At 37.6% G+C, this 72089-nt stretch overlaps 2 protein-coding genes across 2 annotated transcripts; one reads left to right on the forward strand and one right to left on the reverse strand.

Annotated features, from left to right (window-relative positions):
* The first annotated feature begins 30683 nt into the window (after nt 1-30683).
* On the forward strand, nt 30684-39515 carry LOC121245024 (CTP synthase-like). The gene is made up of 23 exons (XM_041143299.1): nt 30684-31081; nt 31199-31249; nt 31344-31478; nt 32053-32132; nt 32424-32510; nt 32613-32663; nt 32750-32867; nt 32950-33006; nt 33098-33162; nt 33318-33401; nt 33479-33529; nt 33614-33676; nt 33788-33831; nt 34007-34076; nt 34166-34228; nt 35695-35784; nt 37232-37270; nt 37354-37581; nt 37683-37768; nt 38000-38048; nt 38156-38236; nt 38376-38469; nt 38852-39515. The coding sequence occupies exons 3-23, from the start codon at nt 31361-31363 to the stop codon at nt 39052-39054; spliced, it is 1821 nt and encodes a 606-aa protein (XP_040999233.1). The 5' UTR covers nt 30684-31081; nt 31199-31249; nt 31344-31360; the 3' UTR covers nt 39055-39515.
* Nucleotides 39516-40956: 1441 nt separating this feature from the next.
* LOC121245025 (ABC transporter D family member 2, chloroplastic) lies at nt 40957-52977 on the reverse strand. Its single transcript, XM_041143300.1, has 9 exons — nt 52301-52977; nt 52122-52189; nt 51078-51404; nt 50827-50991; nt 44442-44670; nt 43002-43234; nt 42612-42906; nt 41912-42183; nt 40957-41345 (listed from the first exon to the last, which is right to left on the reverse strand). Exons 1-9 carry the CDS (start codon nt 52755-52757, stop codon nt 41178-41180), a joined length of 2214 nt encoding a protein of 737 aa, XP_040999234.1. The 5' UTR covers nt 52758-52977; the 3' UTR covers nt 40957-41177.
* Nucleotides 52978-72089: the final 19112 nt, after the last annotated feature.

Genomic DNA, 72089 nt, shown 5'->3' on the forward strand with positions numbered 1-72089 from the left:
TAAGCCCTATGCTTTTGATAAATTCCAGCCTATTAGTCTTTGCTCAGTGATTTATAAGATTTGTGCTAAGATTATTGTGAATCGACTGACAAATTTACTTTATAAGATAATTTCTCAGGAGCAAGGGGTGTTCATCCCTAGTCGTAGTATTTTCGAGAACATTAGCTTAACCTAGGAGATGGTTCAATCTATTAATAAAAATTCAAATGGTAGTAATGTTTTAGTTAAGCTTGATATGTCTAAGACTTATGATAAAGTTAACTGGAATTTTCTTCTTGATGTCTTGGATTCTTTTTGTTTCTCTTCGCAAGTTTGTGATCTAATTAGGATGTGTGTCTCTATGGCTTGGTACTCTATTATGATGAATGTCACTCCTTTGGGGTTCTTTAAATGTGAACGTTGGTTGAGACAAGGTGATCCTCTTTCGCCCTATTTATTCACTAGTATGCAAGAGGTGCTTTCCCGTCTTCTCAAGAAATCCTTTGATAATGGTAAAATTTGGCAGTTTTCTCAAACAAGAGGTACCTCTCTTATTTTCCATCTCATGTATGCTGAAGATGTAGTTATTTTTGCTAATCAGAGTAAGAGATCTATAAGAAGTTTGATGTAGGTTTTAACTCTCTATGAAAATTGGACGGGTCAAGTCCTTAACAAGGATAAAAGTGCTATTTACTTTTAAAAAAAATCCTGCTTTCACGAAAAATTCCTTACTTCACATTACTAGTTTTATTGAAGGTTTTTTCCCTTTTAAATATTTGGGTGTGTCTATTGTGGCTGGTAGACTTAAGGCCTCTGATTTTTGTGAGTTACTCGGGAAAGTTAAAAAGAAAATAGCGGGCTGGAAAATGAAAATGTTTTCTACTGCTGGTAGAACTATTTTGTAGAGGCATGTGTTGTCCAGTATGACCACTCATCTTCTGGCTATTTTACATGTACCTAAGGTTGTGCTCACAGCGCTTAATAGGATCTTGAGTTCTTTCTTTTGGGGTAAGTTTGATGGAAAAGGTAAGAGAAAATGGGTGGCTTGAAAACATATGTGTCGTCCCACTGATAAAAAGGGGTTAGGGATTCTGGATTTTGGAGACATTCAACGGGCTTTGCATTTAATACTTGTCTGGCGTCTCATTAAGGGTTACTTTTTATGGGCGGATTTCTTTATAGATAAGTATGCTAGGGGTAATCATTTATCCCTATTGGTGCCTAATAAAGGTACTCAGTTCTGGAAATCTATTGCTCGTAGTATTTCAGAAGTTTTGAATAGCTTTAAGTGGATTGTGAGAGAGGCTGATATTTCTTTTTGGTTTGATAATTGAGGAAGGGGCCTTTGAATGGTCATTATCTAGTGATTGAGAACCTTTTGCTTAAGATTAAAGAGTATCGCATTGAAAATGAGTGGGATACTACTCTTTTAGAACATCTAGTGGATCATCAAAAGGTATCTGATCTAGTTCATTTCTTGGCTAGTCGTAAGGAGAGACATGATGTTTTAGTTTGGTTGAAGGATTCTCATGGTAAGTTTACTACGAAAAGTGTTTGGAATTGCATTAGGGTTCAAGCGCTGCCTTTACCATGGGCTCAGTGGATTTGGCACAATAACCTTCCTAAGAAAATTTCTATTTTGATGTGGAAGGCTTCTTATAACTGTCTGAGTGTTGATGATAAGTTTAAAATGGTTGGTATCCCTATTGCCTCTAAGTGTAATTGTTGTGCGACAAGTCATATTGAAGACCTTACTCATGTGCTTTGTACTGATGATTTTTCTCGTCAAATTTGGCGTTTGGCTGTGATCCAATTAGGTGTGCATATGGGTAATTTTCGCACTTGGCAGGAGCAAATTAATTTTTGGTTTAGTCGTGCTGGTAAGTCTTAACAATTATGGGCTGCTTTTGGTCTTCTCTCGTCTATACTTTCTTGGAAGCTTTGTGAGAGGCGTTGCAAAGCTAGGTTTAAAGATAAGGTCGACATGGTTGAGTCTGTTTGGCATGCTATCAAGATATGTTTTCATCAGATTATGCAAATGATCATGAAAGTGTTGAGTTTACCTAATAAGGATGTGGCTATTTTAGATCGATTAGAGATCCCGATTTTATGTCCCAAACCTAAGAAGGTTCGTGTGGTGAGATGGAATAAGCCTCAACAGGGCAGGGTCAAAATTAATATGGATGAGAGTAGTTTTGGTAATCCTGAGCCTTCAGGAGCTGGGGGTGTTATTCGGGATGATAATGGTAATTTGTGTGCGGCTTGTTCTGTTTTCTTCGGTTAGGGCTCTAATAATTTTGTTGAAATGCGTATTTTGTTGGAAGGGGTTCGGAGGTGCTATCAACTTGGATTTCACATGAGGTGACAGTAATATTTGGTATTTAGAGGATTTTTTGGATGAGCTACATGTTTATTTTGAGTCTATGGAGCACTACGTGAAACATATTTTTCAGGAAAGAAATATGGTGGCTGATTCTCTTGCCAAGAGTGGAGCTAAGGGTTTAGATTTGGATTGGACAGGTGAAAGAGATAGATTGCCCAGCAATTTAAGGGGCCTTCTTCATATGGATAAACTTGGTCTTCTTTATTTGCAGATCTTGTACTGTTTTCTTGGCAAGTTGCATTTGGTTTATTTGTTTATTAACTTTATATACTTGTGGTTTCTTTGTTTTTGTTTTCTTGCAGGTTTTTAGATTGGTTTTTTATATATAATTGGTTAAGTACTTTCCGTTTGTGTATATTGTATTCTAGTTGGGAGTTTTAGGTTTTTTTCATGTCTGGGTTTGGATTTCTTTGATTATTTGTAATCCCAGGTATCTATGGTTGTAACCACGATTTTCTTCTATCATAAGTGAGGGCTAACAATAAAATTGGGATACCGTCATCTTCTTATGTAAAAAAAAAAAAAAAAAAAAAAAAAAAAAAAAAAAAAAAAGGTCCAAGGATAAGGTTTTAAAGATATTTCAAGAGTCCAAAGATATGTCTTAATCGAGAGGCACCTCGATGAGGTCATGAATGCATTATGAGACTCAAATTAAGGATATGTCTTGATCAAGGGTTACCTCCAAGTCCCTATGTTGAGCAAGACCTGAGGTATATTTAGATCGAGACACACCTTGCAAGGTTTGAAAGCATTTTGAGACTCTAAACTCTGAAGGGTGCGTCTTGATCACCATTACTTCGACAAAGTCCCTATGTTGAAAGACAAATGCCAATCAATTGTGAGTTCTTCAGACCTTGGTCTGAACGATGTGTTCCCCCCTCCCTACTTAGGTGGTGTATGGGGTTGGTGTACCCTACTCTGCGTAGTCGGGGTATGGATTTTGTCACCTAGTTATTGTTACTCTGTCGAGGACAGAGATGTGCACGACGGATCTCTTAGACTTAGATCTTTAGAGATCTGTCGTCTCAACTAGACCATATCAGCCACGAAAGTATATTAGGAAGTTATTAACATATGTAAATAACTTGTTTTAAGTCAAATTTGTATGTCCTATTATAAATGAAATATGATCCTTTATTATTAAAAAAAAAAAAAAAAGAGTTTTTAGGCATGTCTAGCAAAAGTCAACCATGAGAATTGAGAGATAACTATTCACTGTTTTGATCCCACGAAGCTACCCATTTTGATAAGATAAAAAAGGACAGACAAAAGATAGCTTTTTTTTTCCTACCAACCACTCTAACAAAACGCCCTAGCACTCATGACTTGCACCAAAGGAGATAGGATAAGGAGGACGCACTTATATAGTACCAAAGGTGAAAGCGACTATAACATATTTTTCTAAAATAATTAGATCAAGATATGTACGTGTATTAAGCGAGCTAGCCTAGTTCAAGCATTGTACTTGCCTTCCTTGCACGGATTTGTTGTGTATACCAGCGAAAAATGTTAATCATTGCGACATATAGTGGTGGACATGGAGTCAACTCAAGATCAGGTTTGCTCATACCAATGCTTGCTGAGTGGATGCCACGTGTACATTTGTTGTGTCTTTTTTGTTAATTTTTGTCTTGATTTTTTAGCTCTCGTGAGGGAAGAACAAAGAAAAGAGCCTCTTTGTCGGCTACTGTGAATGAATGACCAACTTGTCATCTAATTTGTAATCTAAATTTTGGAAAAAAGATTTAGAATTTATTATATTTCTTGAATAATTTGATATTAGATTTATATATAAAATAAAAAATACTGTATAATTTATTTTATATATTTATAAGTCAATTTAATTTATATTTTAGTTCAAAACTAAGACTCACATCACAAAATTCCATAATAAAAAATTTATCATCACATCTCATTGTTAGGGGTGTTCAACAGAGTACCGGACCTTGTACCTGGATATACTTGACCTAGAATCCGGATTTCATATCCGAACCGAGTTTCGGCCTGGATATACCTGGGTTATGACCCAGGCCGAAATCCGGATTAATTCGGGATTTTACAATCCAAAAATCAAGGTTTCAGACTATACTCGTGTTTTTTTTTTTTTTTAATGTATTAAAGTCCATATTTCAGTTTAAAAGCCTAATTTTTTTTTTTAAATACCTATATTATCCTAAAGACTTTTCAAGAAAAGTCCATGTTGAAGAGCATAATTCCCATTATGTAAAAGCCTAAAAGCCTATATTTATTAAAAAAAATGTTGAAAATCATAACTTTTTATAAAAGCCTATATTTTATGAAACTTTTTTTCTAAGTCAAGTTAAAAAGCATAGAACATTTACCAGAATAATACAAATATATAAAAATTAAAAATTAAAATGCATGCAATCCATTACATATTACATTATTTGTTATTTATACATTATATTACAAAATACAAAATTACAAGATATAAATTACAAAATCATTAGCATGGTCTTCCATCAAGATTTAATCTCACACTGAGTAGCAACTTCAAGTGATATGACTGACTGAAAGAGACCCTGTAAAAAAGAAAAAGTTTTGAATACTTAGAAAAGCTATGTAGTCTTATAATCTCATACCAAAATTGTAACCCCAAAATTGTTGATGAGAACAAAACTCACCTTGAGATAAATTCCAATACTTCTCTTTATGGAACAGCACGATAAATTACATTTCCAAGCTATGATCCTCACAGTTCATAACAAAAATAATGACAAGTCAACAATATGTCCCAAAACTTCATCAGAAACACTAGGCAACATAGAACTTCCCAAAACTCTAGTTTTGGTGGAATACACAAAAGTGAACTTTTTGTAACATACATGAATTTTAACATAACCCTCAGTTATTATGGTTAGCAAGGGCAGTAATAAGTATATGAAGCACTTAAAATAAGCAGAGAGGGAAAAAATGCAGCAAAGATGCAAATATGTAATGCCACTTATCCAAACCTCACATGATCTACCAAGCAGTATAATGTAATATTGTTGTATTGGGCAATCACAAATCATTTATTAAGAAAATATACAGCCTATTTGATTATGATAAGATGGATGACTGGTGGCACAAGGAATATGCAACATTTAATAAGATCATAAAACAGTCGAATAAAAGATGATAGATCCATGTTGAAGACCTAGAGATGCAAGTGTGCAGAAGACTAAAACGAGGGTCAAAAGGATAGAAACAGGCCAAGAAGTTCTGGAGTGAATAACTCTAGACAGAGCAATATGGCATAAAAGAGTTCAGATAGCAAAAATTCTAATATTTCAAATAAGCTTGTTTGGGTAAGCAAAATTAAAATGCATTTATGTATGGAAAATAAACAAACCTAGTTACACATATTCACCAATCACAGAATCAATCAGAACCCAGACCCACTAATTTTCGCACAAGCCCAACAATTCAAAACCGCAACTAGATATTTTTTTAAAGCACGAGTTTCAAATTCAGACAAGAAAAATTAGACAAAATAGCAACGAGTGCCTTACATTACTTCCTTTCCAAGTTTCATACATGCGCTTTTAGTTACCACAATCAAGCAGGAATAGAGTCGAAGACGGGGAACTTGTGACAGTTCATCTCACTCGCATTTAGACCCACTCTCCCCTAGATCACAATGAAACCACACTGGCAGTTATCATTTTGGGGCAAACAAAGAGTAGGTCTTTGGTAGATCTAGTTGTTAACAATAAATCATGAGAAACAAAAGAACCAAAACATAAACCCTAAAAGATTATTAAAAAAAAACCATGTTTAACAAAAAAGAGCAGATCAAGCAAAATAACTGCATATACTCTATACCCACATAAGGTTTGTTCAAAGGCATTGCTCATAGATCGAGATCGAGAGAGAGAGAGAGAGAGAAACTTACCGGAGAGAGAGAGAGAGAGAGAGAGAGAAGAGAGATTTACTGATCGAAGTGTGAGAGAGAGAAGAGAGACTTACCGATTGAAAGTCCAGCTAGTGGCGATGGACAGAGAGAGACACGGTGGCAAAACTTGAAGGAAAAGGTCAGGGTTACACTCAAGAGGGGGGAGAGAGGAGAGGAGAGCATAGAGATAAGATTAGGCAATAAGGCATTATAATTTCAAAGCACATGTCCCCCGGGGGGGGGGGGGTCAAAATGTTTTTTTATTAAAACCGGGTACCGGGGTTAAAATCTGGTACCCGGGTTCTAATACTGCAACCGGCCTGGATTGAGCTGGGTTAGGGTGATGCGGATTCCAGCTTGAATTTTATCCAGGCAGAAACCCATTCCCGGGTTCCCGGGTTCCAGACTGGGCCGAAAACAAATCCTGGATGAATAGTCTTAATCTCATTTCATCTATTTAATCAAACGAAGTTGAGGCTCTCTGTAAATTTTGCAAAATTTTAACAATAAACCACATTTTTTATATTTTAACTACTCACCTTAATATTAAAATTTAAAACCTGTATCTCACTTTCTTTTCTTTTAGAAAAAAACATATTTTCTATATTTTATTCTTTCTTTAGTTTTCAACGCATATTTTTCAAATATTTTTTAACAATCATTTTTGACAACTAACTATTTATTTCTCACTATTAGGAAGAGACCAACTATTTATTTTTTTACAATCATTTTTTCAGGACCAAGTATTTATTTGCATGTAGTCTTAGGACTTATACACCCTAAAACTATACAAATCATTTCTCATCTTCAAAATCTGTCTCTTCCTAATGATAAAAATAATGTGATAACTGTTTTCACCCCAAATTGTTGTTTCAAGTTAAAGATAAGTTTTACTACATAGAAGCCGATGAGTTAGCACAAGCACCACTTATAGTAGAACTCATTATTACTTTAGAAGAATCCAACCACTAATAATTTTTAGCATAGTTGATGTGGAAAACTTCTATATTAGCAGTGTACTGGGTATATTAAAAAAACTACTAAATTGATTTTCTTCAAGATAAATAGTGTAAAGGGTTTTTCCCCTTTCTTAATAGGCTTGAGAGGAGCAACGAAGGGAATAAGAAACAAAGGCCTAGTCTAGAATAAATAGATCCCTCGGCTCGGCCCACGGGTAGACTCCCCTGGAACACAATTCCCATGTAGGAGTATACTACAAGGGATGAGACTCGTCATCATAGAGATCCCTCAAGCAACATCCAGTCCTTGAGTGTCTGTCCACGTAAACAAATGGAAAGTAAGGGGGACCCTTGATTCTCTAACAAGGTGGCATTGACGAACGACGAAGAACACCAGTAGGGTAAGGCAAATCGGGAAACCACGTTGTATTACTAATACCACTAGCCGAGTTACGAGCCACATTAATGACGTCGTTGGAGAAGTATGTTGCATTAAAAAACTCTGACGAAATGAACAGTAAAGAAAGCATGGACTCCACGGGGGCAGACACGAATTGTCCCCCTAGCTCTCTGATCCCTAGACTCTCTCATTATTCACAAACTTCCAAAATACTCTACTAACTTTGGCATCAGAGACTCCCCAGCCCCAAGGCTACCCTATCCCAGTGTCTTTCTTCTCTATTTTCGCAAGCCCAATTCTGAAAACTTGAGTTACTAGAACTTGACCCAAAAGCGTACGAAATACGACATTGAGAGTGGCGCCGTCTGTGGAATCCTTGTAGATCTTGTATGTACTTCGTATGCTTGTGACAACCTGTTCCAGACAACTCAGAAGAGACAGAGAGGAAGTTGCCATGGAGGCAAGATTGAAAGCCTTGGGAACTGGGTAACGAAGTTGACTGACGAGGGGCAAAAACCTTGCAAAGAGAATGAGGAGATCGGAAAACCTCAACAAGGGCAGAACGAGGAGGCAAAGCCCAACAATAGCAAGCGCATGGGGTCCTGAAACACGGGATCTGGATCAAATGTGGAGGAGGAGAGGAAGAACTTGTAAGACGAGCTCCATAACCTCAAAGGAAAGTACGAAGAGATTGCAAGGAAATTGGGCACATCATCGTCGGTGGACCAACTGCTCACAAGTACCTGTTTACCTTACACGAAAGAGGTGATGGTTGTGCCCTTACAACCAAAGTTCACGATCCCCACCATGGAAATGTACGAAGGAGAGAGGGACCCCCTTGAGCACCTGGAAACCTTTAGGACTCACATGACGTTGCATGGTTTTTCAGGGGAGATGGCATGCAGGGCGTTCTCGTTGACCCTAAATGAGTCAGCATGAGTATGGTTCAAGTCTCTGGCACCCGATTTCGTAGATAGTTTTAGCGAGCTGGCTCGACTATTTTTAACCTAGTTTGTGTCAAGTCAAAGAAGGACTCCCGATATCAGTTCATAGCCGAGCTAGCAAGAAGGACTCCCATGACGATGCAGGAATTTATGGACCAAACCGACAACTTCATTAACATCGAAGACAATCTTTGGGCCCTATCAGAGCTAAGGAAGAAGGAGTTGGAGCTAGCGGAAAGGAAGGCAATGGTCCCAACCAAGGCTAAGGCCCACGAGAAGCCGAAATAGAGCTCCCACAACAAGAGAAGGGAGGAAGTTCTGACGAGGGGACTGAGACCTTGCTTAACAGGAGAAAGATCGAGGGAAAAGAGCACAAATTGAGTCGACCAACGTAGAGGGGAAGAAAGCCCCTGGCAACGACCACTAGTGCGAGGGCCTCAACAAGATAGCCCCCGCTCACCACCACAAGGAGGACCACCACTCAGGGAAATCCGGACCATAGCAGGAGGATTCGCAAGCAGGGGCACTTCCTCCTCAAGCAGGAAGGCACATGCTAGGCGGGTTCGATACCACGAGGTGTACTCAGCGGAGTACCACCTTGCCAAGCACCGAAGGGGGGAGCGGACCCCAATCATCTCATTTGGGGAGGCATACGAAGAAGGGGTCATGTACCCCCAAGATGATGTGTTGGTTGTGACCATGTCGGTCGCGAACTTCACCACCTAGAGAATCCTCATTGACAACGGGAGCTCTACGGACATCCTGTTCTAGGAAGCCTTCACTAGGATGGGAATAGACGATGCCTAAATGCACCCAGCCCTCATGCTACTGAAGGGCTTCTCTGGGAATATGGTTCATCTTGTGGGAACCATCACGTTCGGTTCTCTTAGGCAGCACCCCCTACACTGCCCCAATCATGGTCGACTTCCTAATGGTGAGAACCATGTCGTCCTACAACGCCCTCATCAAATGACCAACCCTCAACAACTTGCCGGCGGTAACGTCAACCTACCACCCCAAGATAAAATTTCTGACTCCACGTGGAGTGGAAGAAATCCGAGGTGAACAGGTCCTGGAGAGGGAATGCTACATCCAGGAACTGAAGTAGAAGGATGATGGGGTCACCCTAGACGGCACCTCTAAGAGAGAGTAGGGCATGCACCGCTTGAAGAGTCCCAGTAGGCCCTAATCTACGACTCTCCCTGCCCGGCTCGAGGGGTAGCGATAAGGTGCATGGTCCTAGAGGCAGATGCAGAGGCAAAACGGGCGAAAGCTCCTCGGCTGAAGGCTTCATCTCCCCTTATTTTGTAATTTGTTATTTGAATACTATAAATTCTTGTTGTTTAATAGGCGTGATTTTCCAGGACAATGCAACGCACCTATTTCGAACTTTCGCTTTATCATCAAAATACTAACAAGACGATCTCCAATTAACATAATCTGCAATGACAAAATATCGTCGAATTAATGCCTACCTTTCCTGCGATGTCAACGGGTAGAAGCGGGTTTAAGTTCAAACTGCCTGAACAATGTACCTCCCACAGGATCAAGGGGAGAGCTGGGCTGAAGGCCGCTCTACCCCTCCCAAGATGGAGAGGAGGTCCTACCCCCCCAGCAACCCAAACAAGTTACCCCGACCCCCATTGTAACGAAGAGCGGACCAGCCACATCGCTATCCGAAAAAGTTACCTCCCCTGTTGGGTAATAAAGAGATGAGTACGCCAGAGGCTGCTTCATCCTTCCCGGGCGAAGTGCGGGCCAGCCCTAGGCGACCCAAAGACAAAGACTTACCTTCCTTGTGAGTGTCAACAGGCAGGAGAGGGCCCAGTCCCAAACTGCCCGAACATCATACCCCCCGAGGTCTCAAGGGGAGAGCTAGGCTGTTGCTCTACTCCTCCAGTAATGGAGAGCGGATCATACCCTCCCCCCCCCCAGGGTGGCTCTAACAACTTACCCCGACCTCTGCTGTAACAAAGAGTGGGCTCAGCGCTAGCCTAACCCAACACTTACCTTCCCTTCGATATCAATGGGCAAGAACGGGTCCAGTCTCAAACTGCCCGAACAACGTACCTCATGTGGGACCAAAGCGGAGAATTAGGCCAAAGGTCGTTCTATTCCTCCTGCGATAGAGAGCGAGTCATCCCCCCCCCCCCCCGAGGGGCCCTGAACAACTTATCCCGACCCCTATCACAACGAAGAGCGGACCAACTATATCTTTATCCGAACTTACCTCTCCCACGAGGTATCAAAGGGATGAGTATAATGCCTAAGGCTCCTTTATCCCTCCCATGGAGGAGTGCGGGCCAACCCTCAGTTGCCCGAAAATGAAGACCTAGCTTCCTCGTAAGCGTCAACAGGCGGGAGCGAGTTCAGTTGCAAACTGTTCGAAAAGTTACCTCCACACGGGATTTAAAGGGTGAGTCACGCGAAAGGCTGCTCTACCCTTCCAGTGGAGGAGGCAGGTCTAGCCCCCTGGTGGCCCAAATATTTACCCTGACTTCCTCTGTAAACGAAGAGTGGGTTCAGTGGCAGCCAGACCTAAATCCTACATTTTCCTGCAATGTCAATGAGCGGGAGTCGGGGTAAGTATTCAGGCCGTTAGGAGAGGCTGGACCCGCACTCCTCCGCGGGAGGGGTAGAGCAACCTCTAGTGTAACTCACCTTTTAAATCCTGCGGGGAGGTCAGTTTTCGAGCAGTTTAAGAAGGAAGATTTCTATCCCCTCCAAGCCGATTACAGCAAGCGAGGGCCAACATATGCTAATGACACTTCTCTCACCGCAAGCGTACTATAAACACTTGACAACTTGGTTGATGGCTTCCGTGCGTCACCCCTTATTTCCAGCTTGGCCAAAAAGGGGATGACCTCCACTAAACCCTCTCTATCGGGCGCTTATGCGGACACCTCGGTTCAATGGGCACCGTTAGCAACCTCCCCAGTAGCAAGGTTGAAGGCTGACCCTAGACACCTTCTACATAAGTCAGAACCACCTCTTCAGCAGCCATTCCTGCCTGGACAAATGAATCTTCCCACAGATCCACTGAACCCTCGCCGACTATAACATCCAGAAGGAGCCCACCTTTTGCTTGGTGCTCCCACTCCACGACACTATTATTAGAAGTAATGGCTGTTGCCCTCTTAATAACAGAGTCCAAGCCTCCGAATGACTCAGGCTCTTCTCCACCCGCCGCAGAGACTGGATCGTCACGTCCCACGGTAACGAGGGAAGACATTGCGTAAAGTGGTGCCGCAGAGCCAAGGCCCCCCAAGCAAGCTTCGACCTCACCTTCAAAAGAGCGACTACCAGCAATAGAACGAGCAGAAGTGGAGGAGACCGCCAAAGGACGCTGCCCCGCATCAACCCACCGAGGGACCCTAACAACCAAGGTTTCCCGAAGTAGGGCAGTAAGGTCATCAGTTTTCTGGAGTACGCCACTAATGCCAGTCGGTGGGGGCGGCAATGAAAGGGCCTTAGCAGAGGGACCTCTCACCGACAAGTCCAAGGGCTCCAAAGAAGAAGATTCCGCCGGCACCTTCATGTCAACAACATACCTGGACGTTTCCACTAGCATCGTCAAGACGACGAGATGATGGGCCTCATGCATAGATAGCGCCTGCTCATCAGGAATCAAGACTCCGGAAAGGGGCATGTTGTCGACCCTAGCCCATGCAAGCGAGGTCTCTTCCCCTTGCTCCTTGTAGAAGGATTCAAGGGATGCTTCCAAGCAGGGGTGACCTAAGGTCGGGCAAGAGTCACCTTACCGTCAAAACGAACATGGCCGAGATGCCAACGTCGCAACTTGGACGTTTGAGCGCCAAGTGCTACCCAAGAAAGATGGTCCGGCATTGCCAACTTCTGATGCGTCTCCCCCACCGGAAGCCTTGGGTTGGGTGGATTTCTTAGTTTCCATTGACGAAGATGAAGAAAGTGACAGAGAGAAAATGGTATAAGGGAAAATTATAAGAGTTAAAAGAAAAGAAGGGTGAGAAGATTACGATGACGAGAAAGGAGACAATGCCATGATCCAATCGCACTTATAAAGGAAGAAGACAGCAGTCAATGTCCAACGCCCCTTGGTAGAAGGAAGGAGTACGAGATGCTTCGAATCCCAGAAAATACACACCACGAAGCGATGTGAAGGCAAATAGCCGCCTAACGCCCCCAATGCTGACAAGACGCCATAAAAAAACAAGCATAGTTATCGAGAGACGTGCCAACAAAGAAAAAAAGGGAAACATTACTAGGGATGTCAAGCAACAGGAGGCCATCTTAGACTTTGGAGCCAAATACACGTCATCGGGGCAGCCCCTACCTTGACATCAAGGCGAGTTTAAAATTAAAAAAATTCTCATCGTACGAGTCCAATGAGAATTGAAAGAACTGTAAGGGGTTTTTCCCCATTTCTTAATAGGCCTAAGAGGAGCAACGAAGGGAATAAGAAACGAAGGCCCAGTCCAGAACAAATAGATCCCTCGGCTCGACCCAAGAGTAGACTCCCCTGGAACGCAACCCCCATGTGGGAGCATACTACTGGGGGATGGGACTCGCCATCCTGGAGATCCCTTGAGCAGCGTCCAGCTCTTGAGTGTCTATCCACGTAAACGGGCAAGAAGTAAGGGAGACACTCGATCCTGTGATAAGGTGACATCGACGGACCACCAAGAACACCGACAGGGTAAGGTAAATTGGGCAAACATGCCGCATTAATGGCACCGTTACCCAAACTATATACCACAGTAATGACGCAATCGCAGAAGCACACTGCATTAAAAAACTCTAACAAAAGGAACAGTAAAGAAAGCATGGACTCCATAGGGGCAGGCACGATCTGTCCCCTCAAGCTCCCGGTATAAATAGCAATTTCCAAGTACGAGAAACCTCTCGGATCCCTAGACTCTCATTATTTATAAACTTCCAAAACACTCTATTAACTTTGGCATCGGAGACTCCCCGGCTTCAAGACCACCCTCTCCCAATGTCTTTCTTCTCTATTTTCGCAAGCCCAGTTCTGAAGACCTGAGTTGTTGGAACCTTGTTCAAATGCATAGTGAAATAGTTTGAGCTAAGATATTTTATTAGGTTTTGAAAAATGAGAGAGAAGAAATTAAATAAAAATATTATAAAGTTAAAAATATTATTAGAATATAATTTTTATTTTGAAATTTAAAAAAGTTATATTATTTTTGTTTTGTTTTGTTTAGAAGTTTGAGAATGTTATAATGATTAGGTAATGATTATATGAAAAAATTTAAAATTTATATGTGTTTGTATTTGAGTTATATTTGATTATAAGGAAATTATAAAAAAAAAATATTGAGATGAGATGAGATAGTGTTTCCAAACAACACCTAAGAGGACCAAGGAGGCAAATTAGAACAGCTCCTATTAATATAAGTATGATAAATGATAGATTTACACAGAGATCTTATAAAAAAGAATTACAAACTGACATAATTTTATGTTTTACATCGTTTTATAAACAATAAAAACATTGGCTTTAGTACCTAACTGAGAAGACTTAAGGAAGCTTGGAGAATGAGATAACGTGAGAATTTTACAAATAGTAATGAAATGGTTTGTGAATAGTAGTGAAATGATTTGAGTTAAGATTTTATTGGGTTTTGGAAAATGAGAGAGAAAAAGTTGAATTAAAAATATTATAAAGTTAAAATATTATTTTAATATAATTTTTCTTTTGAGATTTGAAAAGATTGAATTATTTTCATATTTTGTATGGAAGTTTGAGAAATTGGTGATGATTAGATGAAAAAGTTGAATATTTAAAATTAAAAAATGTTTGTATTTAAGTGATATTTGAAAAGAAAATTATGAAAATTTTTTAGATGAATTAAATTTTCCAAAGAGCCCATAATTATCCTAATCTCCTCATAAATATATGATATTTCTCAGGGTTTTTAATTTGTACGTTCTCCCTAAGATACTGGTGCTTGGTTTCAACGATTAGACAAGTCTGGACAATTGCATGCATTTATATCTATGATATTACATATGCTTCATGGTTCATCACCTTATTAAGAAAATCATTGACTTTTTTATAGCCTTATATTTATTAAAATTGCAGGAATATTGCAGCCTGCAGCCATGCATATCACTTATCCTCACACTATATAATTCAATTAATTAGCTAGCTAGCAATGATATTGCAGCCTGGGTAGCGATGATATTGCAGCCTGGCTAGCGACCGTTTTAACTTACCCAAATATATGTATGAAAATTGTTAATTAGTTATGGGTATCGATTTGCTAAAAATTGTTAATTCCAATTCAAGACATGCATGCATGCTGAGTAAAATTTAAATATAATTTGGAATGGAATAAAGAAAACATAAATTCTCAAACTCCAATCGCATCATCATCAACTTCCCTGCAGGCCAGCAAAGACACACCTAGGGTACATCTTGTCAAAGGGCATCTCAATAAGGCATTGATCAAGACATTTCAAGAGTCGAGTCCGAAGATAAGGTCTTAAAGATATTTCAAGAGTCCAAAGATATGTCTTAATCGAGAGCCACCTCGATGAGGTCATGAATGCATTATGAGACTCTAATTAAGGATATGTCTTGATCAAGGGTTACCTCAAGTCCCTATGTTGAGCAAGACCTGAGGTATATTTAGATTGAGGGGCACCTTGCAAGGTTTGAAAGCATTTTGAGAGACCTGAACTCTGAAGGGTACGTCTTGATCACCATTACTTCGACAAAGTCCCTATGTTGAAAGACAAATGCCAATCAATTGTGAGGTAACGAAAGAGTTTTTAGGCATGTCTAGCAAAAGTCAACCATGAAAATTGAGAGATAACTATTCACTGTTTTGATCCCACGCAGCTACCCATTTTGATAAGATACAAAAGGACATACATAAGATGGCTTTTTTTCTACCAACCACTAACAAAACGCCCTACTCATGCTTTGCACCAAGGGAGATAGGATAAGGAGGAGTACTAAAGGTGAAAGCGACTATAACATACTTTTCTAAACGAATTAGATCAAGATATGTGTATTTTTTTAGCGAATTTCTTAACATGGGTTTCTCCATATGCTTACAAATTTTATTGTTGAATCATACAAATTTGTGTTTCTATTTTTTTTTTTTCCTTTTTTAATGTTTTCCTCATTAATGATTATGTGACTTTCGCCCCAAGGTCACTCGAGAGCATATGACCAACCCTTAAAAGTTGCACTAGAAAAAAATGAGCTAAAAAATTGAAAATTTGTGTAGTTGTTCTTAAAAATTAAGGGAGGAGCATGCCTAGTTCAAGCATTGTACTTGCCTTCCTTGCACGGATTTGTTGTATTTACCCGCAAACAACGTTAAATCATTGCCACATATAGTGCATGGACATGGAGTCAACTCAAGATCGGGTTATAATCTAATAGTACTATTCTGATCATTGTAAAAACCATATAGAGGTTTCATATGTTTAGAAAAATATAAATTCTAAATTTATGTACTAATTAAATGTGAGTGTTTGACATATAAATTGCAAAACAAATAAATAAAATTGAAAAGGAAATACTACTTAGTATAATAAATGTTAATAGGAATTGTACTAGATAGCACTGCACTACCCAAATAAAAGAATTTTTGCCTAGGAAAATGTTTTGTATATTCTTAATGCGTGTAAAAACTGTATAATCTTTTTACATAATAATAGATTCTATTCTTTCTCAAAGGGAGTGTATGCGAGACACCTGGTTTGGAAGACAAATCTCCGCGTCCAGACCCAACTTTGATTAGGTATACCAAAGATTATAGTGATTAAAAAATAAAAAAGAGAGAAGAAAGTGTGTGTTTGTTGAGGTCATGACCTAAGGATAATGTTAATTAATAATATGGAAAATCAGCATTAATTAGAAACTATTATAAAAAGGGCCTCCAATTCATTGCAAAGGGATATGGCCTTTTCCCAATGAAAAATGATATACGTATAATATATTTATATAATATATTTCATAATAATATTATAAGATAGATTATTTTTATAAAATAATGTTAATTTTAAAATATAATTATATAAAATATTGTATGTAAATTATTTTCTTTTAATTTTTTAGGTTTGCTCGTACTAATGCTTGCTGAGTGGGTGCCACGTGCGCTTTTGTTTTGTCTTTTTGTTAATTTTTGTCTTGGTTTCTTTTTAACTTGTGAGGGAAGAACAAAGAAAAGAACCTCTTTGTCGGCTACTGTGAATGAATGTCCAACTTGTCATCTAATTTGTAATCTAAATTTAGGAAAAAAGATTTAGATATTATTATATTTATTGAATAATTTGATAATAAATTTATATATAAAATATTAAGTATTGTATAATTTATTTTATATATTTATAAATCAATTTAATTTATATTTAAGTTCAAAACTAAGACTCACATCACAAAATTCCATAATAAAAAATTTATTATCATATCTCATTTCATCTATTTAACTAAACCAAGTTGAGGCATTCTAAAAGTTTTGCAAAATTTTAACAATAAACAACATTTTTTTTATTTTAACTACTCACCTTAATATGAAAATTTAAAACATGTATCTCACTTTCTTTTATTTTAGAAAAAAACATATTTTCTATATTTTATTCTTTCTTTATTTTTTAACTCATATTTTTTCAAATATTTTTTAACAATCATTTTCTCATGACCAACTATTTATTTCTCACTATTACGAAGAGACCAACTATGTATTTATTTTTTTTATAGTCATTTCTTAGGACCAAGTATTTTTTTGCATGCAGTCTTAGGACTTACACATCCTAAAACTGCACATATCATTTTTCATCTTCAAAATCTGTCTCTTCCTAATGATAAAAGGAATGTGATAATTGTTTTCACCCCAAATCGCTGTTTCAAGTTCATGATCAGTCTTACTACATAGAAGCCGATGTGTTAGCACATGCAACACTTATAATAGAACTCGTTATTACTTTATAAAAACCCAACCACCAATAATTTTTAGCATAATTGATGTGGAAAACTTCTATATCAGCAGTGTGCTGGGTATATTAAAAAAAAGCTTCTAAATAGATCCTCTCTAAGAAAAATAGTGTAAGGGGTTTTTCCCATTTCTTAATAAGCATGAGAGGAGCAATGAAGGGAATAAGAAACGAAGGCCAAATCCAGAACAAATAGATCCCTCGGCTCGGCCCACGGGTAGACTCCCCTGGAACACAATCCCCATGTGGAAGTATACTACAGAGGATGGGACTCGCCATCATGGAGATCCCTCGAGCAGCATCCAGCCCTTGAGTGTCTGTCCATGTAAACGAGTGGGAAGTAAGGGGGACTCTCGATCCTCTGACAAGGTGACATCGATGAACCACCAAGAACACCGGCAGGGTAAGGCAAATTGAGAAACCACGCCGTATTAATGGCACTACTACTCGAGCTACACGCTACATTAATGACACGTCGTAGAAGCATGCCGCATTAAAGAACTCTGACAAAAGGAACAGTAAAGAAAGCATGGACTCCACGGGAGCAAGCACAAACTGTCCCCCCAAGCTCTCTGATCGTAGACTCTCTTATTATTTATAAACTTCCAGAACACTCTACTAACTTTGGCATCGGAGACTCCTTGACCCCAAGATCACCCTCTCCTAGTGTATTTCTTCTCTAATTTCGCAGGCCTAGTTCTGAAAACCTGAGATCCTCGTATGAAACACGACGTTAACAATGACGTCGTCTATGGGATCCTTGTAAATCTTATGTGTATTTCGTATGCATGCGATAACCCGTTATGGACAACTCAGAAGAGACACAAAGGAAGTTGTCATGGTGGCAAGACTGAAAGCCATGGGAATTGGGTAACAAAGTTGACGGACGAGGTGCAAAAACTTCACAAAAAGATTGAGGGTTTTAGAAAACCTCAACAAGGGTAGAACGAAGAGGCGGAGCCCAACAATAGCGAGCTTGTGGGGTCTCAAAACACAGGAGCTGGAGCAAACGTGGAGGAGGAGAGGAAGAATATGCAAGACGAGCTCCACAACCTCAAAGGAAAGTATGAAGAGATTGCAAGGAGAGTGGGCACATCTTCGTTGGTGGACTAACTGCTCACAAGTACTGGTTTACCCTACACGAAAGAGGTGATGAATGTACCCTTACCACCAAAGTTCAGGGTCCCCACCATGGAGATGTACAATGGAGGGAGGGACCCCCTTGAGCACATGAAAATCTTCAAGGCTCACATGACGTTGCATGGTTTTCCGGGGGAGGTGGCATTCAGGGTATTCTCGCTGACCCTAAATGGGTCAGCACAAGTATGGTTTGGGTCTCTGGCACCCAGTTTCATAAATAGTTTTGTCGAGCTAGCTCGACTATTTTTTACCTAGTTCATGTCAAGTCGAAGAAGGCGACGCCCAGCAGCGTATCTCCTCACCATCAAGCAGGGAGAGTAGGAAAACCTGAAGACATACCTGTCTCAGTTCAACAGGGAGCGCATGACCACCGATAACCAGGACGAGAAGATAACCCTAGCGACGCTTTTGGGAGGGGTATATGGACCAGGCCGACAACTTCATTAACGCCGAAAACACTTTTCGGGCCCTAACGAAGCCAAGGAAGAAGGAGTTGGAGCCAGCGAAAAGGAAGACAATGGCCCCATCAAAGGTAAGGCCCACGAGAAGCCGGCTCCCACAATAAGAGAATGGAGGAAGCACTAAAGAGGGGACTGGGACATCGCTTCGACCAAACCATGTTTACCATCCACGAGGTCGACACCTCTGTCGCCCTCGAAGACGATGACTGCACATACCACAGGTCCACCTCGCACAACACCGAGGATGCTTCTCCCAACAAGGAAGGAGGGAGCATGTATAACGGACGAGGCAATGTTAACCCCCCGCCCGAAGGCTGAAACAGAAAAAATGGGGAAGATCGAGGGAAAAGAGCACAAACCGAGTCGACCGACGCAGAGGGGAAGAAAGCCCTCGGCAACAACCACCAGTAGTAGGGCCGCAGCAAGATCGCCCTCGCTCACCACTGCGGGGAGGACCTCCACTCGGGGAAATCTGGACCATAGTAGAAGGATTCGTAGGCAGGGGCAGCACTTCCTCCTCAAGCAAAAAGGCACACACTCGGTACCACGAGGTGTACTCGACGGAGTACCACTCTGCTAAGCACCAAAGGGGCGAGCCGACCCCGTTCATCTCTTTTAGAGAGGCTGACCAAGAAGGGGTCATGTACCCCCACGATGATGCACTGGTGGGGATCATGTTGGTCATGAACTTCACCACCCAGAGAATCCTCATTGACAATGGGAGCTTAGCATACATCTTGTTTTGAGAAGCCTTCACCAGGATGGGAATAGATGCTGCTCGGGTGCACCCAGCCCCATGCCACTGAAGGGTTATCTGGGAATATGGTTCATCCTATGGGAACCATCGCGTTGTCAGTCCTCGTAGGTAGCACCCCCTGCATTGCCTCAATCATGGTCGACTTCCTAGTAGTGAGAACCCCGTCGTCCTACAACACCATCATCGAATGGCCCAGCCTCAATAACTTGAGGGCAGTCACATTGACCTACCACCTTAAGATGAAGTTTCTGACTCCCTATGGAGTGGGAGAAATCTGAGGCAAACAGGTTCTGGCGAGGGAATGTTATGTCCAAGAACTGAAATAGAAGGATAATGGGGTCACCCCAGACGGCACCTCCATGAGAGAGTAGGGCATGCACTGCTTGAAGAGCCCCAACAAGCCTTAGTCTACGACTTGCCCTATCGGGCTCGAGGGGGAGCGGGAAAGTGCTTGGTCCTAGAGGCAGAGGCAGAGGCAGAAAGGGTGAAAGCTCCCCGGCTGAAGGCTTCATCTCCCCTTATTTTGTAATTTGTTATTTAAATACTGTAAATTCTTGTTGTTTAATGAAAGTCATGATTTTCCAGGACAATGGAACACACCTACTTCAAACTTTCGTGTTATCGACAAAATATGAACAAGACGATCTCCAATTAACATAATATGCAATGACAAAATCATCGTCGAATCAATGCCTACCTTCCCTGCAATGTCAACGGGTGGGAGCATGTTTAGTTTCAAATTGCCTGAACAGCATACCACTCATAGGATTAAGGGGAAAGTTAGGCCGAAGGCCGCTCTACTCCTCCTACGATAAAGAGCAGAGCAGGTCCTACCCCCTGGCAGTTAGAACAACTTACTCTGACCCACATTGTAGCGTTGAGTGGACTAGCCACATCAATGTCTGAAAAAGTTACCTTCCCCATAGGGTAATAAATGGATGAGTATACCAGAGGCTGCTTCATCCTTCCCACGATGAAGTGCGGGCTAGCCCTGGACAACTTGAAGACAAAGACTTACATTCCTTGCGAGCGTCAACAGGCAGGAGCGGGTCCAGTCCCAAACTGCCAGAACAACGTACCTCCGGTGGGATCAAGGGGAGAGCTAGGCCGAAGGCCACTCTAATCCTCTCGCAATGGAGAGCGGGTCCCACCCCCTGGCGGCTCGAACAACTTACCCCGACCTTTGTTGCAACGAAAAGTGGGCTCAGCTCTAGCCTGACCCAACATTTACCTTCCCTGCGATATCAACGGGTGTGAGCAGGTCCAAGCTCAAACTCCCCGAACAACGTACCTCCCGTGGGACTGAAGGGGAGAACTAGGCCGAAGGCTGTTCTATCCCTCCCGAGATAGAGAGCGGGTCATCTCCCCCCTCCCCCCCCCCGCGCCCCCGGGCGGCTCAAACAACTTATCCCCAACCCTATCGCCACGAAGTGCAGACCATCTATATTATTGTCCAAACTTACCTCCCCCATAGGGTACCAAAGGGATGAGTGTAATATCTAATGCTACTTTATCTCTCCCACGGTGAAGTGCGGGCCAATCCTCAGCTGCCCAAAAATAGCTTCCTCATAAGCGTCAACAGGCGAGAGTAAGTCCAGTTGCAAACTGCTCAAAAAGTTACCTCCCCACGGGATTTAAAGGGGTGAGTCATGCCAGAGGCTGCTCTACCCCCCGTGGAGGAGTGTGAGTCCAGCCCCCTTAAAGGCCCGAATACTTACCCTGACCTCCACTTGTGAACAAGGAGTGGGTTCAATGCCTGTCTGACCCAAATCTTACATTTTCCTACAATATCAACGAGCAGGAGCAGATTCAGTCTCAAACTGTCCGAAAACTTAACTCCTTCATGGGAGGCTGCTCTACCCCTCCCATAGAGGAGTGTGGGTCCACACCCCCCCCCCCCCCCCGGACGGCCTGAATACTTACCCTGACTTCCATCTCTACGAAAAAGCAGACCAGCCCCACAGCCATTTGAAGAAGTTACCTCCTCAGGGAACCAGAGAGGCGGGCTTGACTTGAGGCATCCTGACCTCTCCCTAATGGAGTGTGGGCCTAGTCTTCCGATTACCAGATATGAACAAAGTCTCCAAAGGAGAAACGTTGAAACAATGGGTGCACCACCTTGAAGGCTGAATAGCCTAGCTGAATAGCAGACTACACGATGTCAACAAGCGGGAGCAGGTTCAATCCCAAAACTGCCCGAACAACTTACTCAACATGGGGTAGCTAGGGCGAGTCACGCTAGAGGCCGCTCCGACCTCCCACGGAGGAGAGCGGATTCGATATTTTGGTCAACCAACTACTTACCCTGACTCTCATCACAATAAAGAACGAACCAGCCCCACGGTTGTAAAAAAATACCTCATCGGAGGTTAAAAAGGCTGGTTGGCCTGGGGCATCCTGATTCCTAACCTCTCCCCAATAGAGAGCAGGCCAAGTCCTTCAACCGCCCGAAAATTGCACCAAGGAATGTGGACATCAACATCTCGGTAAAAAGATGCAAGCAAATCGCGTCATAGGCCAGAGGGCCCAGGTTTGCGAAGTCTAACTCCTACAAAGATAAGGATAAAGTTATGATGACATGTTTATTTTTCAATCAGGAATTGAATACACAATGCCAACGGGCGGAAGCGGGTCCAGTTCCAAACGACCCGGACAACCTACCTCCTTGCGAACTAAGGAGACAGGTCGAGCCATATGCCGCCTTGTTTGCCTGTGGCGGAGAGCGGGACCAGCCCCACAGCTACCCGAATAACCTACCCCGGCCTTCATTGCAAGTAAAAGCAGCTTGGATTAGTCATATACAACTCCATGGCCACGGTGCTATTTGGAGGGGCATAGAGGCAAGTTAGCAAAACACTTCTTGGCTCTCCCCCCAATGAGGTGACTAGAGTCTCCCTAACATGGCTTAACTCTTAAGGGGAGATTTTTATCCCCTCCAAGCCGACAACAGCTAGTGAGGGCCAACATACGCTAATGGCACTTCTCTCGCAGTGAGCGTACCGTAGGGTAGTTTGAGTCATCGCGCGAAGGGCCCGCTTGTTTTGCTCAACGACATCTTGGTCATCAACAATGAAGGCTGCCATATGAGAGGAACTCTGACAACAAAAGTGGCCAGCATGGAGAGATCAATAATAGGAGTCTAGAAAATAGTGAAAGAAATGAAAACGAAGTTGCAAAACCTCGTGGAAGAAGCCAGATAAACACTTGACTACTTGGCTGATGACTTCCACGCGTCACCCTTTGTTTCTAGCCAGGCCAAAAGAGAGATGACCTCCATCGAACCCTCTGAATCAGGTGCTTGTGCGGACGCCTCGGTTCGAAGGGCTCTGTTAGCAACCTCCCCAGCAACAAGGGTCGGAGGCTGACCGTTGACACCTTCTACTTAAGTCGGGACCACCTTTTTTAGCAATCGTTCCTGCCTAGACAAGCGGATCTTCCCACAGATCCATTGGACCCTCGCCGGCTACAACATCTAGAAGGAGTTCACCTTCCACTTGGTGCTCTACCTCCGTGACCCGATTATTGGAAGTAGTGGTTATCGCTTAATAATGGAGTCCAAGCCTTTGAATGACTCCGGCTCTTCTCAACCTGCCACAGAGACTGGATCATCCCCTCCCATGGTAATGGGCGAAGACATTGCGGAAAGCGGTGCCACAGAGACAGAGCCCCTTGAGCAAGCCTCGACCTCACCTTCAAAAAAGCAACTATTGGCAGCAGAATGTGCAGAAGAAGTGGAGGAGACAGCCGGAGGACTCTGCCCCACATCAACCCACCGGGAGACCCTGACCGCCAAGGTCATCAATTTTCAAGAGCACACCATAGATGCCAGCCAGTGGGGGCGGCACTGAAGGGGCCTCAGCCAAAGGACCTCTCACCGACAAGTTCTAAGGCTCCAAAGAAGAAGATTCTGCTGGCTCCTCTGCATCAACAGCATACTAGGACGTTTCCACCGGCATTGCCAAGACGACGAGACGATGGGCCTCAAGCTTAGCTAGTGCCCGCCCATAAAAAATCGAGACTCCAGAAAAGGGCCTGCTATCGAACCCAACCCTTTGCAAGCAAGGTCTTTTCCCCTTACCCCTTAGAGAAGGATTTAAAGGATGCTTCCAAGCAGGGGTGACCTGTGGCTGAGCAAGAGTCACCTGCCATCAAAAGGAACATGGCTGAGGGGAAGGCAAAGAAACCCTCAGACTCTCCTTTAAAAGAAGGGCTTCCGAGAAGACATTGTTAGAGTTTTTCTTCACTCACTCCCTAACAACGGCGATACGCCTCGACTTGGCAAGGGTAGCCATCAGATGCACCTCCTTATCCTCAAGAACCCTCCCCCAATCAATTCAAAATTGGGAACTCGCCGCAAATCACCCGACCAATCGAAAATTTCCATCTGCAGCTAGACACGAAAAAGAAATTCAGAGACCAATCATTCACCTTGCAGTATTGCAGCTCCAGATTAACAAGGGCATGCGTCGTCCTGAAGCTGCAAATGTTACCCTTTTGCGGAGGTACTAGTTTAGGAGGGTAACCGGTACGTAATCAGTTTTCGAAAATGCAAAACCGGTGCATATCGGTTCAGTCCTATATTCACCCCTAGTCGCATTCACATCACGCAATCCTCAAATTTTGTATTGAATACTCTCATTTGACTACAAATGCTACACAACTAATCGAAAAAGTTACAATGAATTGAAAAATTCACACTTTTAAGTTTTTCTGATGTGGTGCCTTCAACCCCCACTTGTATTTTTGTGGGAGTCGCAACGCTGAGATGTTGGCTGCTTGGGTCATACACCCCTAGCCCGTTGTGACAACAAGCGTGTACTTACATGCAATACAATAGTGTACAGTTAATTCGAAGCAAAAAATTAAAAAGGGTAGTCATTAATTTGTACCAAAAATTAAAATTACATCACCAAGAAAATATCCATAAGCAAAAAAAAAAATCTACCAAATTCCGGCATAAAAATATTACAGTCATCCGAATAAATTTTAAAAAATCCAAATATTATTAACTCTTATTACAAAAAAGGGGGGAGAACCTTGATCTTCACTCTCCGGATGAACACCGACCTCCATACTCGTAATCTCTCTCTGCATCAAAATATATAGTTATGCAGAGCGGAACTACAGGTGGGGATACCACAGTGAGATTTCGCAAAATCTCAGTAAGTGAAACCAAAAACTAACACTAAAAAATACACGCATGGAAAATATGAAATTATGCAAAAATGACAATTTCAGAGGATTCCAACATTTACCATTGTTATATACATCATCAGTACCTTCCCAAATTTCACACAAAAACACCATGCACTCAAAATCACATTTTCTTTTGAAAAGTCACCATTTATTTAATTAAGGTATGCACCATGGTCTTCCCTATGGACCATTTGCACACTCTAGCTCTCTTCGTCACACCACGAGTAACGATCGTGTGTGTGACTTCATGATAAGCGATGCCTAGTTCCGCGCCTGGTGTGTATGTGATCAGGCATCCTCTACCTTTCGCTAGCAGAGAGGCAATGGTTTCGGCCCAAGAGAGTTACCATCTCGCCCAAGCCTATTGTCACCCAAGGACAACCCAAGGGATGTCACTCAATTTTACGCGCTCCCGAGTGACCAAACGAGCTCCACCGAGATAATGCCTCATCTCTGCTTGGGGTCGTGATCCACATGAAATCCGTACAATCATTTTATTTATGCATAAATCATGGTCTCTCCTATGAACCATTCGTACACTTTAGCTCCCTTCGTTACATCACTAGTAATGACCGTGCGTGCGACTTCATAATGAGCCATGCCCAGCTTCGCGCTTGACTAGTACGTGACCAAGCACCCTCTAACCTCCACCAGCAGAGAGGCAACATAGTCTGCCCGAGAGCTTACTGTCTCGCCCGAGCCTGTTGTCGCCCAGTGACAACCCAGGGGATGTCACTCTGTTTTATGCGCTTCCAAGTGACTAGAAGAGATCCATGAGATCATGCCCCATCTCGGCTTTGGGTCATGATATGCACGCACCCAAAAAATAATCCTTTGACAACAAAAACCAAACATTTTACATTTTTTCGGCATAATATAAACAGAGCACAATTACTAAAATTTTAATGACATTCAATAGGTAATTATAAGTGAACGACATGATAAGTGAGTTGAAAACACACAAACAATTACAAGACATTTCAAACCACAAAATCACAACTTCATATTTCATTCCCAACACTTTACCTGGCCCTGGGCCAACAACTCACAACCAACTACAAATATTTATCCCAACACTCCATCGACCCCTCAACCACTTCACAAATTCACAACCAGGTTGCACATCACAATTTCACAAATTTCCAACAAAAGTATTTTAAGGGTTAGTTCGAGGATTACTTACCAATGCAACGGTAATTTCAAGATGGTCACATTGCGCTAAGTCCTAAGCCGTTGGTTGTGGCGATTACACTCGAGTTGAGAGAAAATCAGTGCGTGTGTGCACGTGTCGTTGCATAGATTGACAAAGTTAAAATTAATTATATTCGAACATATGACATAAAACAAAATGGCAAGCAGAGGCAAAAGAGCTCAAGGTATTAGTGCCAGGAAGGGAGGAGTAAGGCGGCAGACACAACGGTGAACACTGTGCAAAGTGGCAGATCTGGATAGAATATGGGGTGCTACGGTGAGAATATTAGGTAGGGGTAAATCTAGCAAAAACAAAGGGTCAAGAAGAAATGGTGCTCTTGGTGGTTGGTGGGGCCTGAGCTATGGCGGTGCGGCAAGGTTGTGATTGGTTTGTTGTGAGGTAGGCTATGATGGTGCTAAGAAATTTCCTCCATGTGTGGTGGGTCTCATGACAAATCTTTGGGGGGGGGGGGGGGGTCTCGGTGGTTCTCGTTGTAGATTTTGGCAGATCTGGTGGTGCATTGATGATGGTTCTTGGTGATCGAGCATGACCAAGCTTCGAATTTAGTGGTTTCTCGACAGGTGGTTGATGGCGGCGTGAGAGAACTAACTAGAGGAAGAGGGAGCGAGACTGAGTGGTTGAGGGAGGGTGAGACACAAACGGGGTGAGAGAACTAGCTAGCCAGCGAGGGGCGAAAACGGCTGCGAATTCCCAAACTAAGGGGAGACAGAGAGAGAGAGAGAGATCTACATGAGGAAGAAACAGAGAGGGAGGTGAAGCAGCTAGAGGTGGAGATGAGGTGATCAAAGAGGTGGCTGCAACAAGCGGCGGTGTGATCATAGGGGCACAGGTGGCGTGCGGAGCTCAAGGGTTGCAAAGGGCCATAGGAGAGGGGGTGGCGCAGGAGGAAGAAAGGGAAGGAGAAAGACAATAAGGGAAAAACTTAGTGTTTTTCTCCCTTAGTGCAAAATGACGTCGTTTGAAGGTGAGGGGTTGGGCTTGTTTTCATGTTTGGTCTAGGCTTATACATGGGCCAAGGCTTCAGCGCGCACACACACTCATTACAACATCAACAAAAGGGACTGGGCTTCATAATAGATAAAGAAAGGGTGGGCAGCGGGGCCCCACCCCCCTTAACGCTGCCCCTCGCTTCCCACCTCTCCCTTTTTTAATATAAAAAATTATAATTTTTAATATTTATATAAATAATTTATATAAATATATTGTATATAGATATATACAAATTGTTAAAAACTTGAATTCAACTTCAAATTAATAGATTGCCTTAGCCTCTTAGGCCAATCATTATATAGGTGGCTAAAGCAATACAATAGTCATACTTAAGTAATGAGAATCCATCATATAAGGTAAATTAAATAAATTCTTTATGTGTCATATTTGTAAAATTTCATTTACTAATTTTTACAACTTCTATGCAGGAGCGAAATTCTATAAACAAAACAAATAGATCGAAATTGAAGATTCATTATCATGCAAGCTCAAAATCTTTTCATCGCCTCTATCAGAAATTGGTAATGTACTCTTTTTTTTTTATTCTATATAGTTTGTTTTAATATTGACTTTATATCTTAGCAATGTCTTTTGTAGAAAGAGTCAGACATCAATTATGATCTGACAAAATTAAAATTATATGCTGCATCATATAATAATAGTAATGAAGAGTGGACTCATCCCGATACTCATGAGAATTATGTAAGTATTATAATTGGTTTTAATTAAACATATTTAAATTATTGTGTCAATATTAATTTTATATGTTGTGTGTAGGATAAAATGGTTGCCCTCCGTGCTGAAACTGCATGAGATCAAAATTCATTAACAAGTGATGTTGAAATTTTTACATAAGTTCTGGATCAATGTTCAAGATATTTGAGGGGTTTGGGTCACTGTATAAAGCATTCAGGCTCTTCATAAACGTCAAGTACTACTGCCATTGCGTTAGAGAATGCAAATTGCGCAGAGAATGTAAATTTTAGGATCGAAGAATTGATTGCAAAACAATATTAGTTAGAGGCTCAATTGACGAAACAAGTAAACATGGAGATGCGCATAAAACAACAAAAAAATCAACAAAAAGAGATGCAACTCCAAATGCAAGATCAACAAAGACATATGCAACTTCAAATGCATATGCTTATGCAACAATTCAGGCCTCCAAGCAATTGATTTTCGTTAGAAGTGTTTTGCATATTAAACAATTATATATGTACTGATAATATTATTAGTATTATCACTATTTTATTTATTTAGTTCTGACTTATTAAATTAGTTTTATTTATATTGAACAATTTGTAATGTATTTTTGAAATATAAATATCTATTTGGTTTTAAATTAGTATTGTCCATGAAAATACTAACCGTTCGAACTCTCATCAAACATTTGAACATATATATATCGGACACAACCGTTTGAACCTCTCAAGTTAGAGTTCGAACGGTAAAAAAAGTTGAGCCCCGTTTGAAAAAGTTTGAACAGACAATTCACTCTTTCTGTCTCAAACACGTTCGAATGGCTTAATTTACGTTCAGTTATCAATTTGTTTGTTCGAACGAACTGGTATCGATCGACCAGTCATGAAGTGCCCGTTCGAACAACTTTTTGAAACGAATTTCAATCGTCTCAGAAAAAAAATTTCGTTCGAACTTGATCAAACGGTTCAACTAAATTTCGTCTTAAAATATATTTTTTGAGACGAATTTGTGATTTTTTTTCCAAAATACATTTTGAGACAGTTTTATTAGGACGACCTTGAGACTTTTTTTTTTTCATCACAAAATATATTTTAAGACAAAATCTCAATCTTTTGGGACGAAACTTTTCATCCCAAAAGATCTTATTTATTGTAGTGGAACCACATAAAAATATCCAACTTTTAAATAATAGTGGATTTTATTTTTTTCAAAAAGAGATCACGAGACACCTGGTTCGGAGGAGGTTTTCACCAATGCATTTATAAATATAATAAATGTCCATTAAACATGCGTCTATTTAATAAAAAAAAAATGTGTTTGTCACATATTCAATAGACACAAGTCAATTTTTTAAACAAATAGAAGGAGATTCATCGAGTCTAATTTAAAAAAAACTTTTTCTCACAAAAAAATATTATTCTCAAAAACAAATCTCTTTATCCATAGTGACAAATCTCCTCATCCATACCCTAATTTGATTAGGTATGCCAAAGATTATAGTGATTAAAAAAATTAAGGAAAAAAAAAAAAAAAAAAAAGAGAAGAAGAAGAGAGAGAGAAGGAAGTGTGTGTGTTTGTTGAGGTGATCTAAGGATAATGTTCATTAACAAAAGAGAAAATCAGCATTAATTAGAAACTATTATAAAGACGGCTTCGAACTCATTGCAAAGGGACGTGGCCTTTCACTCAATTGGTTTTTTAGGTTTGCTCATACCAATGCTCGTTGAGTGGATGCCACGTGTGCTTTTGTTTTGTCTTTTTGTTAATTTCTGTCTTGGTTTCCTTTTAGCTCTCGTGAGGGTGAAGAACAAAAAGAACCTCTTTGTCGGCTACTGTGAATGAATGACCAACTTGTCATTTAATTTGGAATGATGTTTTAATCTAAATTTAGGAAAAAAGATTTAGAATTTATTATATTTATTGAATAATTTGATATTAAATTTATATATAAAATAATAAATATTGTATAATTTATAATTTAATTTAATTTATATTTTAGTTCAAAACTAAAATTAAGTAAATCTTAAGAGATAGAGATGCACTTTTAACTCTTATTATTTTAGATAAATTTATATATCAATTTTACGAACTAGTCGATATAGTAAATACATCTTTTATATTGCTGATATAATAAAATTTAATTTAAAATATTTTATTTTTTATTTTTTTATAAATTAAATTATATCATGTCAATAATACATAGAATCTTCGTTTGAAAGTAAAAATTTTTCAATCATTAAACAGCCAATGTAGCCATATAAAGATGAAATAGATTTTTGATATTTTATGTAATTGCAATGCACAAATATCTTTTCCTTTTTGATTCTATGGGGTCACGAAATCTTTTGGGAACTATCAATGATTTTTTTTTTTTTCGTTCACGGTGTGGTGTGAAAAGAAGCCAAAAGTAGAGAAGAAACCCTAAGAAATCAATAATATATATATATATATAATATGATATTTATAAGTTAAAGTTATAAAAATTTCGTATATTTATTTATGTGAATTTTAAATTTAATTTTTTAATAATAAATTTCATTTTTTTAAAAAAAATAAATTACACAAAATCCAAAATTTACATACTGTAGACTAGTTATAGAATTACTATATATATATATATTTATTTATTATTTTCTTTTTTTAAAAAAAAAAACAAAAAAGGAAAAAGAGAAAGAAAGAGAGGGGAGCAAGAATAAAAGAAAGAGCTAAGAGACACCCGCCGCCTCAAGAGTCTGAAACCGAAACAAAGCGCAAAGCTGGGTGGGTACTGAGGAAATCTTTCATAGAGCACGGCTTGGGAGAAGAAACAAGAGGCATCTTTTGCGTTTACCCGGAATCCCCTTTTGCGGAATCTAGTTATTTTTCTACGTATATCATCACATCCATTTGGTCAGGATTTTTATTTTTTTCTTTATTTACATATGTTTTTCATATAAAGGGAAAAGCAAATCTTCTTTCTTTCTTTCTGTGTTTGCCTTTTGGTTTTGGTTCCGTTCGAAGATTAGACTAGACTTTTGAGAGAGTCAGAAAGCCCACCATTGAAAATCCCAGGTAGAGAAAGCAAAAGAAGAAAAGGCAAAAGCTTTGTAAAGACCGCCATTGTGAACAAGGTTAGCTTCCCTCATTTTTCTCTCCGTTCAAACTTGTACCTTTTTATTGGTAATATAAAAAATCCACTTTTGCCGTTTGCGTTTACATTGTGACAACCATTCTTTTGATGCCATCAGGACCAAAGAGGAACCGGGTCTCTTAGTGGGCGACTATAACCAGTGCTTCTGGTACAAGCTCTTTAAATTGTGCTTTGCGTTTGTTTGTAAGTTAGTTTTGATGTTGGGTTGTTTGGTTTCATCTGAAATTGGATTTTTATGGAAGGAAATAAAATAGCGAAAATGAAATACGTTTTGGTGACGGGTGGTGTAGTAAGCGGTCTCGGCAAAGGGGTTACTGCTAGCAGTATAGGACTCCTCCTTAAAGCCTGTGGACTTCGTGTTACTTCCATTAAGATTGGTATTTTTCTGTTACTATGTTTTCTCTCTCTCTCTCTCTCTCTCTCTCCTCTCTCTGTGTTGGTTTTCTCATTTAGAGAGATTGGTGCGTTTAGATTTTAAACAACTTGGGTTTTCTGATAGTTTAGAAGTCAACTATAAGAATTGGACAGATTGCGATTTTCTTGTTTGTTTTTACCTTCTTGTTTGTTTACTTTTTAGTTTTATTTTATTACTAATAAAGTAATTAATTAGTGGATTGTCTGGAAGATCAACTTGAGCATCTTTCATCTTAATGCATGTTTTCTGTTGTCAGAAACAAAATTGGTAATTTTCTAATAGGGATGATAAACTTTTTCACACGACATGGCGGCATTTTTTAATCAATTAGGTGTTGCTAAAAATATGAAACATGGGACGGTGTAGTTTCCAGCCGTGCAATAAAGAGGTATAATTTCCATTAGCCTTTTAGAATTGTCTGCATTAGCTTGTTCAAATCCTGCTGCATAGTTTCAATTTACCATCTTGGATGCCTATTCATTGAAACTAGTTTTTGTATTGTTTATCCTTATGATTATTTTGTTCCGTACGTGCAGATCCTTACCTAAACACAGATGCGGGGACAATGTCTCCTTTTGAGCATGGGGAAGTATTTGTCTTAGATGATGGCGGTGAGGTAAACTAAGTTGAAGGATTGTTGTCACTTTGCTGTCCCTTCATTTTCACATAGGGTGGGAAAGAACATTTGTGCAAGAAATTTTGGCTTTTCCTAAATAGAGTAACTGCAAGCTGAAGAGGGTTCTGACTCTATTAAACAACACTTTCACTAGTTTTATTTGGGTTTTTGTGTTAATCTATTTTATCCTTGAATATAAATATATTTTTGGTTACTTGATTTGTTTCAAAAGGTTGGATGTGATACTTCGTGTTATAGAATCAAAGGATGACCTGCCTTTTCTTTTTGAAGGTGGACCTTGACCTTGGAAACTATGAAAGATTTTTAGACATCAAGTTAACCCGTGACAACAATATTACAACTGGAAAAATATATCAGGTATATTGAGTTTTTTCCTGTCTTTAGTCTTGTCTGGATGTGTATGTCTGAAATGACATAGAGCTGTTTCTGTCTTTAATTCTTTGATTTGATATTTAACAGTCTGTTATTGACAAGGAGAGAAAAGGAGATTACCTTGGAAAGACGGTCCAGGTCTTTTTCAACATCCAAATTTTTTCTTAAGCTTTTGATAATATGATATGGTTCATGAATTTGTTTCTATTTTTGCTTTACTCTAGGTTGTTCCACACATTACGGATGCCATTCAAGAGTGGATAGAGCGTGTAGCAAAAATACCAGTGGATGGACAAGAAGGTCCAGCAGATGTTTGTGTCATCGAATTGGGCGGAACAATAGGTACATATACATCTTTGGTGTGTATTAGGGCAGCCTATATCCTTTTCATTATTAAACATTGAATAAATTTGTCTTGATGCAGGAGACATTGAATCTATGCCATTTATTGAGGCACTTGGCCAATTTTCATACCGTGTAGGTAAGATCGTCTTATTTTATAGATTATTGCGAGTAAATTTATTCTCTTTAGTTTATATAAACTGGTTTTACCCAACTATTTATTATATTAGGCCCTGGTAATTTCTGCTTAATTCACGTCAGCCTTGTCCCTGTTCTCAATGTCGTTGGTGAGCAGGTATCCAATTCAACACTTGTATTCAATGGGGCATACTAGTTCTAAATTGTATGAATATGAATTGCAATGAAGTATAGCCTATTCATCTTGTTGTCTTATATGCTCAAAAAATACCATGGCTCTAATTAGTAGTGTGCTCAAATTTGAACTTGTAGAAAACAAAACCTACGCAGCATAGCGTTCGGGGACTTAGAGGACTTGGCTTGACGCCAAATATTCTAGCCTGTCGGAGTACCAAGGTCCCCTTCTTTCCCTTATGCTATTTCTCTTTTCACTTTGTGCAAGGACAATCTCAAGTTCCTAATTTTTTTTACAGGCACTTGAGGAGAATGTTAAGGCAAAACTTGCTCAATTTTGCCATGTGCCGGTATCATCTCATACATACCCATATGCATGTGTATGCGCACTCGTGCTCATGATTTCTAAGAAAAGTTGACTTGTTTATCTACAGGCCGAAAACATTGTCACTCTCTATGATGTTCCAAACATATGGCATGTTCCTCTGTTATTAAGAGTAAGTAGTTTTGTTATCAAATTTGAAACCATCTATGTTTACAATTAATGCACAGATGGACTTGAAAATGATTGTTTCTGCCTATTATCCATCCCCCAATATTCTGAACAGGATCAGAAGGCACATGAAGCTATCCTGAAAGGGCTGAACCTTGGGTTTGTCTTACTAACTCTTTTTCCTTTTTGTTCTCTCTCTCTCTCTCTCTCTCTCTCTCTCACTCACACACACACACACACACACACAGAGGGTTTGACTGTATGAATAATATTTATGCTGCTGCAAGTGGCTATTGTTTTTCCAGTGGACCATTGACGTTTCCATAATTTGCAGTGTCACTACGGAGCCTGATTTAAAGGAATGGACTGCGAGGACAATAGTTTTTGACAAGTTGCATGATCCAGTGGGTCAAAGGCATCTCATGTTTAAGTTGAGACATATTTATTTCTCTAATATCAACAATAATGTTCCTATCTGCCATCTACTTTACAGGTTAGAATTGCCATGGTTGGAAAATACACTGGCCTTTCAGATTCTTACCTCTCTGTTTTAAAGGTGAGTTGCCTTTTTGTTCAGAGATATGCAAATCCAATTTTCATAATAATCATAACTATCTTTTTCTAGGTAACATATGTGTTACATTTTATTATCTTTGCTGACTTTCTTATCTTTGTATGCCACTGAACTTTGCTTACATTTATCTGCTTTTACTTTGTTTATTTGTATGATCTAGATGTGTGCCGGCATGGCATGACCCCATGATACTCTAATTTGAAGAGTGGCACTATCACATTTGATGGTTATAAAATGGCTTGTAAAATGGTTATATTTATATCATTATTCTTCAAATTATCACCATAGGAGTTGCAATATTTATATATATACCCTGCATACCAACAACATTATTTTGAACTGACCACATAGTCCTGATGACAAAAACTCCCCATTTTTAATTTGAGAAATTTATCCTGCAATTTACACCTAAAATAGGGGTATGCTAGTAATTTCATTAGAAGAACAAAAATCTGAAAAACAAAAGATTGCAAGTGGAGCACTTCATTCTTCCTTTGCAACCTCCATTCAGTTTTCAGCCAATAAAATTGAATGACAGAGAGAAAAAGTAGAAGTACCTACTGAAACGAAATAGAAATTTGCGTTTTAATCTTTGTCCTACCAATTTTCTCACACGGTTATTTTGACAATCGAAAAGCTCTTTTTGTTCTGAATGGGCGTTCCCTTGATTCTGCATTGATGTTGTGTTTGTTATAGACTTGCCCAAAAATTGCACGTTAAATTGAAAAACTGACTCCCGGAGCAACTAATAACCCAGATGGGTTGATGAGAGAAATGGTCAAGGTCTCATAAATGGTGGTGAGTGGAATTTATACCATGTAAACTCCTGGTCGGTAAGAAAGAGTATGAATTGCATATTAGGATTTTGATGATAATGGGTTGGGGTTGGGGAGGTGTGTTTTATTCCAACTCGGGCTTCATGTATTTTGGGTCATTAGGAGCTCTCTAGTATGAGCTAAGTGTTTTCTTGTATACATTCAGTATACTTGGTTTCTCCTATTAATATATATATATAATATTTTTACTTCTAAAAAAAGAAAGGATTTTGATGATAATGGTGGTTTGTGCAGTGGAAGATTCCAGCAGGGAATCAAATGCCTAAGGAGAGACAGTCAATTGGTCAATAGAGTCCTGGTTGAAACAGAAAGAGAAATAATGCTTGTGTAAATATCATGATGCCTTTTAAAAATTTTTAAGACATTAGGAGCCAGGAGATTCTTTGGTCTGTTAAGGTTGGGGTGGGGAGGGCTTGCACTATCCACTAGAACACGGGGAGGATAACCGGCCCCCCTCCCCCCCACTCAAGCCCCTCCCCACTCAAAAACACACTTAAAACCTTTTATCATAGTTCTTGTCTGCAATCTATAAATATCCATTGTCAAATCTCATACACAGCATGCTTTTAAGGTTTTAGTAGATCAGATCCTTTCATTTGGGTTCTTTTGCAGGCTCTTTTGCATGCTTCTGTCGCTTGCCACCGGAAGCTTATTTTAGAATGGGTTGCAGCTTGTGACCTTGAAGACATGACTGCTGAAGAGGTTGGTACTGTTTTCCACTTGCCTTACTAATATCTATTTAGACAATCACCTTCCCTCCCTCAGAGATATAATATTGCACAGACCACCTCTTTTAGAAATGACACTTTACTCAGGGATGAAGCTAGGAATTGAACTTAGAGGATGCCGGCTGCACTAGAATATCTTTCTTCTCAGGGTAGGTGGTGCACAATTAAGTACCAAAGAAGCCCATTCAAAAAATTAAAAGATTTCCCTCCTAAAATTATTTTAAAGGTCACACCATAAAATATGCTTTATACACTGAAAATGCCTGGAAAATAGTTTATGAAATTTGTAGACAAACGAAGGGCCGGTGGGGAAGAAGCTGACGATGGTTATGCTTGAAGTCTGCTTATTTCACTGTTGTGATCGCCAGAACACAAATCTGAGCATTGTTTTTCTTCACAAGCTCTCTCTCTATTTAAATTTGATCAATCAGAGGAAAAGAGAAATGGAAGGCACATATGAAGTGACTTCCGCTCTACCATTTTCCACTGATTTCTTCCCCTTTTTGTAGTTATTTTTTCCAATATACAAACCTCTCCACTGCATGTGTTCCATTTCATCTCCTTTTTTTCCCTTATGGTTCTCATTCATCCTCATTCTTTCTATCCATTTAGATACAAACTTTGCATGTAGATAACTTTAAAACATTTTATTTATGGGGAATCCATTAAGCATACAGCCCTATATTTGTAACACCTTGGGATGTTATAAACTCTATCTCCCATAGGCTCAACATTCTATTACAGTTGAAAATTTCTTGCTGTGATGGAATACGATGGTTTTGTGGTGAAATTTGTTGATGGATTATTGTGGTGACAGTTAATGGGATTTGGACGAAAATAAGTATTTCCATGTGTGGTTATTTGGGTTTTGATTGGGGTTAATTGAGGGAATGGAGGTAGGTTCAGGTTGTTTGAAGATGTCATATTGATCTGGCTTTGAGGTTATTTGGAAGTGATAAAGTTTTGACAATAATGAGCTCATGAGAGGCACCTATTTTGATGTATCTTAGCTAGAGTTCTATCTTCACTGTTAGGTTTTTCTTTGAAGGGGGTGGGGATCGTTCCAGTTGAAGTGCACCTCTCTGAATTTCTCACTACGAATGAACCCCAAGGAAGGCCCAAGCCCCATTTGAGCTCATACTCCAAAGGGACTAGTCAATGGTACAATTGGAGCCCCTTGGAATCATTATAAAGAGCAAGAACTCCTCCTCCCAAGCAATGTGGGATCCTATTCACCACTTATACTCACTCAGTATGGGGCATTGCAGTGAAAGAGAGATGATATAGTAAGGGTTAGAGTCATTACAGACAATAAGTGTGGTATTTCTCAGTTTGCAATATCTCAAGGGAGGGGGTGATTTAGACATTTATTTATCATATATGTTATTGAAAAACTGACTACCATTCACTACTACTTGCAGACCCCTGATGTTTATAAAGCAGCATGGGATTGTTTAAAGGTAATTCTAGTGTCTTTTGGTTGTATGTTATTTAATATGGAGTTATTTTTCCCATTGATCTTCTAAATATTATTGTGTTGCAGGATGCTGATGCTGTTCTTGTTCCAGGAGGGTTTGGTGATAGAGGAGTGCAGGGGAAAATTCTTGCAGCAAAGTATGCTCGGGAGAATAATGTTCCATTCTTGGGGATTTGCTTGGGGATGCAAATTGCTGTCATTGAGTTTGCACGATCTGTTCTTGGTTTGCACGATGCTAACAGCACGGAGTTTGATCCTGATACTCCAAATCCTTGTGTAATATTTATGCCAGAGGTATTTTATCGTACATGAGTTTTAGTGAAGTCAATGTCAAACTTTTTTATGGAGTAATCAATGTTTAATCTGGTTAAGCTAGTTTCTGTTCTACTTAGTAGGGTTCAAAAACTCATATGGGAGGTACTATGCGTCTGGGATCAAGGAGGACTTACTTCAATGTTGCTGATTGCATCTCTGCAAAGTTGTAAGGACTCAGACCAACTTAAGCTTGCATACATATACCACACACACTTCACAACTTTGGCGTATACTACAGCGATGATAAATATGCTTTGCACTTGATAATTTATCTCCATATAGGAACTTATGATAACATCTTGTGAAATAAAATGTAATAATTTTATTCAGTGGATACTCATCTAGCATCTCAGCTCAGCTCGGCTAACCTGGAAATATGATTTGAAATTATGTTTAGGTATGGCAATGTAAGTTTTGTTGATGAGCGACATCGGCATAGATACGAGGTACATGTGTGCTTTGGCTCACATCTGTGCATGCATATCATTGCTCTTTATGAAAGAAGCAGTACGTACTATTGAGTTGAGTAGTTACTGAAATTTCTGTTGTACAGGTCAATCCAAATATGATATTACAACTTGAAAATGCTGGTCTATCATTTGTTGGTAGAGACGAAACTGGTCAGCGCATGGAGGTAAGTATTTTGCAGCAGGATAGGTGATATTGGATTCTATGAATATTAGCTATATGAGGTTGAACCAAAGAATATTCAGTTCTTCAAATTCATCAATCTTTTGGTAATTTGGAGCATATTATTGGTGTAACGAATGCAGATTGTTGAGTTGCCTGGTCATCCCTACTTTGTTGGTGTTCAGTTTCATCCTGAATTCAAGTCAAGACCCGGGAAACCTTCTGCACTGTTCTTAGGTACTTCTAGGACCTTATTTTGCTGTTTCATTGGCACTTTTCACACTTGGAATCAGTTGCTTAGTGAAAGAAGTACAAATTAACCAATAATTTGATGTCATGCTGGTTACCATCAGTAAAATAACGACTCGGTACTTGTATGTTAATAATACATCAATCCATAGATTATTTCCCAGCTTTTCCATTGAAAGGAAATCATTGTACATAGAGTATGTTCTAGATGCAACTTGAAAAATTATTTATATAGAAGAAAATATTTCTCAATCGATTCAGTTAGAGTAGTAAACATTTGCCAGATTCTCTAAATGGTCAGAATTTCAATGGCTATACTTCCTGAATTTGGATCTATATTGATAGGCGGACATAATTTCTTGGTTTACAGGACTAATAGCAGCAGCTTGCCAGCAGTTGGAGACTGTCCTACATGACCCCGGCCTTTTAAGAAAATCGGTGACTAATGGGATGGCTAATGGACACTCACCAGTGAGAGCCTATAAAAATGATGGCACAATTAAGTTGTCCAATGGGACAGTAAATGGTGTGTATAGCAATGGAAATGGCATGCACTTGGAACGAAATTGGTGATCCTCATTGCTTTTCTTCCACAGCTTTCATTCAAAGAGCTTTTTGGTAGCCGTCTGCGTCCAGTTTGTCTGTACAGCCGTTGAGTATGGGTAGATGCGATAGCTTGGGGGACATGTCTTCGGCATGAAGATGGTGGTTTCTTTGAATGATACCTTGTACTTCTAAGAAGTATACCCCGAAGCTGAAAGTTACTACTTTGTTAGACTGAGTTTCCCCTTTTTTTTCTAGTACTTGACTTTCTTGGCCTTGGAAAGAGAGATATCAACCTCTTTGAATTTTGAAATGTAAAAGCAAATCTTTCTGCTTTTTCCTCACAAGACTTTACCTTTTGCAACTTCAACTTCATGGCACACATCTTGACTTGTAATCTGCAGATGTACTGAGCATAGAAACAGTGCCAGTGATATGTTGAGTTGTATTCTTTCGTTTACCTTTAAAAAAGTTCCAAATCTTCGTTTTCATTCCATTCTTACCAAATATTCTTATCCGGAGGAGCTGTTGGTCATATAATGTAAACTCAGTTACAATAATCGTAGGTTTCTTTATGCTTATGTTAGTGGAAATGCTGGGATTAAAATCCTGATCTACACATGAAAGTTAGATGAAAAGTCAAACAGGCACCAAACCATCAATGTCAAAGGCATAATTGTGAAGGAAAAGGCCACTTGTTTTCTCCAGTTTCGAAAGAGAAGTTGAAAAATGAGTTGCTGTACTTCAAGAATCCATGTCAACCTTAAACTTGATCCTAAAGGCCCTCCAAGAGACGTAAATAAAAAAAATGATAAGGGAAAATTATATATTTTTTTGATAAGTATAAGGGAAAATTATATATATATATATATATATATATATATATATTTTGGATGTCGGGAAACTCTCAAAGGCAAGGCATTTTAGTTCCACTCTTGCAGAGTAAAATCTGGTCTCATGCACCGTATTCTTGAAAGTCTTCCTACACGGAACTGGTTAAATGTTTTTCACCAGGAGGTGTGATTCCAAAGGGTTGTTTGCACCCATAAGATGTTGAACATTGAAACTCGAAGGAAATGATACCCCAAGACCAAGGCCTTCATCATTTTTGGCCAACTCCTTGGGATTTGAAAAATTATATTTTATATTCTGTATTATCAATTCTTTTCAATGTGTCAATGCAAGTCCTATTGAATTTATCAATTACCTTCAGTTTCTTAATTTAAAATTTATGCTACAATTTTCATTTCCATATAGATTTGATCACTCCATTTAAAAAAAAAAAAAAAAATCATTACAACGATCAAATTTTGAGGATAAGATAATTTATTTTAAAAAAAAAATTTTAACTTATTGTTTCAAATTATAACTCAACCACTAACATACTGTTGCTATTCCCTATAATTTCTTAACCTTTACACCTAAAAACTAATTTGTAAACCCCATTCTGTTGTAATTAATGTTGGTGGAGTTCACATATTGGAATAATTTGCCATCTACATTGCACTCGTATGCAAATTTTGTAACACAGGCATTAATTTTTATTATTTTTTTGAGTTCATAGGTTGTGCAATCACCGCGCTCCTTCAGAAAAAGAGTAAAATCTATTATTAAAAAATTAATTTTTTTTATGTGAGTCCAATCTTTATTCACTTTTTTTTCAAAGGAGTGCGGTGCTTGCACATTCTATAATTGCAAATATCATCTCTTTTTTTTTCTTTTTTTTTTTTTGTTTATTTTTATCTTGAAGCAATACTGGATCCCCACCTCCATTTTTTTCAGCCATATCATAAAGGTGGGACTCCAGCAAGTTCTCTGTACATTTCCCCTACAGATTTCAAAAGCAGAGCGATTAGTTCCCACCTAGTCTAAGGTGAGCCAAATGAATGCTGCAGAAATACAAAAGTACAGCATGTCATATGTTGACATCTATTGTAGAAAAGAGAGAATAATATGAAAGAGCAAAATGTGAACAGCTTGAAACATAGTGGCTATGTGAAGCCATGATGTATATGACCAAGCAATCAAATTGCCATTGTGAAATAAAAATTCCAATTGGAGTGCTCCTTCCCACCTTGGAGCATGAATGTCACCTTATGCCAAGCAGCAATCGGCAGAGAATAAATGTCCACAACAATTACAGCTTTAATATGTCATACAGTGTCATGATTAATCGAATCAAGGTGCCAATTACGTTGAGTATCGCTGGGATCTGTCGTGGATATATGTAAGACCCTGTTGTGGTGATCAAACAGGGTCCGCCGATGGCCTATGCTAATGTATGTGATGCCTGCTGCTCCAATCCGCTGGTATAAATGAGCCTGCAAACAGAAGCACAACTTGTAAAACTTCATGTCAAAGATTTTATTATGTCATCTCAACTTAACTCATCCACCCCTTGGCTGCATGAAAAATTTTCTAGTTAACCCAAACCACCTGTAGCAATTTCTTTAACAGATTCAGCCTAAGAGCAGTCATTACAGGAGATTGTTTTCTGGTTGAAAATAACCAAGTTTATCATAGAAGAAGATGAGACATTATAGAAGATAGATCTGATAAAGGGTAGAGAAACAGAGATACTTGACGCCAGTTCAGAACTTCTTAAGCCTTTCTTCTCTGAAACCTCACTGCATATGATTTTATAGGATGATGTGTCCAAAAATAGTAGTTGGGCCCACAGCAGATGGACTGTTACTGAACCATGTCGGATGGAAATCACTTGACCAGTAGTACACAGGATTCAAACGTGAAGGACCGGAAAGGAACATTAATTTGCACCAATCCATCTTTCAATGCCCACATTTTATGCATTCCCTAGTCTAATCTAGTCTAGAAACAAAACTTACATTATAGAATAAATACAAGGAAGATCAAAAGTTGGTGATACCTCGTTGGCTTCATCTAGCGCACTGGTACATTCATCCAACAGAACCAATTTCGGTTTTGAAAGCAAAAGGCGTGCAAAAGCAAGGCGTTGCTGCTCTCCAAGGGAAAGAACACTAGACCATTCACACATCGAATCCAGACTGCCGACACGAGACAATATATAGTCAAGGCGGACATCCTCTAAGACTTGTATTAACTCATCCGTTGTAGGCTTAATCTGGTTCTCACTCAAATGTCCTTCCTTTGGTACCCGTGTCAGGAAAGGAAGTGGACCTATGAAATAAATATCACAATTAGACATCAAACGGAATATACTGAGTAAAAATAAGAACTTGATACATGGAAAAAATGAGCAGCCAAATATCATCATCACTCAATGTAATCATCGGATGAACTGGATAAGGTAATGTTGATAGGACAGCTCTATCTGAGCCCTTAAAGTTCTGTTCGTATGTTTATGTATGGAGGACTTCATATACATTATGGCCCACTTCCAAAGATATTTGCCTATTTACTCTTTTCTTGTCCAAAACATCTTCTAAGTTTCCTAGAATAGAAATTTGCCATTTGAACCATTTGTCCTTCAAATGACAAATGTGATAAGCAGCAGTATTCTTGAGCATACCACTTTCGATTAATGTAAATGCAGAGCGCCTTTTAAAACTATTTTAGTTTGTGGGGAAAATAATTTAAATATGTACCAGTTGGTTCAGCACCATCGGAGTTGGTAATTGCATCTTCGGCCCATGTTGGATAAAGCAACTGCTGACGTAGAGTTCCTAAAACCATATACGGTCTTTGAGGGAGGAAAAATATGCCTCTAGCATTTCTATTTATGGCTCTTTCATGTTCTCCTTTCATATCAGACGTAGTTCTTACATCAGGAGGATTTTCTCCATCTTTCACATAGAATGTGATTTTTCCTCTTCCAGTACTCCAAAGGCCAGCCATAGCTCTTAGCAAGGAAGTCTTACCACTCCCGCTAGGTCCTGTTACCTGTTAGTTAAATTACTAACCAGTAAATACTTTTCAGCCCCGACAGGCTTGCCATAATAAAAATCCACAAATAAATAAAGGAATAATTTACTAACCAGTAAGTGATCCATCTCATTGACCACCAATTTTAAGTCTCTAACCAGTATAGCTTTACTTGGTGTCTGTACGGTTAAATTCTCTATATCCAGTAATCTTTGATGCTCGTCTTTGGGCATGGATCCATTGGACTCCAGTACATGTGAACTAACACTACGGTATACGAGTTGTATCTCTTCTGAGGGTTCAGAAACTAATTTAGAGCTTCTATCTAAAATGTCATCAAATTCACCTGCATCGAGTTGGGGGAGAGGCAAAGTTGTTATCATAAGGTAAATAAGTGTTCAAACTTGAACACATCTACCGCCACGGACTCCCTTGCCTAGTTTCACTAGTCATGCATATTTCTAACAACAACAAAATAGAATAAAAAGGAGAACCATATGAACATACACAGAATGTCCAATAAGTATATACTAACAAAAAAATACTCAAGCAACATTCTCGTTATTTCAAATCTCCTTGATACATACAACTCGATTGATTATAAAAAGTGTCAAGGAAAAACAGATCTGCAGGTACCTCGTAAACAATGAGATACAATATTTACACCACAGCTGATATCCATGGATCCAGGAAGGCAAATGAATAAGAACAACTACCGAGGAAACATCCTTCTGCTTTCCAGGAATGGTAACTCTAAAGAAAAGCAAAAAATGCATTCTAGTTTCCTCCACTCTTTTATCTTATCCACTTTCAGGGAGATTGATGCATGAAGTGTATAGGACAAAGAAGATGTTTTCAAATTTCAGCGTGTACAGGACAAAGATGCTAGGAAAATTACAGCAACCTCATAATAAACCCGTTGATTCATGCACAAATACCATAAAGTCTTCCTCAGACTTGTTGATTTGCCAAGAATACCAGGAATAAGGGTGTCGACTTCTTGTTAATTCCAAAGAATAAAAAGAGTTGGAAAGAGAGAATTCTTCCAAACTTATGATTCAAGCTCAAAAACAAAGTTATTTTGGAAGCAATGTGAGGAAAAAAAAATCCTAAAATAAATGAAATTACCAAAAAACAAATAAAGCCATAAACAATATTTTAATACTGCTTTGAATGGAGGTCGTCCAAAGAGTTCCAGAGGTATTCAAAGCAAAGTTTGAATAGGGCTCAAACAGAGGCCATCCAAACAGATCTAGAGAGTCATGTTCGAAATGCATTCGAAATTAAACAGAGGCCATCCATAGAACTTCACAGAGTTTCGATCAAAACTGCATTTGAATGGGGCCACAATAATTGCTTTCAAAGCTATGTTCAAATGCAGTTTCGAACAGACATTCATCAGCTTTTATTTCAACCTCCTAAAATCACAATGAAGATTCCATTGAAGGATGTGCAGGATGTTCATCCCATTATCCAAACTACAAAGTTATAATTGCTCAGAGATATAACACAGATTAATTATATAAGGAGAGAAAAGGGAGAATGTACAGTACCTAGTCGATCAATGACAGCTGAAAATGCACTAATAGCCTGAAATTGGTAAACAATGAGAGAAAAGTCTCCAAGGATATGATTGAAAGCAGATACTGACTGATTAATGACACCGAACTCAATTTTGCCTGAGAAATACATGGGAGCAACAACAGCAGCAGGAAGAATTTGAATGAGGTAGCGGTAGCCACTGGTGAAGAACTCTAGATTTCTAGAAGATATCAACAATTGCTGCAAAGAACCCAATGAAATTCACTCTTTCAAGTGGACCATGAATATCATCGCAAGTAATTGGACATCTCAATAATACTAAATCATTGATTAGAAAGTATCATTATAATTAGATTAAACTGGTTTGGTCATAATCAATTATGATTAGAAAGTATCAATATCAATGGAAATATCAAGATATGAAATTTAAGGACATGCTTCCATCAATTTGAAAATGTTATGAAAATGGCTAATAATAATAAAAATGCTCATATGGCTAGTATATGTGTATGGTAATTGAAGTGCGCATTCTCAAGCAGATTTTATCCAGAAGGTAGTGTGTTATTAAATGAAAAAAAAGTTTAACACATAAGTATTACAACATGATAAGGCATTACAAGTTCAATATTAGTTGCTAATCCCATTTTAGACTCTGTTCATATTGCTAATACTGCTTGGATATTAGGCTTAGATATAGAGAGCATGGTGTATTGTGCAAAGTGGACATTGAGAAAGCATATGATCATGTGAACTGGGAATTCATTATATATTTACTTAAATGGTGTGGCCATGGGGAAAATGGTGATCTTGGACTCCACACCATAGAAATATGATGCAGTTCTCAGTGTTTGTGAATGATACTTTCTCCAGTTTCTTTAGCAACTCTCATGGCTTATGACAAGGAGATCCAGCATCTTCTTTGCTCTTTTTATTTCAGGTTTTCCTGTGAGGCTGGAAGTGGTGGCGTACTTAATGTATCTCATCATGTTTATGCAAACGATACTTTGGTGTTCTGTGTGCCTAACACAAATCACTTCTCGTGTTTGCGAGCTTTATTCCTATGCTTTGAAGCAGTTTCTAGATTGAAGATCAATTTGGCTAAATTAGAACTAGTTCCAAGAAAGCCTATTAAGTGAGGGTGTGAGAGGCAGATAAGATCGTTTGGCTTCCTTCAAAGAAAGGGAAATTCACCGTCCGCTCGTTCTACAAGTCTCTTATCATGCACAACACAAACTCATTCCCATGGAAGAGTATTTGGAAGACCAAGCACCCCTAAGAGCAACTTTCTTCATATTGGCAGCTTCTTTAAGGAATATAGTCACCTTAGACAAGCTAAGGAACCACTAGATTATTATAATGGATTCGTGTTGCGTGTGCAAAAAGAGTGGGGGATTGTTGATCATTTACTACTTCACTATGAGGTTGCCATGACTCTATGGAATGATTTCTTTGCTAAAGTGGGATTATCTTGGGTGATGCCAAGAAGAGTGGTTAATTTCCTAGCAAATTGGAGAGGCCTGGACGGTAATTCGCAAATTGCAACACCATGGAAGATGGTCCTTGTTTGTCTTTGGTGGTCTTTGGATGGTGAAGAATGAAAGAAGCTTTGAAAATCATGAGTGGTCAATGGACAGGCTTAGAATTTTATTTTTTAACAGTCTTTTTAGCACTTTATTCCAATGCTGGTTTTAATAGATTTTGATGGCCTAAATATCAATGAGTTTCTAGCATCACTAGACAATCATGCCTAGATGTCACTCTTGTCTATGTTCTATGTACTTGGGTTTTGCCTATCAATCTTATCAAGAACTAGTTCTAGTGGATCATGTTGACAATGTGGTGAGTTTGGTGGCTTATTTGGAATACAAGATGTCTTCCTTACATAAGAAGTATCTTGGCCTCCCTTTAGGAGCCATTTTCAAGGCAAATGTATTTTGGGATGAAGTTATAGCGAAGATTAAGTATCGGTTGGATGGTTGAAAGTGGATGTATTTGTCCAAACGTTGTAGGATTACACTGATTAAAAGAACTCTTTCTAACTTGCCTACATATTTTATATCCCTTTTTCCCCTCCCATCTAGCGTGGCTAATTGCACCAGGAAGCTGAAGCGGAACTTCCTTTCAGGAGGTTTAGGGAAGAGGTAAAATATCACATGGTGAGCTGGACCAGGATATGTTCTTCGATCTCTAAGGGTGCATAGGGGTTCGGAATATTTTTTTTTATATGTAAACGATTGTATTGATAAGAATAGACATAGCCCAAGTACACAAGATGGTATACAAGAGCTAACACCTATTTAGGAAGAAGCAATGGAAACAAGAAAATCATGAACATCAGGGCCATTAAAATCTATAGCTATGGCCCATTGAAATAGTCCTAATAAAAAGATATCTAAGTTCCTCTATTGTGCGCTCCTTGTCTTTGAACATCCGATCATTTCGCTCCTACCACAAGCACCACAAAATACAGATAGGAACCATCTTCCACACAGCTTTGATTTGTGGAATACCTCCTAAGTTTGTCCAGCTGGCCAACAACGCAGCCATTGTGGCAGGCATTTCCCAAGCCAGCCCTAATCTGCAAAACACTTAATCCCATAACGCTCTAGCAAGCCCACAATGCAGTAAGAGATGATCCATAGTCTTGCCATTTTTCTTACACATGTAGCACCAATCTACTATGATCACCCTGCATTTCCGCAAGTTATCTGTCATCAAAATCTTATCCAGAGAAGCTGTCCAAGCAAAGAATGCCGCTTTGAGAGATGCCTTATTTTGCCAAATCCTTCTCCATGGAAACTGATTGTTCTGCAGTTGTGAGAGAGACTTTTAGAAAGAGTGAACCTAGAATGTACCTTTGCCTGCAGGTATCCACCAAAATGTGTTAGCTCCTTGAGTGCTAGGTTTCATGGAATACAAGAGACTAAGGTGCCGTTTGGATAGTGAGTTGAGATTAAAGTTGAATAAAATATTATTAGAATATTATTTTTTTAATATTATTATTATTTTGAGATTTGAAAAAATTGAATTGTTTATTATATTTTGTGTAGAAATATGATAAAGTAGTAATGATGAGATAAGATAAGATGAAACATTTTCACTATCCAAACAGGGCCTAAAAAAGTCCTCAAAACTACCAACTTCCCAATCTTGGGCCGCCCTAGTGAAGTTGATTTCCATTGGACTTGATCCCCATATATCGCCATAAGATTAGCCATTGAAACTTCTTTCTCACATGTAACCCAGAAAACTAAAGGGAGCAAGTCCTTTAAGGCATTATTCCCACACCACAGGTCGCTCCAAAGTTTTATTCTAGAGCCATCTCCCAACACGAGTCTTGTAAGATGATTAAAAACCCCCCACCCTCGTCTAATATGCTTCCAAACTCCCACCCCATTAGCCCCACTTATCTCTCTAGTGCAACCCCCCCCCCCCCCCCACATACCTCCATATTTACAATCAATCACCGAATTCCATAGGGCTTCCAGTTCCATATTTTTTTGCCACAACCATTTCCCGAGCAAAGTCCGATTGAGACCATACCTTGTCCCAAGCCCTCTAGAGGATAATGGAGACCATACCTTGTCCCAACTAACTAGATGGAATTTGAAGTCATCCCCCCATGCTGCTCCAAAGGAAATCAGGATGAGGTTTCTAGATCCGGGTCGCCACACTTGCTAGAATTGGGAATAGAGATAGAAAGTACATTGGTAAATTAGATAAGGTACTCTTGATTAAGGTGATCTTGCCACCTTTCAACAAGTAAAGTCTCTTCCTACCTGCCAATCTACGTTCTATCATTCAATCATTGTATCCTAAATTGATTTAGCCCTTGAGGCAGCCCCTAACGGAAGGCCAAGGTAATCCATGGGAAGAGAGGAAACGTTACATCCAAGAGTGTTAGCTAGCTGCTGGATGTTATGAACATTGCCAACTAGCATCAGTTTTGATTTGTCAAAATTCACTTTCAAACCTGATGCCGCTTCAAAACAGAGTAGAAGTGCTCTCAATGCCCGAATCTGGTTTTGGTCTGCCTCACAAAATATATTAGTGTATCATCTACAAACAGTAAGTGAGAAATGTTAAGAGTACCCCTATTGGGGTCACCAACCGAGAATCCAGCCACAAATCCATTATTAACCAAAGTCGTTATCATTCTGCTAAGCGCCTCCATGACAATGACAAAAAGGAGTGGGGACAACAGATCTCCTTATCTTAGGCCTCGGGAGCTGTTAAAGAAACCAATTGGACTGTCATTCACCAAAACTGAAAACTTCGCCTTTTCTATATACCATCTAATCCACGAACATCATCTTTACCCAAATCTACACCTCCCAAGTAAATAAAGTAAGAAATCCCAATTAACATGATCATAGGCCTTCTCCATATTCAACTTAAACAAGATCCCTGCATTGCTAACTTTTAGTCTATTATCTTGGGATTCATTGGCAGTGAGAATAGAGTCCAATATTTGCCTACCCCTTACAAATGCATTTCGGAGTTTTGTAATGATCTTCCCCAATACCTCCCCTAGGTGATTTGCAAGCACCTTGGAGATGATCTTATACACCTCATTCACAAGACTAATGGGCCAATAATCCTTAACCTCCCCCCTCCCCTAGGGATTCGGAATATGCTCAATTTTAACAATGCATTACTAGGGCAGTGGCTTTGGCATTGCCAAAATGAGAGAGGCTGTGGAGAGCAGTAGTGGGGTTCTATGTATGAATGCTTGTGGAGTGGGTGTTGTTTGAATGAGATCCAAGGGGCTCATGGGGTGGGATTATAGAAGAATATAAGGAAAATTAGGTATAAGTTTTCAAAAATTTCAAATTTGAGGTGGTAGATGGATCCAGGACTACATTTTGGCACGATCTGTGTCGTGATTACAGGACCTTCAAGAAAGTTTACCTCAATGGAATATAATCCTTCATCAAATCAGCTCAAGATCAGGTGAATACCTTTAGTGAATGAATTATTCTATTCTCAAACGAGTGTGTAGAGCACACCATCCACATCACTTAAATGGTAAGATTTGATTTGTAAGATTTAAATTTTAAAATTTATCTTCCAAATCAAATTATATCATGTAAGCAGTGTGTAGTGTAGAGACTTTAGAATAGCAATACTCTGAACGAATTATCTAATCTCTTGTATTCACTAGATTGAGAAGATGAGCTGAAGGAAAAATTCTGTGAACCTCTTCCAAAAGAGGGATTAACATTTGTTCTTTCCATAGTATCCTTATTCCTCAAGATAATAGCCCATTCCGTGAAACAATATTTGACGGACAATGATTCCCTTGAAAGTTGCTGACTTTACTTAGTTGACCTCTTTAGGGAACATTCTCACCATGGATGATTTAAGGAACTAACAAATCATTGTGATTGATTGGTGTTGTATGTGTAAGAGGAGTGGGGATGGGGATCCTATTAATCATCTTCGATTTTATAGTGAGATTACAAACTGCAGTGTGGAAGATAATTCCTACTTACCTCATGTTGTGCATTTGGAAGGAAAGAAACAACAAAATTTTTGAATATCACAAAAGAATGTTGAAGGAGCTCAAAAGGTTTTTTAATCAAATACCTTTTTTTCTCTTGGACTGCTTCCATGACTTACATGATTTTCTTGTATCCTTTTTTCCTTCTAGATAGGTCTCTTTTGCATACTCTATTTGGGTTGTGCCTTTAAATAAAGAATTCATACTTCTAGAAAAAAAACAAAGACGTTTTGATCCATTGAGTGTCCCATGGGTGTGAAAAGTTGGTAACAATGCTTGTTCTCAGTCACTACAAGTCTAGAAATTCAAAAGAGATTGTTTAGTTTTGAGCAAAAATGAATATAAAACCATATGCAAAATATATAAAATAGTGGTGTTGTGGTATTTGCTGAAAAGGTCTATAAAGTTGGATGTTAAAGAAGTGAACATATAAGTTTCTCTTCCCAAAGACCTTTGCAGGCTGAAAACACCAACTAGTATCATTGAGCTCAAAGACTCAAAAATTAATCTTCTCATGCTGAGGGGAAAGGCAACCAATACCAACTTAATGGTTTCACAAAAACATGGCCAAATCTTAGGACATAAATATTAACTAGAAGCTTCGTCCCCCGGGCGGGGGGTATTGTAGTTGCCATAATAACTATTAACATACGTGGTGTTTTCAATCATGACCTGACCAGAGAAATACCCTTATGTATTGGCATTCTAATAATAGCATGATACCTTCCACAACCTCATAAAAGAATACATGTCGTAAAATCCTATAAGCAAAATGCGGGAAATTGCTCAAGGTGTGAGAGAACAAGCAGTTTTCAGAGCAAAAGCAAATGACCATAATGTAGTTAAAAATATGAAGTGTAACAGCAGAAGCAGAAGACCAAAATGATCCATACAGTAAAATTTTCAAAAGCACTTCTGAAGTACTGCAGCAGAAGTTGTATTTCGTTTTCTTCACCACCATAGAAAGCAATTGATTCAGCATTTTCTCTAACACGAACAAGTCCATAACGAAAATCTGCTTCTTTTTTCTCTTGCAAGAAGTTTAAAGTCACCAAACCCTGAAATTAGAAGTAAAGTTGCCAGTCAGTTGAACTGGTAGTATCTTTTCTCAAAAAATTTAAGTCCAAGAAAATATGGTACTTACCTTTCCAAGAAACACACTAATAGCTGTTCCACCGATCGAGTATACAAGAAGAATAACAAACAGTGGAGGATAGATGCCATACAAGATGTTACTAAAGGATATCAAGTCTACAGCAGCATTGAAAAGTATCAAGGAGAAGGAAAGGGCCGTCCCAGTGAAGGAACTAAGATCATCAACAATCCGCTGATCTGGGTTATCAATAATTGATTGTGATTGGATTTTGTAAAATGTCTGATCCTTCAGATAGCGTTCCATGTAATATCTTGTCATCCAAGACCTCCATCTCAAAGCAAGAGTGTCTCTTGCATAATCTCTCAAAACAAAAAACTGCAAAGCAACAATAAGTATTGGGACAATTCACATAAATTTGGCTATCAATGGTAATTAATGAAAACAATAGCATCAACAGAGCAAGATACTGCTTATGAATCCTATAGTACCGGACTACTGGGCCAAATGGATAGAAGTGGCTACTAATTGGAAGGAAACCTAGGAAACAATATGCTCATATGCATTTTTCATAAGACAAGTGACAATACTTGTATGTGTATATTATGGATAATTATCTTTAATAAGGACAAATCTCATATTCTCATGATCCAAAAGTACTTTCCAGCACGATGCCTGGACTTAATAACTAACTAGTTCCTGAAGCATCCGCGTACGAGGGGTTTTTTTCCTTTTATTCAGTTAATATTTCTATTAAGGTTATTAAGTCAAAATTCAGACTTTGTTCAAACAAAGAAGTGGAGATTTCTTACGAAGAAATATAGAGCACAACTTTGTTAAGAAAACAAGGTTCTTATTTTTAAAGCTTGTTTATTTTCCTTTTTTAATATATTCGAAAAGCTCAAAGCGCCAACCAAAGAAAAACATAGATCTGATGTCCTGACGAGCAATCCGACATTATTTGCCAGCGAAATTATAAGTTAGGCGAACCTCTTTCCTCGTCTATCTCACAAAACGAGAGTGTGAGGAAGAATGAAGAGAAGATAAAGCTAGCAGAGGAATACCTAATACAGAAAGTGGAGCAAATGTGCTCACCGGGATTCCACCAGCAAAGGCACCAAGGTAATATAGAAGTTGCTTCGTGAACTGTTGTTGGTCCTTGTCTTTTTTTGCAACATTAAACTTGTCATTACCAAACTAAAGTAGTAGAGTAACAAGATAGAATTAGCAGAAGAGAAAGGGACAGAAGAGGAGAAAAAGGCAAAGAAAATTACTGGCAAGAGAATTGTAGAAGTCGCGGCCAAGGAAATTGAATCCGACACTGATTCCGGTAGTTCCTAAAGTGAGAGCAAAGACAGCGGCCAGCTGCCATCTAGCTTGGACTTTGTCGTCAGAATACCAATATGGGGCTGCCACCTTCCACAATCTCCCCAAAAGCGTAGTCTGCGCATCGGGGTCACCCCTTTTCACATCCTTCTCATCTGGGTTCGAAGCTGAAGTTGAAGTTGAGGGAGAGTCAGGGGGTGAGGATTTGGTGCTGGCGACAATGCTCGTCATCCTCCTCCTCCTCCTCCGGCGAGGCCTAACATAGGTAGCAACAAGAGTGGGCATGATTGAAGAATGCTTAGAGAGAAAGCAGACGTGAGCTTTTACAGGACAGGATAGCTGATAGTGGTATTTGTAGGTATTGCAGATGGAAAGACTGTGCACATGTGTCCGTACGACTTCCATTACTATTCTGGGTATTGCTCTGTATGTGGGAAGTTACTATTTTGGACAGTTTCTGTCGTTGTTGGCGCTATGCATTGACCTCCTCGGTTTCGAAACAAATCATCGGAGATATAAAGGATGCCGTCTTAGCCTCGTTCGGGAGATGTTTGAGGGTGGTTGTGGTTCCATTTTCATTCCCCTCCTTGTTATTCCAAGAGATGAAGAGACACATACGTGAGATCAATTATCTTCTACTGCGATGATGGGAAGAAATTCTTTTTGGTCGATCCAGAAAACGCCACGCCAACCTCTCAATCGGTCTACCCTTTCAATTCGTTAAAAATGGAAAGAAAAGTTCAAAATAAAAAAATATATATATAAAAATAAAAATCTTATCCGCCCTATCTTATTTGGATACATAATTCAAATGATACGAGATAAAATATTTTTAATAATAATGAAATTTTTGAATTAAAATAAGATAAAATAGTTTGTAAAAAAAATGCGTGTTTGATAGTGAATTGTGTACTGTTAATATACTGTTCACGTCAATTTTTAGTGCATGTCAGTTTTTACTGTTTACACAATATTCATATCAGTTTTTACTGTTTTATATTATTTATTTACTATTTATTTAAGTAGATATTTTCAAAATTTAAGAGATCACATATTGTATTTGAATAACCAAAATTACTATACGATGCAACTCTAAATGAGATATTTTCATCTGTATTGAGTAACCAAACCGGGCCTAACATGATAAGATTTGATATAAAAGATTAATATGCAGTGTAGAAGTTAGTTGAGAAGAAATAAATTGAGATCAAAATTAAAAGTTGAATAAAATATTATTATAATATTATTATTATTTTGGGATTTGAAAATTTTGAATTGTTTATTATATTTTGTGTGAAAATTTAAAAAAATTATAATGATAAGATGAGATTAAGTGAAATATTTTCACTATATTAGTATTTTTAATAATAATTTTTATTTCCGTTGGTTTTAGTAGCTGTTGGTTAATAGGCTTTCTTAATTGAGCCGTTTGTAATGGCCTTTAGTTTACTTTACTGTTTTTCTTTATTGTTCTTGATCGTTAAGCCCTCACTTTATTGTTTTTGATCGTTACGATCTCAATAAATCTTGGACATTGGCTCTATTATTTTTTTCTTCCCATTACGTCCATTACGTCCGGTCTATATATTTGTTTGGTCTTTCGATATGGCGGTGGCGTTTTACTTGAGAAAAAAGTGAGATAAGAAAAATAAGTTTAGAGATTATATATTTTTTAGAATATTTTCAGATAAAAGAAATGTGTTCTTTTGGTGAAGCTTTGAGCTTAACTTCTTGTGCAGAGTTGATTCGGGTTATACGACGACTAGTTAGGCTGTTATATCTTGGAGAAGTCAAATCAAGAAGAGTTCTGTTGCACCGTTTAATTTGAGACTTTGTACACCGCAAAGGGCTTGAATCTCCTTAAAGAAAGCGATATTTCCGTACCTCAGTCCAAACTAGTTTCGTTTGAATGTTAATTTCATTATAATTTTTATTACATTATTGTATATTTCACTAACAATTTTAAGGAGAATTCAAATGGAGCCTACAATCGAAAAGTGCACGGAAAGCGGTGGACGTCTCAATAAGCCATTTCAATTTGTTGAAGGGTGGTGGACAGATTCTAGTGCCAATAGGTATATCTGCTATGGTAAAGGTTTGTTTAAAAATTATACTCCTTTTAAAGTAGAGAAATATATTACACTTGGTGATTCTAGTAAAACAAAGGTTGTTAGGAGTGGCGAGGTTGAACTAAAATATATCTCTGAGTGTATTTTGACGCTTAAAAATGTGCTTTATATAATGTATATGAGGAAGAATTTGATGTCAAGTTTTTTACTCAACAAAGTAGGTTTCAAACAAACTATTGAATCCGATAATTTTGTTATAACGAAAAATGGAGTTTTTGTGGACAATGGCTATGTTTGTGATAATATGTTTAAATTGAATGTTGAGCATAAAACATCAAATATTTCTATTTACATGCTTTCTTTTTTAGATTTTTGGCATGCACATTTATGTCATATCAATTGTAGATATGTTGCTATCAGAAGTAGTTTAGGATTAATTCTCAAATTGACAAAGGATTTTAAAAAATGTGAAATTTGTAGTCAAGCAAAAATTACAAAACGGCCTCATAGAAGTGTTAAAAAAAATACCAAATTGTTAGATTTAATTCACACCGATCTTTGTGAATTTGACGGAATTTTAACTCGTGGAGGAAATAGATATTTTATCACTTTTATTGATGATTTTTCAAAATATACGTATGTTTATTTATTAAAAAAAATAAAAGTGATGCTTTTGAAAAATTCAATAATTCCTCCGTGAAGTTAAAAATCAATTTGGTAGAAAAATTAAAAAAATTAGAAGTGATAGAGGCCGAGAGTATGATTCAAATGAGTTTAATACTTTCGTTCAGTCCTTGGGAATTATTCATGAAACTACTGCACCATACTCACCTGCATCTAACGATGTAGTTGAGAGAAAAAATAGAACGTTGATTGAGTTGACGAATGTTATGCTTATTGATTCAGGCGCTCCTTCAAGTTTTTGGGATAAAGCAGTTTTGACTGTTTGTCATGTTTTAAATAGTGTGCCTTACAAAAATTCAAAAAGTACACATTTTGAATTATGAAGAGGGTATAAGCCAAATTTGGGATATTTTAAAATTTGGGATTGTTTGGCTTTTATAAGGCCAATTGATTCTAAAAGGCTCAAATTAGGTGTTAGAACTACCACTTGTGTCTTTCTTGGATATGCAAAAAATAGCACAGCCTAAAGATTTTTTAATATTGGAAATAAAGTTATTTTTTAATTAGGCAATGCAATTTTTCATGAAGAAAAATTTCCTTTCAAATAAAAAAATAGTGGGGGTCAAGTACTTAGAAAAAATAATTTTTCTGAAGCTAATTCTTCTACTCCTTTAGAAAGTGAAGAAATTTTTGAGTTAATGAGTAAGAGAGCTAGAATTGAAAATGAATTTGGTTCCGACTATTATATTTACAATATTGAGGAAAATCCAAAAAATTTACAAGAAGTTTTAGCATCACCTGATTTTGTATTTTGGAAAGAAGTTGTAGATGATGAGATGGATTCACTACTTGTTAATAAACTTGAAAATTAGTTGAATTACCACCAGGCTGCAAATCCATAGGGTGTAAATAGGTCCTTAGAAAAAAATTTAGACCAGATGGAACAGTTGAAAAATTCAAGGCCAAACTAGTTGTAAAAGGTTTTAAACAAAAAGCCGACCTTGATTTTTTCGACACTTTTTCTCTAGTTACAAGAATAACATCCATTAGATTATTGATTGCCATTGCAGCAATTTTTAATTTAAGGATTTATCAAATGGATGTTAAAATAGTTTTTTTTAAATGGGAATTTAGATGAAGAAATTTCTATAGATCAACCCGAAGGCTTTGTAGACCTGGCCAAGAAAGCAAAATGTGTAAGTTGACAAAATCTCTATATGGCTTAAAATAGCCCCTAAACAATGGCATGAGAAATTTGACTCTTGTATGATTGAAAATGGCTATAAGTCAAATGAAAGTGAAAAATGTATTTATCATAAATCTTGGGAAAATTCACATGTTATTATTAGCCTATATATTGATGATTTATTGATATTTGGTTCTAATTTGCATATCATAGATGAAACAAAAAGCATGCTTAGTAACCATTATATGAAAGATTTTTGTGAGGCTAATTTTATTTTGGATATGAAAATCACCAAAACATGTATTGGTATTTTTCTTGATCAATCGCATTACGTAGAAAAATTATTGAAGAAATATAATTATGTTGGATGCAAGTATGTTGTTACTCCTTTTTATTCTAGTGTTCATTTATATTCTGTTGAAAATGATGATGATGTGATTAATCAAGAGAAATATGCTAGCATGATTGGGAGTTTACGTTATACGACTGATTGTACTAGACCTGACATTAGTTATGCAGTAGGAGTACTTAGTAAATTTACTACCAAGCTTGGAAGAGACCATTGGTTTGCAATGGATCGGATAATAAAATATTTATCCTGTACAAAATATTATGGCTTGTTTTATAAAATGTATCATGTTATACTTGAAGGTTTTTGTGATGCTAATTGGAATATATTGTTAGATGATTCTCTTTCAACTACTGGTTATATTTTTATTTTGGGTGATGGTGCTGTTTGTTGGAAGTCTAAAAAACAAACGATTATTGCTAACTCAACCATGAAAGCTAAGCTTATAGTTTTAGCTTCAGCACATGAGGAAGCAAACTGGTTAAGAGATTTATTACATGAGATTCCCTTATGGGAAAAACCAATTCCACTAATTTTAATTCATTGTGATAGTACTGCTCCTATTAGTATAGTACAAAACCGTTATTATAATGGTGAATCCAGATCCATAAGAAGAAAACACAGTACTGTGAGATCTTATTTTACTGATGGTGTTATTAACGTGAATTATGTTAAGTCTTGTGATAATCTTACAGATTCACTTACAGAGGCCTTGACAAGAGAAAGGGTCTGCAATACATCGAGGGGAATGAGATTAAAACCCATAAATTCAGGAGCCATGTATAAGGATACCCAACCTGGGAACTAGAGATCCTGAGAACCGGGTTCAATGGGAAAAACGAATCATATAATGGTCGTAAGAAATATACGATTTATTTTATTTCTCATTTCTATGATGTAGGTGCATTATCTTGTAATGTTGTGGATGATGAGTTTTTGGAGAAATTCTTAATAAAATTTTGTAACTCTTATGAGTAGGGTGCAAGAATTACACGAGCACCCTTGACAGATTTTACCTATGTGATTGTGAGAGTGGGGCCGCTCTCTATGAGATTTGGGCTTATTCTCAAATACACTCATGAAATCGGGATTAGCACAAGGCCATAATGTGCTGCTAATAAAGCTCATGTCAACACCTGGGTTATTGTGTGTGAGTAATAATTTTTTATTTATCTTAAGCAGTCATAATTCAAGTCTGAGACTACTACTAACTCTAGAGTAAAGGTTTTTATTTCACTAACTGATGGTTCAATGCAGAGCATACCTTTATGATGCATAATAATCATTCTTTGTCTGGAAGTATCTCCTATATATATATATATATATATATATATATATATATATTATTAAAAATAGTGGGGGAAATGTTAGTATTTTTTATGATAATTTTTACTTCCGTTGGTTTTAATAGCTGTTGGTTAACGAGCTTTCTTAATTGAGCCGTTTGTAATGGTCTTTAGTTTACTTTACCGTTTTTCTTTATTGTTTTTGATCGTTAAGCCCTCACTTTATTGTTTTTGATCGTTAAGACCTCATTAAATCTTGGACATTGGCTCTATTATTTTTTCTTCCCGTTATGTCCATTATGTCCAGAGTCTCTCTTTGTCCGGTCTATATATTTGTTTGGTATTTCGATATGGGGTGGCGTTTTACTTGAGAAAAAAATGAGATGAGAAAAATAAGTTTAGAGAGTATATATTTTTTAGTGTATTTCCAGATAAAAGAAATGTGTTCTTTTGGTAGAACTTTGAGCTTAACTTCTTGTGCAGAGTTGGTTCGAGTTATACGATGATCAGTTGGGTTGTTGTATCTTAGAGGAGTCAAGTCAAGAAGAGTTCTGCTACACCGGTTAATTTGACACTTTGTAACCACAGAGGGCTTGAATCTCCTTAAAGAGAATGATATTTCCGTGCCTCAGTCTAAACTGGTTTCGTTTGAATGTTAATTTCATTGTAATTTTTATGACATTATTGTATATTTCACTAACACACTATCCAAACGAGGTATAAGTTTTTTTTTTACTCTTTCTTATAGAATTAAATTGTACTAGATTAGGGGTGAATTCATTCCAGTCCAGTCGGTCTAGAGGAGATTTTGTGGACCGGACCAGACCTATTTAGTTCAGAATTTTTTTATCCTGGACCAGATCGAACATGCATAAGAACCAGTCGATCCAATCCCATATTTTGGGACTATCTAGTCCGGTCGGTTCATTCGATCCAACCCTATACCAAATGGGCCAATGGCCCAATCCTTATATCCTATCTTTTTCGGCCCAACAGTGAAAGTCCACTAACATTTTATCCAATTTTAAGTCAAAAAATACTAAAAAAGAACTCGAATGGAAAATAAAAATAATCATAAAAAGAAAATTGTCTATATACGTTAGAGTTTACTACAAAAAAAAAATTATTTTAAAATTGTTATAATTATATTGATGATGTTAATTGTTACTTTGTTACTAACTTAGAGTATACCAATGTATTATTATTTATGATAGTTCTAAGTTAATGCATAATGAGCTATATACAACTTTTTACATTTTGCATAAGAATCAATAAGTATAAATAATTTAATTATCCACACATCCACAAATGTTTTATATTTACTTGCAACTTAGGTCATAGATGTAGATGTTAGTAATTAGTTAATGGTAAATTGGTGATAGGTTAGTTAATTGATATCATACATTAATTAATTACAATTTACATTAGTTATTTTTAATTGTTTTATATTTACTTACGACTTAGGTATCTTACAAAAAAGTTATCTAATAACTTTAATTAGATGATAGATGTATATGTTAGTAATTAGTTAATGGTGAATTGGTGATAGGTTAATTGATAATATACAATTAATAGAATATTAATTTTTAAATTTGTAATTACACATTTTATATTGTAAATGGGATAGGTTAGATCAAAATTACATAATTTATTATAAAATTATTATATAAAATAATATATATAAATTAAAAATACATTTTCCCTATTTGGTCAATCTGGTCCAGGAACCCCCCACCCCGGGACTGGACTAAAGACCGAAAATTTCAACCTCCCTGGACCGAAACTGACCACTATTTTTTTTGGTCAGGTCCGAACTGGCTGCCTTTCACCCCTATACGAGATCATCAATGTGGAAACAAAGTGTCTTCAACCAAGGCTTTTAAATTGTATTTTTTTAAAATAAATTATTAAGAGCACTAGTAAGGGACTCAATTTAGTTAAATTTTAGTCAAAGTTTAACTAGATTGCACAAAAATTCACTACAATGGACTCAATAAATTAATAGTAATTTTAGTCCAAGATTTATTCACTAGCCAAATTTGGGCTAGCTAAGAGCATTAGTAGTGGAATCAACAAAGTTTGGCCAAAATTTGGCTAGAGAATTCACTTTTATAAATTTAGCTAGTCACTTTTCAATAACATAAAATAACAAACTCAACAAATCTATTACTATTGTATTAAAATATTGATTTTGACATTTTCATTTATTTTAATTCTAATTGTAATTTGAATATTTATTTGTTATTAAAAAATACACATTAATTTTCTAACGTTCTAATTATTCCTAATAGATATAATTTCCTAACGGTCTTTTTTTACAACGGTCATATTCTTTCAACTGATATATTTTTTTAACGGTCATATTTTTCCAACCGATATATTTTTTAACGGCTATATTTCTCCAATAGTTTTATTTTTTTCAACGGTAATATTTTTGCAACAGTTATATCTTTCTAACAGATATATTTTTTATTGCCTTATTTTTTCCAATAGCTATATTTTTAACGGCTATATTTCTCCAATGGATATAATTTTGTAACGGCTATATTTCTCCAATAGACATATTTTTGTAACGGTTATACTTCTCCAACGGTTATATTTTTTACTATAAAACATAACATTTCCTCAACAATTTCATTCACTTCAACTCAAGTATCTCTGTAAAACCTTTTATTTTCATTTTCTCTCAATGAATCGTTTGTTTTTTCACAGAATGACACTTATCGATTCAAATTCTGACGAATAATTTGAGATAGCAAGACACTTGTTTTGGAAGAAGAAAGATTAAACTCACGTGATTCTTCTAAATAATCATGTAGATTCATCAGGAGTGATCAATTGCAAGCCCACCAAAATCTTTTACGCGACTATTTTGCTGATCCTCCAATCTATCTTCACAAATACTTTCGAATGAGGTTTCGAATGAGTCGTTCTCTATTTCTTTGTATCCAAGCTGTAATAGAAGCCCATGAACTTTATTTTTCCAAAGACAAGATAAAGCAGGAAGACTTGGTTTTTCTTCTCTTCAAAAAATAACAATTGCTCTGAGGATGCTTGTGTATGGTGTCATGACTGATTTTATGGATGAATATTTGAAAATTGGAGAGACTACCGCAATAAGAGCCTAAAACATTTTGTCAAAGCAGTTGTTTCAATTTTTTCTAAAGAGTACTTAAGGAAACCCAACAATAATGACATTGTTAGATTGCTCGCAGTTGGTGAGAAACGTGGATTTCCAAGTATGTTACGGAGCATCGATTGTATGCATTGGTAATGGAAGAACTGCTCAATTGCTTAGCATGGTATGAACTCTGGTCATATCCATGAACTGACAATTATTTTAGAAGTAGTGGTTTCTTACGATCTATGGATTTGACATGCTTTTTTTGGATTACCAGGATCTCATAATGATATAAATGTGCTTGATAGATCATTTATATTTCCTGACCTTGCTCAAGGGCGTACTTCAACTTACTCCTACACCATTAATGGTCATAACTATGGGGGTACTATCTTGCTTATGGCATTTATCCGCAATGGGCAACATTTGTTAAAGCCCACTTTAGCTCCCCAAGAAAACATGAAAAAAATACTTTGTTACAGACCAGGAGTCCGCAAGGAAGGATGTGGGGCGTGCTTTTGGAGTGTTTCAAACACGATTTGCTATAATTCGTGTACCTGCAATATTTTTTCACATTGAAATACTCAACGATATTATGATGGCATGCATGATTTTACATAATATAATCATTAAAGATGAACAGGCTGACGACGGAGAAGAAGAGTTTGAATATAAACAATTGGCAGAAAACACACATGATCCAGTGTCTATAGGCCTTACACCTGAATGTATCAAGTTCATTCAATGCCAACATGCTCTTAGAGATAAGAAAATCTATTTTCCACTCCAAACAGACCTCATCGAGCACTTATGGCAACAATATAGTTCTACATAATGCTTTATGGTTGTATTAAAGTTTATGGTTGTATTAATGTTTATTGTTGTATTAATATTTATGGTTGTATTGGTGCTCTTAATGTTTTATTGTTGTATTAATGTTTATTATTGTATTAATTTTTATGGTGTATGGTTGTATTAAAGAAGCCAACAAACATAAAGTTCTCCTAACACATCAAATAAACGTTACTCCATAAAACATAAAAAACTTAGGAGTTAAAGACTCTTAAAATGTCAAATACAAGCCGAGATTCAAAACATCAAATAAACGCTACTCCATAATCATAAAAAAGGCAACAAACCACAAATAAAACATTACTCCATAAAATACATGATAGCTAGTTTTTCTTAGCACGACTTGCAATTATTTCTATTTGACGTTGAAGATAGTATTGTTGTAATATTGGAGGCATGGTACTTGTATTTATCGTCATAACTCTTTTCTCTTCTATCTTTTCTTCAATCCGTATTTTCTCCTGCTTAAGAAGCACATTCTCTTTCTGAATACGCACTTCATCTTGCCTAGTCCTCACTTCGTCTTGCCTAAAACTCACTTCCTCTTGCCTAAGACATAACATCTCATTGTCATGATCACGTGCTTCTTGCATAAGTACGAGAATCCGAGTCCATTCATTCTTTTCTCTTTCGTTTCCCTTTTTCAGCTTTACGGCCTATTGGTCGATCCAAATTTGAAGATGTTGTATGAAAATCCTCATCTTCGCCCAAATTTACTGAATTTGGTGTCGAAGCATTTGAACTTGGTTTTTTCTTTGGCTTCACTGTTTCCATATGTTCTACCCACTTTGGATGGAATCTCAACACGCGCCAACAATAATCAAGGTGAAAAGTTTTCTTCTCTAATTCTAGGTGTATGACATTTGCCTTGCCAACCAACATGCATAAAGCACCATGAAGGTCACTAAGAAACTCTCTTTACATAATTAAGTCAAAAGCTTAAAAGGTGGAAAGCACAAAACTTATTTACCGCTTGTTGAATCGTCGACCACCGATTTATTAGAGATGTGTAGTTTCGTGTACAATAAAATTTCTTGTTTTCATCAAAATAAGTATAGATTCTTTTCCATAACATCATGTGCTTTTGATCTTTTCATTGCATTGCATCTAAGGAAACTTCAAGCCATCCCTCCACAAGCATCAAATCTTCCTCGTTACTAAAATTATTACCTCGTTGTGGATTTCGTCTACTTGGTTCAACCTCAATTCGGGATTGAGAGAGTTGTTGTTTGTTAACCTCATTTGTGGCACCTATCAAAAAGTCGTCATTATTTAAAAAGATTTGTGAAGTAGGCATAACAGTGAGTGTATGAATCCATTTCCTAACAAGAGAATTGAGGATTTTAAATTAACGGTTTGAACTATTTATAGATGACATGACAAGAATGAAACATTATATCAGCCTCATCATGTATGAACTTTTTCAATTCTTCCTACAAGATAGAGATTTCCAGACTCAAGAAATCAAAACAGTATAAGCAATCATATATATTGCAATAAATAAAGAAAAAAAAAAGGGCAAGAAATATATTGATGTTGTCATTGACATTTCACCAACACAGTAATAATAGTTAGGTAATCACATAGAGCATTCAGCACTTCATTGAGACTTCTAGAAATAGCAGCAATTAGTCATCCAAGATCAAGAATGTGTGTTCAAACATTGTGAATTCTGAAAACATTCCCTGTGTGTTCAATCCAAGAGGATACCGTTTATAACCTATGATGACTAGGCCAATAAGGCAAAGGGGCCATATTTTACCAATATTTTAAATAGAGTTTTGTTATAAACAGTCACTTTTGCGTACTTATTATATACTATGCTGGTGTGATTGGCTAAAACATTTATTTTATATTAAAAAAAAGTGACGCGGCCAAATTATATTAGTAGAGTATATAAAGAATACGTAAAAGTGACTGTATATAGAATTTTTGTTCTAGACAAAAATGAGGATTTAAATAACTAAACAGATGAGAATTCAAACACGTGAAAATAACATTACTATTACCCTTGTTTACCAGATAGGTAGGTGAAAGAAAATATAAAATAAAGATGCCTTCGCGATTGGCACTTTCTCGAGTGGATGCTTTAAGTAGCATTACTATGGTTCTAAAGCAGCAGATGCTTTGTAAGGATACCGTTATATACTTGAATACTAAATATATAATATTAGAAGTCAAAAAGCAAACTACAATACCACTATAAACTTCAAGTGTAGACTTATTTGAGGATTAGCTAGCCCCTACACATAATTCAAACTAGAATTACAATTCAATTCGCATACTAGTGCAAGATCATATAAGAAGTTCCAAACCAGAAACATTCAAATTGAAGTAATTCAAAGCCATACATTAGTTGAAAAATCTGCGCACAACATCTTCCCCATTTAATAATGCAAAACTCACAAACCAACAATGCCCAAACAATATCACAAACCAACAACGCCCAAACATCACGAATAGAAAAAACATCACAAACCAACAACGCCCAAACATCGTCATCTACATTCAAGATTTCCATTTTCTGAGAAAACAAATAGAGACAGAGAAAAAGGAAAAAACAAAAGGCGACGACAGTGTGGTTTACTAGGAGGTGTTCAGCCGCGACAGTGGGAGACGACGACGACGACGTGGAATTTGGGCAAAATGGCTTGGCTACTGGTAAGAAGATGAGATCGTGGGATTTGGACTTGTGATTACTCTCTTTCTGAAATTGTGCTTCAAGTGGAATGCGCAAAACGAAAGCACGCGGGTGACGGAATTTTTTATACCAAAATAATATTTTGGCCAACAATTGGAGCTTAATAGATTTGACCAGTGAAATTTATGAAAACTAAACATATTATAACTTTGTTGAGTCCACTACAACTCATTTTTATGCAAACTAGTTAAATTTTGGCCAAATTTTAATTTTGTTGAGTCCACTACTAGTGCTCTAAATATTATTTTCACCATAAATAATTCTCTTCCTGCTGCCTGTTGTTTCTCCCTTGCAAAAGTGCTACAGAAAAAATATATCTGTTATGAATATATGACTGTTGGAAAAATATGACCGTTGATAAATATATCAGTTGAAAGAATATGACCGTTGAAAAAAAAAATCATTAGAAAATTATACTCAGTAGGAATAATATGAACGTTAGAAAATTAATATATATATATTTTTTAATAACGAATAAATATTCAAATTACAATTATAATTAAAATAAATGAAAATGTCAAAATCAATATTTTAATAGAATAATGATAGATTTGGAGAGTCTGTTATTTGGTGTTGTTAAGAAATGGCTAGCTAAATTTATAAAAATAAATTTTCTAACCAAACTTTGGCCAAATTTTGTTGAGTCCACTACTAATACTCATATTGGATTTAGACCTTCATTAAAAAGAGGTTAATTACAATATTAATATTTGGATTTTACCTTTTTACAAGTCGTGGTTTACATTATCAACTTTTGGAAAATTAATACTTGAAATTTGAAAATCTTGTAATTCAATACTTTCTTCAATCTTTTTATTTGAAAACCAACGGAGGATTGCCGGCTGGTATAAGCTATGTAGATTTCGATTGGCTGGCACAAGGCATGAGTATGCCACATCAATTTCTAACGGATGATTGAAAGGGGTATCTAAATGCTAGTTTTGTAAATTAAGCTAAATATTTTATAAAAATCGAAAATTTTAAATTCTCGATTTATAAAAACATGAAATCGTTTGTACTTGTGGTAAATTGAATTAATCATATTATATATTTTAATTTAAATAAAACAAAAAAGTTGATTTCCCACCAACTTTTTTTATATGGAAAAATATGCATTGCTCCACTTGTTATAAGACCAATTAAACATGTACAACATAATAACAATAATTTTTTATAAATAAAAATTAAAATAAATGCATTAGAAATAGATCAATCTAAAATGTGTTACCATAAAAAATAAAGTAATGGATATGATAAATTCAAAACCAATTATAAATTAATGCATAAATTGAAACCTAAAAATAAGAATTGCTTTTTTTTTTTCAAATAAAATTATATATGAATAATCATCATATTTTTAAATCTAAAAAAAATATTTTTATGAATGATTGTGCATAGAATGCACACACTAGAGCGAGTAAAGAGTGCTCACAATCCGAGGTGAGCACCCTAAAGCGTAACAGTGTTCAACCCAAGGCAAGCACTCCAGGAGAAGTGTCCATTCAACACTACTTTATTATTTAAATATGAAGAAAATTGAATTATATTAGTATTAGATTTTGATAACTAATTGCTTTTGTTACTTTTAACTAAGTTGCAACAGTAGTTGCAATACTATTGCAACTTGGTTGCTCTAGATCATTGATCAAGATTAATCTCTGCAAGACCTCCCCATGAATACTAAATAAGGCCAAGCAACTTTCTATTCACGAGCAATCTATTGGCAATGTTATTCCAATCAAGACCAATTCAGTCAAAATATTGCTTGAATTAACCAAGCAGAGCAAAAAATAACCCTCACTCGGGATCACGAAACATGCCAGTTCAATCAAAACACTTCACGTAATAACCGAGTTAAGCTAAACCTTGCTCAAGATCACTAAGTAAGGCCAGTCCTATCAAAATATTACTTATGATAACTGAGCAAAATAAGAAAATAACCCTTACTTGAAATGATCAAGCAAGGTCGAACAACATTATATTCTTGAGAAATCTGTTGGCAAAGTTATTCCGAGTAAAGCTAGTTTGACCAAAACACTTCTCGAGATAACAGAGTAGAGCAAGAAAATAACATTTGTTCGAGATGACCAAGCACGACTAATCCGATCAAAATACTGCTTGGGATAACTGTGCAACAAAAGAAAATAACCCTTACTTGGGATCACAAAGCAAGACCAGTTCTGCCAACACATTGCTTGGGATAACCGAGCAAAGCAAGAAAATAACTTTTTCTCAGGATCTTTGAACAATGCCAGTCCAACCAACGCATTGCTAAGGATAACTGAGCAAAGCAAGAAAATAGCTCTTACTTGGGATCACCAAGCATACCAGTTTGGTCAAAATACTACTCTTGATAATCAATCAGAGTAAGAAAATAACCCTTGCTCAAAATCACTGAGCAACGCCAGTCTGGTCAAAACACTGCTCGAGATAACCTAACATAGCAAGAAGATAACCCCTACTCGGGATTTCTAAGTAAGGCTAGTCCAACCAACACACTGCTAAGGATAACCTAACAGAGTAAGAAAATAACTCTCAATCTTGTTTCGTACATTAAGCACACACGGCTTAAAAGAAACTTGAAACCTTTCAATCTTGTTTCGCCAATGAAATCAACATCAAAGTTTTGAGAGACTACCATTGTCTCTAGACGGAAACCCTCTCTTGACATCTAATGTAGACCAATGAAAGGTAAAAGTAGAAGAGCATAAATCACAGTATGAGAATAAGAGCATAAATCAACAAATCAATCGACTTAGATGGGCTCTCTACACCAAAAGCACGTTTTTCTCACTAAATCATGGTATGGTTATTTGGAAATTATTATGCAGCTACATATTGCCCAATTGATTAGATAGACTCTCTGCACCAAAATCAATTTTTTCTCACTGAATCATGGCACGATTCCTTTGAAATTACTGTGCCGCTACATATTGACCTTTCAAACTCAAGACTAATTACACTGTCTAGTTAGATCCTAACTTTTCTACACCAAGATGACAAAACCAAGCAATACAAACTATTTACAAGGAACACTCACTGCAATCGACTTTAAGTAAGAATAATACAATGAGGTGATAATAAAAATGAAAGATTACAGATGAGGAGCTTAGCCTCTTGTGGATATTGGTAGACTAAAGGGTTGGCTACTCTTTTTGTGATTGGTGTCCAACATTACTGAATCTTGGTTGTTAATCCAATGGGTGCCCATGTCCATTTTTCAAGTTATTACCTCAAGGGAGATGAACTTTCATTATTATCAAATTATTCTTTGTCAAATGATTGATTGATCTTGTATTAACCCGAACTTCTTGGATTGTCCAAGATGAGCTCAGAAACCCAATTTATGGCATTGCTACTATTCATTTTGTTATTCTGCCTATAATCTTAGAGATTAAGAATCCATGGACCATCCGATACTCTGGCTCTTTTACCATTGCTAATTCTATAGCAACAACCTCTTTTGAGAATATATTTGGTTTTTACATACCTTTCCAAATCCTAAAGGAGTTGCCTACACTAAGTGCATTGAGAAAGGTTGTGTTACTTGAGTGTTTTCTCTTTATTGCTTGAATCTAGCTAAGAGTAATAACATTTGTGTGCTCACACACTAACGCAATTTTGCCATATAGCCTTTGTTTTCAATGACATCATACATTCTTCTCAAACCTAGGCCTCCATCTTCCTTAGAAATGCACTTATAGTACCATACTTTTGTGAATTGGACTCAATTGTTACTTGGTTTTATTTTTAGAAAACATAGCCTCTAGCTTTGAGCACGTGTTCTTGCGAAGGCCAAGGGAAAGAGGCCATGTTATATGCAAGGATAGCACTGGCTATGGTTTTGATGAGAAGGGTACGCCCTAAATGGGAGAATGTTTTTTAGCCTATGATTCTGGATTTGACCTTTCCAACGATGTGTGCGAAGACAGGAAGACCCAAATATGCCATGAAAACTTAGACTTTGTTTGGATACTTGAATGAGTGAAACTCATCTCAATTGGGTTTTGTTTTAGACTAATTTTAATATCCAAACACACAACTCCCAATTTTTAAACATCACTCAACTCAACATATTTGCGCGTGGGAGCTACAATCTTTTTCAACTTCTCATAAATACAGTTAAACTCATCTTAACATTCAAACACATCTAAACTCATCTTAGATGAGCCTTGTAAAACTTACTCCACCATCTCAGCTTACTACTATTCATAAAGAACTCAACTCATCTCAACTCAGCTCAATATCCAAATGGGGCCTTAAGAGAATTTTATGGAATAAAAATTGGTTAGGCTTCGATTTGTTAACCTAGTCGGATTATGATCCGCTAAGGGAATGATTTCTTTTGGATTCTTTTGAGGCACTTAGGATCATAATTTGATGAAACAATTTACACCGATAGATTTGTATGAATTTTTAAAATTTTATAATGAAATAAAAAATTTTATGATTTTCGGGTGCCAAATGGGCCAATCGGAAAGCGCCACGTGACGTCTAGCGCGCTAGATCACCAAGTAGCTGTCACATCATCATGTAGAACGTCCAGGTCAGCCTAACACTAGAGAACCTCATGGACACATAGTACCATCACCACCCTCCATTTTGATCTCACTTCACACATGTCAAACCTTGTGCACACTTGTAAGGAGATTGTATGTGAAATAAGCAAAGCCCATGCCTTCTCACAAAGGTCTTACACCATTTACACCACCATGGCCTTCCACTTGCCCCTTGTACCTTCTTGACCAACTTTTTAGTTTGAAATTCAAACCCCAAACCACCACTCACAAAAGCCCTCAATACCCATCGGGCTTTTCCCCTCCATTTTTGCTTGTCTTTGTAAAGATTATCATCATTGTTAGTGCTGAGATTTCCTCCTCTACCAGATTCCTGTATATTCTGTAATAATCTTTAGCACCAGTTTTTTTTACTTCCATGTATAGTTTACTTCCATGTATAGTTTTTCTTTCCATGTATAGCTCTGTCTCGTTGTCATTGTAACTGTAAAATGTCACATTGTATTTTCTGTATAAGTAAACACAAAGGCCCTGCATTAGATCAGGCCATTTCTTTACATGGTATTAGACTGCCACTAAGGTTGTAAAAAATGGATTCTTCTTCAACCTCCTCGATCCCACCTGTGATCGACTCTGCCTTTCTTGAATTTTCCCCTGCAAACATGAGTTTGCCTAATATCTCTACCAAGCTTGCCTCCATCAATTATTTGCTATGGAAGGCTCAAGTTGTTCCTATCTTGTGTGGCCATGGCTTACTTGGCTATGTCAAAAAGGAAATACATTGCCCACCTACAATCATCCTAGGTGAGGATGGTTCTTCACGTCTGAATCCTGCTGCTGCACATTGGTTGCGCATTGACCAACTCATTCTTGGCTGGTTCAATAGTTCTCTGTCAGATGCACCTCTTTCCCAGTTGATTAATAGTGAATATTCCCATGAGGCATGGGAAGTGTTGGAGACGTTGCATGGGAGCCATACACGCAATCGAATTTAACATATTAAAGGTGAGCTTCAAACACTCACCAAAGGAACGTCTTCGTTGGAAGACTACTTCCAAAAAGCCAAGTCTTTAGCTCTTTCTCTTCGAGGTGCTGGAAAACCGATGGATGAAGATGACTTAATCATCTGTATTCTTTGTGGCTTAGGATCAAAGTTTGATCCCATCGTTGCTGCAATCAATGCCCGAGACACCTTTCCTCCTATTGAAGGTGTCATTAGCAAGCTCCATGACTTCGAGATGCACATTACATCTATGAGAGAAGCCTCTCCAGTAATGACTTTTTATACAAATCGAGGTGGTTCAAGAGGGGGATTTCAAACTCATGGTCGTGGATACACCAATTCTTAATCTTCTTCTCAACGAACAAAAGGTACTCGCCCAAAAACATGGTCTCAAGGATATTCCTCTAGTGGTCGTTCTCCACAGCCTCCTTCTCGTAAAGTTTGCACTCCTGCCCGTATCTGCAATGACGTTTCTCGCATCACTTGTGGGGGTCCAAATCATAAAGTAGATGCTTGTTGTGCTTCTGATGAAGAAACTTAGCAATACAAAGCTTTTCTTGCTCTCCAAGTGGGTGACACGGTTGATGAGACTTGGTATCCAGATATGGGAGCAAATCAACATATAACCTCCACCTCCAATGATGCCCAGGGTACTCAACCTTATTCAGGTATCGAGAAAGTTATGGTTGGTAACAACGTTGGCCTTCCAATCTCTATAGTTGGTCAATTTAATCTTCCAAAACCCTCTTTTCAATTGGATAATGTTCTCATTGTTCATTCCATTTAGAAAAATCTACTTTCAATTTCTCAATTTACACGAGATAATAAATGTTGTTTTGTGTTTTATCTATGGGGTTTTATTGTCAAGGACCTGAGGATGAATCAACTACTTCTTAAAGGATCAGTGATAAATGGCTTATATCCGATCCATCCTCAATACACTTTTCCTTCTCTAGTTGATTCACGGCTGCCAAATGTTCTGCTAGCTTGTGGCATGCTCGTATGGGACACCCAAGTTCTCTAATACTAGCAACTTTCTCTTCCTACTTGCCTATTTTGAATAAGACACTTGAATTTTGTGAAAGTTTTTCTTTAGGAAAATCAAAGAAACTTCATTTTTCTTCTTGGACAGTTTATGCCTCTACTTTCTTGCATACAATTCATACAGATGTTTGAGGACCAGCCCCAATTTCTTCTTATGATAACCAACATTTTTATCTTGTTATTATTGATGAATATTCAAGGTGTGTTTGATTATATCCTAAAGTCCGAAAATTTGATGTAGCCACTATCTTTCCAACTTTTCTGAAATTAATGGAGAATCAATTTAACAAAAGTGCCAAGATAGTCCAAAGTGATGGAGGAGGGGAATTTGTAAATCAAGTTTTAAAAACCCATTTTGCCTCCAAAGGAATTCTCCATCGCTTGTCTTGTCCCGGCACTCCAAAGCAAAATGGCTTGGTTGAAAGAAGACATCGACAAATTGTTGAAATAGGCTTAACTCTACTTGCACATGTCTTCGTCCCATCCAAGTTTTGGTCTACTGCTTTCACCACTGAAACTTTGCTTATAAATCGACTACCCCCTCCACTTCCTTCAAAACAAAACCCCTCATGAAATGGTCTTTGGCACTCTCCCTACATGGAATCATTTGATCGAGATTGTCAAAACAAAACAAAACTGTCATCACTGTTATTGTCGAGATTTCCTCCTCTACGAGATTCTTGCATATTTTGTAATAATCATTAGCACCAACAATTTTTACTTCCATGTATAGTTTTTCTTTCCATGTATAGCTCTGTCTCGTTGTCATCTTAGCTGTAAAATGTCACACTATTTTCTATATAAGTAAATACAACAGCCCTGCATTAGATTAGGGCATTTCTTTACAGTCTCGAAGCATGTTTACAAGCAACCATCACATCCTCCATGTACCTCTCTTACACAAACATTGCTATTCACGTACACCATGTACCACCCAAGACCAACCCCATTGAAATTGAACTTGAAACCCCACTCTAGCCCTTCA

This window comes from Juglans microcarpa x Juglans regia, chromosome 8S, assembly GCF_004785595.1.
Source record: "Juglans microcarpa x Juglans regia isolate MS1-56 chromosome 8S, Jm3101_v1.0, whole genome shotgun sequence".
Taxonomy (NCBI): domain Eukaryota; kingdom Viridiplantae; phylum Streptophyta; class Magnoliopsida; order Fagales; family Juglandaceae; genus Juglans; species Juglans microcarpa x Juglans regia.

Coding starts and splice junctions, on each gene's coding strand:
- LOC121245024 (XM_041143299.1), top strand. CDS start 31,361: ATGAAATACGTTTTGGTGACGGGTGGTGTAGTAAGCGGTCTCGGCAAA. Junction 31,479..32,052: donor TGTTACTTCCATTAAGATTG/GTATTTTTCTGT, acceptor CCGTACGTGCAG/ATCCTTACCTAAACACAGAT. Junction 35,785..37,231: donor AAGACATGACTGCTGAAGAG/GTTGGTACTGTT, acceptor TACTACTTGCAG/ACCCCTGATGTTTATAAAGC.
- LOC121245025 (XM_041143300.1), bottom strand. CDS start 52,757: ATGGAAGTCGTACGGACACATGTGCACAGTCTTTCCATCTGCAATACC. Junction 51,405..52,121: donor CCTTTGCTGGTGGAATCCCG/GTGAGCACATTT, acceptor GTTGCTTTGCAG/TTTTTTGTTTTGAGAGATTA. Junction 41,346..41,911: donor CGCTAGATGAAGCCAACGAG/GTATCACCAACT, acceptor TTCTGTTTGCAG/GCTCATTTATACCAGCGGAT.